The sequence below is a fragment of the Lolium perenne genome, chromosome 7, assembly GCF_019359855.2.
Source record: "Lolium perenne isolate Kyuss_39 chromosome 7, Kyuss_2.0, whole genome shotgun sequence".
In the NCBI taxonomy this organism is placed as follows: domain Eukaryota; kingdom Viridiplantae; phylum Streptophyta; class Magnoliopsida; order Poales; family Poaceae; genus Lolium; species Lolium perenne.
The window spans coordinates 230,154,572-230,226,660 of record NC_067250.2 but is presented as its reverse complement, the minus strand read 5'-3'; the positions used below and the strand labels follow the sequence as shown (position 1 = coordinate 230,226,660).

At 40.6% G+C, this 72,089-nt stretch overlaps 2 protein-coding genes across 2 annotated transcripts; both read right to left on the bottom strand.

The window, feature by feature from the left end:
* Positions 1-35,070: 35,070 nt before the first annotated feature.
* On the bottom strand, positions 35,071-35,424 carry LOC127315468 (cysteine proteinase inhibitor 6-like). The gene has a single exon (XM_051345954.1). The coding sequence runs from the start codon at positions 35,422-35,424 to the stop codon at positions 35,071-35,073; it is 354 nt and encodes a 117-aa protein (XP_051201914.1).
* A 4,222-nt stretch (positions 35,425-39,646) lies between these two features.
* LOC127315467 (cysteine proteinase inhibitor 6-like) lies at positions 39,647-40,000 on the bottom strand. The gene has a single exon (XM_051345953.1). It carries the CDS (start codon positions 39,998-40,000, stop codon positions 39,647-39,649), a length of 354 nt encoding a protein of 117 aa, XP_051201913.1.
* Between the last annotated feature and the right edge of the window lie 32,089 nt (positions 40,001-72,089).

Below are 72,089 nucleotides of genomic sequence, written 5' to 3'. Positions count from 1 at the left end.
TATCAACTTAATTGATTGCTTACTATATGACATAAGAAGACTACGTGCCTTGGTTTTCATTTTTTTTGTTTTTTTTGAATTTTATGCTCATATATTTGAATCTTGGTCAAATCTTAGGTTTGACCAAGATTTAAACAAGTTTAAAACATGAAAATGAAAAGGGAAGCATGTATCCTTCTTAGTCACTCTAAAATGAAGCTTTTGGGATGTTCTTGAAATTTCCATGTTTGAAACCCAAAACGACTTCTCTTCATGCTAGACTTCATAAGATCAACAGGGGGTAGATACATGATTTGTCTGGTTTGGATATACCTAGACCTCGTTTAACTTGAATGCATACGATATGACATAAGAAGACTACGTGCTTTTGTTTTTCATTATTCTGATTTTTTGAATTTTGTGCCCACCATTTGTATCTTGGTCAAATCCTAGGCTTGATAATGATTTAAACAAGATTAAAATATGAAAATGCAAAGGTAAGCATGGATCCTTCTTAGTCACTCTAAAATGAAGCTTTTGGGAGCAAAACCACTTCTCTTCATATGCTTGACTTCATAAGACGGAGTTTAGGGGTTAGGGTGTAGAGATACATGATTTGTCTAGTTTGAATATGTCTAGACCTTGTTTATCAACTTAATTGGCTTACTATATGACATAAGAAAACTATTTGCTTTGGTTTTTCTTTTTCCTGATTTTTTTCAATTTTGATGCCCATTTGAATCTTGTCAAATCCTAGGTTTGACCGAGATAATTTAAACAAGCTTAAAACATGAATATGAAAAGGGAAGCATGTATCCTTCTTTGTCACTCTAAAATGAAGTTTTTGGGAGGTTTTTCAAATTTCCATGTTTGAAACCCAAAACCACTTCTCTTCATATGCTTGACTTCATAAGACAGAGTTCAGGGGTTAGGGGGTATAGATACATGATTTGTCTAGTTTGAATATGTCTAGACCTTGTTTATCAACTTTAATGCATACTATATCACATAAGAAAACTATTTGCTTTGGTTTTCTTTTTTCTGACTTTTTTTTTCAATTTTGATGCCCATTTGAATCTTGTCAAATCCTAGGTTTGCCCAAGATAATTTAAACAAGCTTAAAACATGAATATGAAAAGGGGAGCATGTATCCTTCTTAGTCACTCTAAAATGTAGTTTTTGGGAGGTTTTTGAAATTTCCATGTTTGAAACCCAAAACCACTTCTCTTCACATGCTTGACTTCATAAGACAGAGTTTAGGGGTTAGGGGTATAGATACATGATTTGTCTGGTTTAATATGTCTAGACCTTGTTTATCAACTTTAATGCTTACTATATGACATAAGAAGACTATGTGATTTGATTTTTCATTTTTCTATTTTTTATTTTTCTGCCCATTTGAATCTTGGTCAAATCCTAGGTTTGACCAAGATTTAGACAAGTTTAACACGTAAATGAGTTAACTTGGATTTCCTACCCTTGAATCCATAGTAAACTTTGTTCTAATGCACTATTATAATCAATCGAGTTTTTACACCAACAGGTCTGTCACTTACGTGTGGTGCCCACGCTTGAGGTCCCACACTTCAGTGAGCACAAGTCACGTGCAATAGGTACGCAAACTCCCAGCCATCTTCTTTGTCAAGAGAAGACGCATCAGGATGTGTATTGGAAGTCTGTGGGTCCTTCTGGATCCTTCGGTTGTCCCTCTCACAAAAACAAACAAATCTCTCTCATTCTCGGCCTCGGTCGACTCGCTCGCTCGCTCGCTCGCACCTCCTGCTCACTGACAAACCCTGCACAAAAGTCAACATCATCACCCGAAAAAGGGGAGACACCATAATGCTCTCCCTTCTTCTCTCCTTCTGAGTGATCCCTCTTCCTCCGAGTTTCACTCGACGGGCAAACACCCATGTGCTGCATAGTGGAGTAATAAAAAGGTAGTACTCGTAGAAAAATCGATATACGAATCTGTAATTAAATAGGTTAAACTAGGGTTTTGCCCATTCTACAGATCAAGGGTTCAAAAAAATCCAACTACGGGGTTCGAACAACACGATTCTAATCCAAGAATTTTTTCGACCTAGGTCACCCAAATGGCCTCAAACTATAGGGTTAGCATCTAGTGTAGTATGTGTGAAAATGTATGCACTATGTGTGCTATAACTTGTATGTCTTTCATATTTGAACCAAATTTGAATAAGTTTGAAATATTTGAAAAGGGGCTTTTGGCTTAAACGTTTGAAACCAAAAACCACTTCTCTTCATGCATGCTTGACTTCATAAGACAGAGTTTAGCTAGGGTTAGGGGGTAGATGCATGATTTTCCTGGTTTGAATATGTCTAGACCTTGTTTATCAACTTAATTGAATGCTTACTATATGACATAAGAATACTATGTGACTTGTTTTTATTTTTTGATTTTTTTAAAATTTTATGCCCATTTGAATCTTGGCCAAATCCTAGGTTTGAACATGGTTTAAACAAGTTTAAATCATGAATATGAAAAATTAAGCATCTATATATCCTTCTTACTCACTCCAAAATGTAGCTCTTGGGAGGGTTTTTCGAAATTTCCATGTTTGAAACCAAAACCACTTCTCTTCATGCATGCTTGACTTAATAAGACAGAGTTTAGGGTTAGGGGTAGATATATACATGATTTTCTGGTTTGAATATGTCTAGGCCTTGTTTATCAACTTGAATGCTTACTATATATATATGACATAAGAATGTTATGTCCTTTGTTTTTTCATTCTTTTGATTTTTTATGAATTTCCATGCCCATTTGAATCTTTTGGTCAAATCCTAGAGGTTTGACCAAGATTGAAACAAGTTTAAAACATGAAAATGAAAAGGGAAGCTTGTATATCCTTCTTAGTCACTCTAAAATGAAGTTTTTGGGAGGTTTTTGAAATTTCCATGTTTGAAACCCAAAACCACTTCTCTTCATGCTAGACTTCATAAGACAATTTAATTAGGGGTTAGGGGGTAGATACATGATTTGTCTGGTTTGAATATGTCCAAACCTTGCTTGTTTATCAACTTTAATGCTTACTATATGACATAAGAATGCTTACCATATGTTTGAATTTTAAAAGCATATAGTCTTCTTATGTCATATAGTAAGCATTCAAAAGTTTTTCTTTGAGAGAGTAGCATGCATGCATTCAAAAGTTGATAAATAAGATTTGTACATATTCAAACCAGACAAATCATGTATCTACACCCCTAACCCTAAACTCTGTCTTATGAAGTCAAGCATGAAGAGAAGTGCTTTTGGGTTTCAAACATGGAAATTTCACAAACCTCCCAAAAGCTTCATTTTACAGTGACTAATTAAGAAGGATCCAGGCTTACCTTTTCATTTTCATTTTTTAAACTGCTTGTTTAAATCTTGATCAAACCTAGGATTTGACCAAGATTCAAATGGGCATAAAAAATCAGGAAAAAATGAAAAAATGAAAAAACAAAGCACATATATAGCCTTCTTATGTCATATATATAGTAAGCATTCAATTAAGTTGATAATTTTAAACAAGGTCTATACATATACAAACCAGAAAAAAGCATGTATCTACCCATGCATATATATATAACCCTATACTTTTGTCTTATGAAGACGTCAAGGATGAAGAGAAGTGGATTTGGGTTTAAACATGGAAATTTCAAAAACCTCCCAAAACATGTATATATCTACCCCTAAACCCTAATCTTTGTCTTATGAAGCCAAGCATATGAAGAGAAGTGATTTTGGGTTTCAAACATGGAAACTTCAAAAACCTCCCAAAAGCTTCATTTTAGAGAGACTAAGAATGATCCATGCTTACCTTTTCATTGCCATGTTTTAAACTTGTTTTAACCTTGGTCAAACCTAGGATTTGACCAAGATTCAAATGGGAGTAAAAATTCAGAAAAATTCAAAAAAAATGAAAAACCAAAGCACATATATAGCCTTCTTATGTCATATAGTAAGCATTCAAGTTGATAAACAAGGTCTAGACATATTCAAAGCAGAAATATCATGTATCATATCTACCCCTAACCCTAAACTCTGTCTTATGAAGTCAAACATATGAAGAGAACTGGGGTTTTGGGTTTCAAACATAAAATTTTCAAGTACCTTCATTTTAGAGTGAGTAAGGAAGGATTCATGCTTACCGTTTCATTTTCATGTTTTAAACTTGTTTAAACCTAGGATTTGACCAAGATTTAAATAGGCATAAAAAATTCGAAAGAAATCAAAAAATGAAAAACCAAAGCACATATATATAGCCTTCTTATATCATATAGTAAAAAATTCAAGTTGATAAACAAGGTCTAGACATATTCAAACAAGAAAAATCATGTATCTACACCTAACCATAAACTCTGTCTTAAGTGGTTTTGGGTTTCAAACATGGAAATTTCACAAACCTCCCAAAAGCTTCATTTTACAGTGACTAAGGAGGATCCATGCTTACCTTTTGGATTAAACGTTTGAAACCAAAAACCACTTCTCTTCATGCATGCTTGACTTCATAAGACAGAGTTTAGCTAGGGTTAGGGGGTAGATACATGATTTCCTGGTTTGAATATGTCTAGACCTTGTTTATCAACTTAATTGATTGCTTACTATATGACATAAGAAGACTACGTGCCTTGGTTTTCATTTTTTTGTTTTTTTTGAATTTTATGCTCATATATTTGAATCTTGGTCAAATCTTAGGTTTGACCAAGATTTAAACAAGTTTAAAACATGAAAATGAAAAGGGAAGCATGTATCCTTCTTAGTCACTCTAAAATGAAGCTTTTGGGATGTTCTTGAAATTTCCATGTTTGAAACCCAAAACGACTTCTCTTCATGCTAGACTTCATAAGATCAACAGGGGGTAGATACATGATTTGTCTGGTTTGGATATACCTAGACCTCGTTTAACTTGAATGCATACGATATGACATAAGAAGACTACGTGCTTTTGTTTTTCATTATTCTGATTTTTTTTGAATTTTGTGCCCACCCATTTGTATCTTGGTCAAATCCTAGGCTTGATAATGATTTAAACAAGATTAAAATATGAAAATGCAAAGGTAAGCATGGATCCTTCTTAATTAGTCACTCTAAAATGAAGCTTTTGGGAGCAAAACCACTTCTCTTCATATGCTTGACTTCATAAGACGGAGTTTAGGGGTTAGGGTGTATAGATACATGATTTGTCTAGTTTGAATATGTCTAGACCTTGTTTATCAACTTAATTGGCTTACTATATGACATAAGAAAACTATTTGCTTTGGTTTTTCTTTTTCCTGATTTTTTTCAATTTTGATGCCCATTTGAATCTTGTCAAATCCTAGGTTTGACCGAGATAATTTAAACAAGCTTAAAACATGAATATGAAAAGGGAAGCATGTATCCTTCTTTGTCACTCTAAAATGAAGTTTTTGGGAGGTTTTTCAAATTTTCATGTTTGAAACCCAAAACCACTTCTCTTCATATGCTTGACTTCATAAGACAGAGTTCAGGGGTTAGGGGGTAAAGATACATGATTTGTCTAGTTTGAATATGTCTAGACCTTGTTTATCAACTTTAATGCATACTATATCACATAAGAAAACTATTTGCTTTGGTTTTCTTTTTTCTGACTTTTTTTTTCAATTTTGATGCCCATTTGAATCTTGTCAAATCCTAGGTTTGACCAAGATAATTTAAACAAGCTTAAAACATGAATATGAAAAGGGGAGCATGTATCCTTCTTAGTCACTCTAAAATGTAGTTTTTGGGAGGTTTTTGAAATTTCCATGTTTGAAACCCAAAACCACTTCTCTTCACATGCTTGACTTCATAAGACAGAGTTTAGGGGTTAGGGGTATAGATACATGATTTGTCTGGTTTAATATGTCTAGACCTTGTTTATCAACTTTAATGCTTACTATATGACATAAGAAGACTATGTGATTTGATTTTTCATTTTTCTGTTTTTTATTTTTCTGCCCATTTGAATCTTGGTCAAATCCTAGGTTTGACCAAGATTTAGACAAGTTTAACACGTAAATGAGTTAACTTGGATTTCCTACCCTTGAATCCATAGGAAACTTTGTTCTAATGCACTATTATAATCAATCGAGTTTTTACACCAACAGGTCTGTCACTTACGTGTGGTGCCCACGCTTGAGGTCCCACACTTCAGTGAGCACAAGTCACGTGCAATAGGTACGCAAACTCCCAGCCATCTTCTTTGTCAAGAGAAGACGCATCAGGATGCGTATTGGAAGTCTGTGGGTCCTTCTGGATCCTTCGGTTGTCCCTCTCACAAAAAAAAACAAATCTCTCTCATTCTCAGCCTCGCTCGACTCGCTCGCTCGCTCGCTCGCACCTCCTGCTCACTGACAAACCCTGCACAAAAGTCAACATCATCACCCGAAAAAGGGGAGACACCATAATGCTCTCCCTTCTTCTCTCCTTCCGAGTGATCCCTCTTCCTCCGAGTTTCACTCGACGGGCAAACACCCATGTGCTGCATAGTGGAGTAATAAAAAGGTAGTACTCGTAGAAAAATCGATATACGAATCTGTAATTAAATAGGTTAAACTAGGGTTTTGCCCAGTTCTACGAGATCAAGGGTTCAAAAAATCCAACTACGGGGTTCGAACAACACGATTCTAATCCAAGAATTTTTTCGACCTAGGTCACCCAAATGGCCTCAAACTATAGGGTTAGCATCTAGTGCAGTATGTGTGAAAATGTATGCACTATGTGTGCTATAACTTGTATGTCTTTCATATTTGAACCAAATTTGAATAAGTTTGAAATATTTGAAAAGGGGCTTTTGGCTTAAACGTTTGAAACCAAAAACCACTTCTCTTCATGCATGATTGACTTCATAAGACAGAGTTTAGCTAGGGTTAGGGGGTAGATGCATGATTTTCCTGGTTTGAATATGTCTAGACCTTTTTTATCAACTTAATTGAATGCTTACTATATGACATAAGAATACTATGTGACTTGTTTTTTATTTTTTGATTTTTTTAAAATTTTATGCCCATTTGAATCTTGGTCAAATCCTAGGTTTGAACATGGTTTAAACAAGTTTAAATCATGAATATGAAAAATTAAGCATCTATATATCCTTCTTACTCACTCCAAAATGTAGCTCTTGGGAGGGTTTTTCGAAATTTCCATGTTTGAAACCAAAACCACTTCTCTTCATGCATGCTTGACTTCATAAGACAGAGTTTAGGGTTAGGGGTAGATATATACATGATTTTCTGGTTTGAATATGTCTAGGCCTTGTTTATCAACTTGAATGCTTACTATATATATATGACATAAGAATGTTATGTCCTTTGTTTTTTCATTCTTTTGATTTTTTATGAATTTCCATGCCCATTTGAATCTTTTGGTCAAATCCTAGAGGTTTGACCAAGATTGAAACAAGTTTAAAACATGAAAATGAAAAGGGAAGCTTGTATATCCTTCGTAGTCACTCTAAAATGAAGTTTTTGGGAGGTTTTTGAAATTTCTATGTTTGAAACCCAAAACCACTTCTCTTCATGCTAGACTTCATAAGACAATTTAATTAGGGGTTAGGGGGTAGATACATGATTTGTCTGGTTTGAATATGTCCAAACCTTGCTTGTTTATCAACTTTAATGCTTACTATATGACATAAGAATGCTTACCATATGTTTGAATTTTAAAAGCATATAGTCTTCTTATGTCATATAGTAAGCATTCAAAAGTTTTTCTTTGAGAGAGTAGCATGCATTCAAAAGTTGATAAATAAGATTTGTACATATTCAAACCAGACAAATCATGTATCTACACCCCCTAACCCTAAACTCTGTCTTATGAAGTCAAGCATGAAGAGAAGTGCTTTTGGGTTTCAAACATGGAAATTTCACAAACCTCCCAAAAGCTTCATTTTACAGTGACTAATTAAGAAGGATCCAGGCTTACCTTTTCATTTTCATTTTTTAAACTGCTTGTTTAAATCTTGATCAAACCTAGGATTTGACCAAGATTCAAATGGGCATAAAAAATCAGGAAAAAATGAAAAAATGAAAAAACAAAGCACATATATAGCCTTCTTATGTTATATATATAGTAAGCATTCAATTAAGTTGATAATTTTAAACAAGGTCTATACATATTCAAACCAGAAAAAAGCATGTATCTACCCATGCATATATATATAACCCTATACTTTTGTCTTATGAAGACGTCAAGGATGAAGAGAAGTGGATTTGGGTTTCAAACATGGAAATTTCAAAAACCTCCCAAAACATGTATATATCTACCCCTAAACCCTAATCTTTGTCTTATGAAGCCAAGCATATGAAGAGAAGTGATTTTGGGTTTCAAACATGGAAACTTCAAAAACCTCCCAAAAGCTTCATTTTAGAGAGACTAAGAATGATCCATGCTTACCTTTTCATTGCCATGTTTTAAACTTGTTTTAACCTTGGTCAAACCTAGGATTTGACCAAGATTCAAATGGGAGTAAAAATTCAGAAAAATTCAAAAAAAAATGAAAAACCAAAGCACATATATAGCCTTCTTATGTCATATAGTAAGCATTCAAGTTGATAAACAAGGTCTAGACATATTCAAAGCAGAAATATCATGTATCATATCTACCCCTAACCCTAAATTCTGTCTTATGAAGTCAAACATATGAAGAGAACTGGGGTTTTGGGTTTCAAACATAAAATTTTCAAGTACCTTCATTTTAGAGTGAGTAAGGAAGGATTCATGCTTACCGTTTCATTTTCATGTTTTAAACTTGTTCAAACCTAGGATTTGACCAAGATTTAAATAGGCATAAAAAATTCAAAAGAAATTAAAAAATGAAAAACCAAAGCACATATATATAGCCTTCTTATATCATATAGTAAAAAATTCAAGTTGATAAACAAGGTCTAGACATATTCAAACAAGAAAAATCATGTATCTACACCTAACCATAAACTCTGTCTTAAGTGGTTTTGGGTTTCAAACATGGAAATGTCACAAACCTCCCAAAAGCTTCATTTTACAGTGACTAAGGAGGATCCATGCTTACCTTTTGGCTTAAACGTTTGAAACCAAAAACCACTTCTCTTCATGCATGCTTGACTTCATAAGACAGAGTTTAGCTAGGGTACGTTAGGGGGTGTAGATACATGATTTTCCTGGTTTGAATATGTCTAGACCTTGTTTATCAACTTAATTGATTGCTTACTATATGACATAAGAAGACTACGTGCCTTGGTTTTCATTTTTTTGTTTTTTTTTGAATTTTATGCTCATATATTTGAATCTTGGTCAAATCCTAGGTTTGACCAAGATTTAAACAAGTTTAAAACATGAAAATGAAAAGGGAAGCATGTATCCTTCTTAGTCACTCTAAAATGAAGCTTTTGGGATGTTCTTGAAATTTCCCTGTTTGAAACCCAAAATGACTTCTCCTTCATGCTAGACTTCATAAGATCAACACGGGGTAGATAAATGATTTGTCTGGTTTGGATATACCTAGACCTCGTTTAACTTGAATGCATACGATATGACACAAGAAGACGTACTATACGTGCTTTTGTTTTTCATTATTCTGATTTTTTTGAATTTTGTGCCCACCCATTTGTATCTTGATCAAATCCTAGGCTTGATAATGATTTAAACAAGATTAAAATATGAAAATGCAAAGGTAAGCATGGATCCTTCTTAATTAGTCACTCTAAAATGAAGCTTTTGGGAGCAAAACCACTTCTATTCATATGCTTGACTTCATAAGACGGAGTTTAGGGGTTAGGGGGTATAGATACATGATTTGTCTAGTTTGAATATGTCTAGACCATGTTTATCAACTTAATTGGATTACTATATGACATAAGAAAACTATTTGCTTTGGTTTTTCTTTTTCCTGATTTTTTTCAATTTTGATGCCCATTTGAATCTTTGTCAAATCCTAGGTTTGACCGAGATAATTTAAACAAGCTTAAAACATGAATATGAAAAGGGAAGCATGTATCCTTCTTTGTCACTCTAAAATGAAGTTTTTGGGAGGTTTTTCAAATTTCCATGTTTGAAACCCAAAACCACTTCTCTTCATATGCTTGACTTCATAAGACAGAGTTCAGGGGTTAGGGGGTATAGATACATGATTTGTCTAGTTTGAATATGTCTAGACCTTGTTTATCAACTTAATTGGCTTACTATATGACATAAGAAAACTATTTGCTTTGGTTTTTCTTTTTCTGATTTTTTTTCAATTTTGATGCCCATTTGAATCTTTGTCAAATCCTAGGTTTGACCGAGATAATTTAAACAAGCTTAAAACATGAATATGAAAAGGGAAGCATGTATCCTTCTTAGTCACTCTAAAATGTAGTTTTTGGGAGGTTTTTGAAATTTCCATGTTTGAAACCCAAAACCACATCTCTTCATGCTTGACTTAATTTATAAGACATAATTTAGGGGTTAGGGGGTAGATACATGATTTGTATGGTTTGATATTTCTAGACCTTGTTTATCAACTTTAATGCTTACTATATGACATAAGATGACTATGTGATTTGGTTTTTCATTTTTCTGTTTTTTATTTTATTTTTCTGCCCATTTGAATCTTGGTCAAATCCTAGGTTTGACCAAGATTTAGACAAGTTTAACACGTGAAAACGAATAAGTAAGCCTGGATCCTTCTTAGTCACTCAAAAATGTACCAATCGATAGATGTGTTAACTTTGCTTCATGGAAATAATAATGTCATGTAAATGAGTTAACTTGGATTTCCTACCCTTGAATCCATAGGAAACTTTGTTCTAATGCACTATTATAATCAACCGAGTTTTTACACCAACAGGTCTGTCACTTACGTGTGGTGCCCACGCTTGAGGTCCCACACTTCAGTGAGCACAAGTCACGTGCAATAGGTACGCAAACTCCCAGCCATCTTCTTTGTCAAGAGAAGACGCATCAGGATGCGTATTGGAAGTCTGTGGGTCCTTCTGGATCCTTCGGTTGTCCCTCTCACAAAAAAAAAACAAATCTCTCTCATTCTCGGCCTTGCTCGACTCGCTCGCTCGCTCGCTCGCACCTCCTACTCACTGACAAACCCTGCACAAAAGTCAACATCATCACCCGAAAAAGGGGAGACACCATAATGCTCTCCCTTCTTCTCTCCTTCCGAGTGATCCCTCTTCCTCCGAGTTTCACTCGACGGGCAAACACCCATGTGCTGCATAGTGGAGTAATAAAAAGGTAGTACTCGTAGAAAAATCGATATACGAATCTGTAATTAAATAGGTTAAACTAGGGTTTTGCCCGAGTTCTACAGATCAAGGGTTCAAAAAAATCCAACTACGGGGTTCGAACAACACGATTCTAATCCAAGAATTTTTTCGACCTAGGTCACCCAAATGGCCTCAAACTATAGGGTTAGCATCTAGTGCAGTATGTGTGAAAATGTATGCACTATATGTGCTATAACTTGTATGTCTTTCATATTTGAACCAAATTTGAATAAGTTTGAAATATTTGAAAAGGGGCTTTTGGCTTAAACGTTTGAAACCAAAAACCACTTCTCTTCATGCATGCTTGACTTCATAAGACAGAGTTTAGCTAGGGTTAGGGGGTAGATGCATGATTTTCCTGGTTTGAATATGTCTAGACCTTGTTTATCAACTTAATTGAATGCTTACTATATGACATAAGAATACTATGTGCCTTGTTTTTTTATTTTTTGATTTTTTTAAAATTTTATGCCCATTTGAATCTTGGTCAAATCCTAGGTTTGAACATGGTTTAAACAAGTTTAAATCATGAATATGAAAAATTAAGCATCTATATATCCTTCTTAGTCACTCCAAAATGTAGCTCGATCTTGGGAGGGTTTTCGAAATTTCCATGTTTGAAACCAAAAACCACTTCTCTTCATGCATGCTTGACTTCATAAGACAGAATTTAGGGTTGGGGGTAGATATATACATTATTTTCTGGTTTGAATATGTCTAAACCTTGTTTATCAACTTGAATGCTTACTATATATATATGACATAATAATGTTATGTCCTTTGGTTTTTCATTCTTTTGATTTTTTATGAATTTCCATGCCCATTTGAATCTTTTGGTCAAATCCTAGAGGTTTGACCAAGATTTAAACAAGTTTAAAACATGAAAATGAAAAGGGAAGCTTGTATATCCTTCTTAGTCACTCTAAAATGAAGTTTTTGGGAGGTTTTTGAAATTTCCATGTTTGAAACCCAAAACCACTTCTCTTCATGCTAGACTTCATAAGAAAATTTAATTAGGGGTTAGGGGGTAGATACATGATTTGTCTGGTTTGAATATGTCCAAACCTTGCTTGTTTATCAACTTGAATGCTTACTATATGACATAAGAATGCTTACCATATGTTTGAATTTTAAAAGCATATAGTCTTCTTATGTCATATAGTAAGCATTCAAAAGTTTTTCTTTGAGAGAGTAGCATGCATTCAAAAGTTGATAAGTAAGATTTGGACATATTCAAACCAAACAAATCATGTATCTACACCCCCTAACCCTAAACTCTGTCTTATGAAGTCAAGCATGAAGAGAAGTGCTTTTGGGTTTCAAACATGGAAATTTCACAAACCTCCCAAAAGCTTCATTTTACAGTGACTAAGAAGGATCCAGGCTTACCTTTTCATTTTCATGTTTTAAACTTGTTTAAATCTTGGTCAAACCTAGGATTTGACCAAGATTTAAATGGGCATAAAAAATCAGAAAAAACAGAAAAAATGAAAAACCAAAGAACATAGCCTTCTTATGTCATATAGTAAGCATTCAAGTTGATAAACAAGGTCTAGACATATTCAAACCAGAAAAAGCATGTATCTACCCCTAACCCTAAACTCTGTCTTACGAAGTCAAGCATGAAGAGAAGTGGTTTTGGGTTTCAAACATGGAAATTTCAAAAACCTCGCGAAAGCTTCATTTTAGAGTGACTAAGAAGGATCCATGCTTACCTATTCATTTTCATGTTTTAAACTTGTTTAAACCTTGATAAAACCCAGGATTTTACCTATTTAATCATAGATTCATAGGTCAATTTTTTACTTTTTTATTATTACTATGCAGCACATGTGTGTTTGCCCGTCCAGTGAAACTCGGAGGAAGAGGGATCACACGGAAGGAGAAGAAGGGATAGCAGTCACGGGGCCCCTCTTATTATTTATGGTGTATATCTTTTTTCTGGTGATGTTGACTGTTGTGCAGCGTTTGTCAGTGCGCAGGAGGTGCGAGGCTGCGAGCGAGCGAGTCGAGCGAGGCCGAGAATGAGAGAGATGTTTTTTTCTTTTTCTTTTCCGTGAGAGGGACAACAGAAGGATCCAGAGACGACTTCCACTACGCATCCTGGTGTGCGTCTTCTCTTGACAAAGAAGATGGCTGGGAGTTTGCGTACCTACTATAGTACTACTACACAAGAAACATATACATGTCAAACTTTTCAATCATGACCCACATGCATTTTATGTATATATTCACAACTTTTAATGCATGCATGAAAACTCAGCAAAATATGTGCATTTTGGGTTGTCGCACATAAATGTGCTTTTACTTGTCTAGCACCAATCCAATTTTCATGTGAGGGGGAAACATGACACACGATGGACATTTCCAATGTTTCACGAATTATTATCTCAATTTGCATCCATATATATATGCGCCTGGTTACTGAAAGATCGAACCAAAGGTGAACTTGAAACATTTTCATTTTCATGTTTTAAACTTGTTTAAATCTTGGTCAACCCTTGGATTTGACCAAGATTCATAAAAAATTCAAAAACATAGTCTTCTGATGTCATACAGTCAACATTCAAGTTGATAAAACAAGATCTAAACATATTAAAAGAAGAATCATGTATCTACCCCCTAACCCTAAACTCTGTCTTTTGAAGTCAAACATGAAGATACGTGGTTTTGGGTTTACAAGATGGAAATTTCAAAAACCTCCAAAAAGCTTAATTTTGGAGTGACTAAGAAGGATACATGCTTACTTTTTCATTTTCATGTTTTAAACTTGTTTAAAGCTTGGTCAAACCTAGCTAGCTAGGATTTGACCAAGATTCAAGTGCGCATAAAAAATTCGAAAAAACCCCCAAAAATGAAAAACCATAACACATAGTCTTCTTGCGTCACATATATTGTAAGCATTCAAGTGTTGATAAACAATATCTAGACATATCAAACAAGAAAAATCATGTATCTATACCCCTAACCCTAAATTTGTCTTATGAAGTCAAGCATGAAGAGAAGTGGTTTGGGTTTTCAAACATGGAAATTTCGAAAACCGCCCAAAAGCTTCATTTCGGACTGACTAAGAAGGATCCATGCTTACCTTTTCATTTTCATGTTTTAAACTTGTTTAAATTCTTGTTCAAACCTAGGATTTGACCAAGATTCAAATGGGCATAAAAACAATCGAAAAAATCAAAAATGAAAAACCAAAGCACATAGTCTTCTTATGTCACATAGTAAGCCATTCAACTTGATAACAAGGTCTAGACCTATTCAAACCAGAAAAATCATGTATCTACCCCTAACCCTAAACTCATCTGTCTTATGAAGTCAAGCATGAAGAGAAGTGGTTTTGGGTTTCAAACATAGACATTTCAAAAGCCTCCCAAAAGCTTCATTTTGGAGTGACTAAGAAGGATCCATGCTTAATTTTTCATTTTAATGTTTTAAACTTGTTTAAATCTTGGTTAAACCTATGATTTGACCAAAATTTGATTCAGCATAAAAATTCAAAACAAATCAAATAAATGAAAAACCAATGCACATAGTACATCTTCTTATGTCATATACTAAGCATTCAAGTTGATAAGCCAGGTCTAGACATATTCAAACTAGAAAAATCATGTATCTACCGCTAACCCTAAACTCGATTTGTCTTATGAAGTCAATCATGAAGAGGTGTTTTGGGTTTCAGACATGGAAATTTCAAAAACCTTCCAAAAGCTTCATTTTGAAGTTACTAATTAAGAAGGATCACTACAAGAAAAGTTTGGCAACTTTTCTTGTAGTGGATCCAGGCTTAATTTTTCATTTTCATGTTTTAAATTTTGGCCAAACCTAGGATTTGACCAAGATACAAATGGGCATAAAAATTCAGGGTAGCATCATACCCCCCTCCTTCCCGCGTAGAAAAAGTGTTAGGCGAGTAGTAGAATGGCATGACCAACAAGTTTCAAGTAAAAATTTTAATATGACCAAAATATACCAATTGATAGATGTGTTAACTTGGCTTCATGGGTGTGTGACCTAAGATTGAGCCATGGTACATTTTGCCAACAAAGTAGCAATTGAGTTGGCTTTCTACCTTAGTAGGCGTGCATTGGAAGGATGCATTATGCCAGCAAAGTTTTCAAACGTTCAAACTTTTCCGGTTTCTCATACAGTATTTGGCTCCTTGAGAAGCATTGTTGTGATCATATAAGGTTATGCAAAACTTCGCCTTTCCCGTACTTACCCGAGCACTCGACACCCCTCGTCCCATGGCGACTCCTCCAGCCATAGCCCCGTGCACCCAGGCTCCACGACTCAGCCTCGGAGGGGTGTGCGCTAAAAGCTCGCAAATGTCTGTGTGCCATTGGTGTGCGATGAAGCAGGCGGCTCTGTGTCTTGCTGTGGCTAGACTCCTGGCGCCCTTTGATCTAGGAGAGGGAGAGGAGGGAGGGGGGTCCCATGAAGCGGCGGTGGCCCAGGTATCGGCGGCAGCCCAGGCAGCAGCGGCAAAGTGGGCTGGTCGGAGCATAGGCATGCGCCGGGGGCGAACCTCGCCGAGTGAGGATGCTTCCATTGTGAAGAAGCACTTGCCATCCAGGGCTTCGGGTTCGCCAACAAACTCAGTGCCTCGGTCCATGGCATTGCCGTCGTGGGGACGTCGGGGGCGGCGGCGACGTGCTGCAGCCCCAGCCTTTAGTGGGGACCAAAGTGCGACCGACCACATCACGGCGTCGGCAGCATTGGGGATGCCGATGGGCATCCAATGCCACACACAGATTTGGGAGGTTCTGGCCGGGCCGAGTTCCAAACTTCCATCATCGGAGCCGAGGGCTTGGTACTTCAAATTCCGAATCAGGCAATCCTTTGACCCCAATCAGCTTCTGCCTTTGGTCCAAATCCGAGATATCTTGGCGGCAGCTATGCTGGTTAAGCTTAGCCAGACAGCGGCAATCGACGATCTGCAAAACCTAGATGTCTTCCGTGGATTTGTAGCAGCCGTCAATGCACTCGTGGAGCCATCGCATGCTGGTAGCAGCGGCGAATGCGGGTATGTTGTTTTACTCCCTTTGTATGCTTTTGTCATAAAAATCAATTTGCTAATTCTCATTCGATTGAAAATTAGACCCATTCACCATCAACTCTCAAACAGTGGACACTAGTAATATGTAGAACTAGAAATTACACAAGATTTCTGTACTCCTAGTACTATTACTTCGACGCTACATGTTGTTTACACGAGGAAATTGCACAAACTACCCCTTATTGCTGCCTTCGTTGCGTAAAACACTTTTTTAAACTGTAATTTTTTTCCGCACAAACCACCAACTATCGTGTTCTGTTGCAGGGAGGTTCAAATTTAGGATTGAGCTGTTTAAGAGCAAATCAGATGATCGGGGACCACCAACTACTATAGTTTTAATTGCAAATAGAATCGATTTTGCAAAATTATGAAACGCACATAACGTTTGAATTACTACAATTTTTTTGAAGGTTTGATATTTTCATCATTTTTGTGTGAATCTTACACCAAGTAACACAACTTTCAGACGGAATACAAAATATTTTCAAACTTCCTAGATTTGATAGCTCAAATATTTTTAATTACTAGTTTTTCAGTATTTTAAAAAGTCGAAACACTATATTTTGGCTAAATGTTAGAAAATATATTTCATGATTATCCCATATTAGTTAAGAAGTACATAAACTAGTAGTAGTAATAAAGAACAGAGGGAGTTTATGGAGATACATCCATTAAGGGCATGTTAGTGTGTGTTGGTGTATTACTTATGCCTTCTTTGGTTAATACACTTCTCAAGTGATCCCCGCAAACCCTCTATTCTTGCCTAGAATACAAAAACTCCCCATCAAAGTATTAGTGCATTTTTTTGGATGAGTATTCGAGAGGATTGGGTGAACACCAAGGATTTGCATAGGAAATTGGTACAATTGAATCCTTGGCTGTTTGATTTGTAGGATTGTTTCCGATAGGAATTTTTCCTAAGGATTTCTTTGCCTGATTCCATAGAAAATTAAACATCTACTCATGCCTCTTTTTAAGAATGCTTTAATTTTCCTATGGTGGAATCAAACAAAGTTTGGATTCTATGAATTCCTATAGGATTGGAGTGGACATGACATTGCAATCCTACATTTCCCTATTCCTACATCTTTCGGTAGGCATTTGCCTAGAATAAATAACCATGTGTATTACGGAGTAGCAATAAAATATAGGTTTATTTCTCTAAAGCATCTTGCACTGTACTAGTACATGGCTTAAGAGACAATATTTTTACCATTTTTTTTGCGAGAAGACAATATTATTACCATAGTTACTAAGTACATTTTATTGGATGATGAAGTGATAGCCCTCATCAATGCATTGTGAATTATTAGGGCATGGGTCGCACGTGATTTACGAGTACACCGCACGATCGAGAGCCGCCGTCCCTCTTTGCTTTCTACCGATGCGGCGGAGCTCCTCCCCACACCCACGAATAACTGAAAGCCACAACTGCTGGGGAAAAGTCTTGCGCCGAGAAAATCTACAACCGTGGTTGAGTACATGTGTTTCTTAAGATACGAGTGCTCCAATGCATTTTTTTCTTTCCTTTTACTAATTTACCTTGAAAATCCCGCACGTCCACTTATTTGTGGACGGAGGGAGTATCACGCCAAGAGGAAGTAGGACAATAGTGGGCGCTTATAGCCCGCCTACGTGGTACTTTTGCCAGCTGTTGGCTCTTCTATTGTTCTTGCTCTAAAGAAACCCCGATTGTGAAAGGCCAAGGCGTACTTCTTTTGGTCACGCAAAATTCAAAATACTGCCATGGACATTGAATTGACATGACAACACATAGCTTGGGATGTCCAAATTTGCACGTTAGACCAGTGACTTGTTCTTCACCTTTTCAGAGGGAACAGTGACTTTTTATTATGGGTCTATACACTTTCCAAGAAACAGGAGGAGATGCTGTAGAGTGTAGAGGAGCGAAGTCAAGCGCCCCGCCCCCACCTGCCCTATTTCGGTTCACCTCCATCGTCTACCTCCGCCCCCGCCCGCACCAATCGACCACCTTCCATAGCACGCGCCAGTGCCGCCGCCATGCAGCTTTAGAATCAATTCCACCGCCCAGTTTGAGAGCCTCCGTTCTTCATCTTCCCCGCCACCTGCCGCCATCGAACCCAAATTAAACTCCAATCAGTTGAACCCAAACCTCATAGACCCACCCCCTGCCCTGCGATGGCGGCATCGAACAAGGAAATGATGACTATGAACTGTTTCAGAAGGTCTTTTCCGAAGGTCCCCTTGAAGAACTCGTAACAAGATGCGACGTCATCACCGCCGCGAGCCTCGTCGGTTCGTCCAAACTATTTTTTGACTCTGCAAATGATAGTGCAACTCTCACTTTTTCTCTCCCGTATGGCCTGCCATGTGTTCTTCATTCTCACCCGACGAAGGTAGCACGGGATTGCAAGCCGACGCCACCGGACAGGTTCTCCTCCGACGCCGTGATGCCGTGCGGCACGGTAAGCAGTGGGGTAGGTGCCAATGGAGATTGGGTTGCCATGGTTGACACTGGCTTTCCTGCTTGCAAATGGAAACTTGTCAACGTCTACACTCGCCGTGAAATTCCTCTCCCTGTGCCGTTTGAAACCACCCACATTCCAAATATATACCACCACAACCTTCGTGCTATTATATTTCACAAGATATATATTTGCCAAGTTCCCACAGCTTCTGGGTGGTAAAAAATATTCACTCTTGTTTCTGTTTTTGACATCAGAGTTGCCCTCCTTTGCGGCGAAGATTCTGGATGGACAGCTTCTTACAGAGAGCCCAAGTCCCACATCATTTACAATAACAGCGATGCAATTCTCCACCCGGGGCTTGTGTTTGCCACAACTCATACTGGCACTGTTCACGCATGGAATCCTCAGCAAGCTGGTAATTTTCCTCCGGACGTAGTGTATGATGAGCTTCATTATTGATGGCTGTAAAGATAATTTTAATGCACAAACTTATTAATTTTCAAACCTGACTGATCTGACTTGGAGGCTTGGGGCATATTTGCTTCGGATGAAATTTCATTGGTATTTAGACTTTTTATTCGAGATGATTACCATAGAAAAATTTGAGGATTGTATAATTAGGAGTTTTATTCTCAGATTGAATTATGTTGGATTTTGACCTCTACTTGAACTTCTTGAAATGAATCCTTTGGTTTCCCATGTGATGTACTCAAATACACCAATATGCTGTATTATTGAATGGAAATGCCATTATATCATCCCATCTGAATCCTAATGCGTTTTCCCAATTCTTACGTTTTCAGATTTGTGCAAACCAAACATACCCTTCTTAACAAGAATTTCGTTTTCAAGCAGTGTCCTCCGCTGATCGTAGAGCCACCGCCCATTGTGTTTGAATGGCGGTGTGCACTTGATGATGCTCTTGGCCATGATCACGAGGTCGATTATGGCATGTGGTGGTTAGCAAGATCTATAGATGGTTCTAGACTTCTTCTGATCCATACACTGGGCATTGCTGATGAAAGGGAATATTCCTGTAAAGTTTGCCATACTGCTTCTGATCGTCGTGTTCATCATGGTCGCATTGTTGGCAACTATGCTTCTGGGTTTGGTTGCCTGGTGTTCATGAAGGACACTAGTAAGTTAAATGAAGGTATTCCATGGGAAAAGATTGATGACCTTGGAGAATATTCTCTTTTCCTTGGAGTGAACTATCCGATTATGCTGCCATTAGGCGGTGCAGATGTTGTCCCAGGATGTCTGACGAGAAGAAATTGTGTGTACACCTTGCCGAATGAAGCATGGCTTCGCAATTCGCAGCTGCCTGAAATATGCCGATTCAGTCTGAATCGTGAAGATTGCGCCGTTGGTTTCCAAACCAACGCCTTGGAGAAAACATGCAAAACAAAAAAGATAGGTACCTGGTAAAGACACCGCTTTGGTTCATCCCAAACTTCGCCAACGCCCCGGATTGGAACAAGTGTGATGTTTAATTCTGAAACAGGGCCTGCAGCCATTGTAGCTACTGATAGTATGTAATTTCATAGCTAATGAACGAGGCAATTGTGGTCTACTAATTACAACTGTTTTGTAAAGAGGTGGTCTATAAGTATACCCCTCTCTTCATTGATGCATTTGTGGTCTACATGATGGTACTCTTAAATATATTGGTGTGGCTCCTCAACACATAATGTGGGGGTATTATTGTGTTAAAGTTGAAGGCTTGATCAACTATAGGTTCACTTCTCTAGTTACATTACTAGGTACTCCGGTTGGCTATGTTGTGATGAACACATTGTGTTCTGTTGTTCGGTGAAGACAAAAGTAGAACTATGGTATGCTTATGTTTAAGAGCAAGCGAGGGTTTAGCTTGAGATGTTAAAATTCAGATTTGAACTATTTTTTGATATGGAAATTTGAAATATATATGGTACTGTATATGATTATGTATAACAACAAGCGACGAAAGGGCTGATGCTCCTATTCCTTGTCGGCGGGAGGACTATGTGCGCGGTGACTTGAGCCAAATTAGAAGGCCATAGCTATGTTGATTGGTCCTTGAAGTTGGAGGGGCTAGGATTTCGGATGAGCGGAGTAGGGGAAGTTGTTGCTCATGGAACAAAAGTCCTTAAAATAGTAATGTTAGTATATAGGAGTACAAGGTATATACTTGTACTATTTTAGTACTATAATAAGTATATCGGGTTCATCAAAAAGAATTATCTCGGGTTCACAACCACGTGGGGTCAAGGTGAGGGAAAGTTGGTCAATACCTCTTACCGCTATATCCCCGCCCCAAGTTCTAATGCGCAAGTGCTGTTATTTTTTTAAAGGGAAATAGTGGTTCCTCTCCCCCGGAAACATGCCCCGCATCTCCACCTCCTAGTATCGTAGTACTACTACTGCATCTTCTCCAAAAAAAAACCCTCTTCTGTCTCTTTCTCCCGTTCACCCCTCTCTCCCTTGCATTAGATTACTAACTCCAATGAAGCAGAAGCGTAAGGTTGAGGAGATTCCTGATTGCTACCACCAGTCCATGGGGTGGGGCAACCTCCACTACCCACTGGTGGAGAACATAGCCGAGCGGGCGGATATCCTCAGCACTGGTCGCCTCGCTCGAGGCATGATCGGCATGCGGCATGCCATCCACGGAGCGCATAAGGTTCCGTTCGGTTTACCGAGCCTGCTCCACTGCGACCCCGAGACATGGCCAGACGACCGCGCGATACTGTAAGAGTATTTATTTATTTACTCATCTCGTTTCAGCTTGTGTTTTTTCAATCAAATTTTCTTATTGCCAAACATCATGCATGAATTTAGACTCAACATCATCACCTGATTTGGGAGTACTGTAAGGTTTGCTGCCTTCACTATGCACATGTACTCTTCGGAATTGCTTTATTTATCCATTACATCTGTGCTTCAGTTCTGCACAATCCGCTCTTCATTCTGTCGAATACCTTGCATGCATAGACAATTTTGAAACAAATCCTATTTGCAGGGCATTCACGCGTTGTTGATGCCATTAGACAAGCCGACAGTTCCAGCATTTATCCATACCAAGGAGGAACTGGATGGACATGGACCCATGCACTGGGTGGGTTGTAACGGCGACTGGGTGGCATTTGTCCAGCAGGACGGGCACTTGACGATCCGCAACATATACATATCAGATACTATTATACCTCTTCCATCTCTGCAAGATGCAGGAATTTCTTTGGGCCCTACTAGTGAATGGTGGCATGGCAGCCCACCATTCCTGTTCAAATACAAAATAGATAAAAGTTTGGAACTGCTCAAAGTACGGATCGTCAAGAGGCCGTACAAAGATGATCTAGCAGGGCCATGGCATTACGAGGTAATCGTTGTATTTGACGAATTGATCGCTATCCTACAAGCGCCCCTAGAAAAGGAGTGGAATATCCTGAGAAACCCTGAATTCTTTGATAGAAACAGCTATGTCGATGCCATGGGCATTCCTGGATATGGTACAAGTTCACACCTACATCGTGTATACGCAGTTACATATCCGTATGGAGATGTTCTGGTTTGGGAACCATATACCTGTGGTGAGTCTTTGTTTTATGTCTTAACTAGTAAATGGCATGCTGCACATGTTGGACCAATTACGATTCGCAATACTGATGTATAAAAGTTGCGTTCTAAATGTTGTTCAAACTTTCAATACAACTAATAATTTGGTTATACCATCAAAATAAGTGTGAGCATACAGTTTATAAATAGGAACAAAAATTTGGAACCTTTCTTAATCACTATCAAGTGGGACGTGTGATCTCGGTGTGAGACTGCTCTGATTTTTCTTCACAATGGAAACATGACGGTTCTAGAAACAGTGGACACTGGTGTGGTATTTTTTTCACGCAAATACCTCTAATCCCAACCGTTAGATTTTGGACACCAACAGTTGGAATTGCTGCTACATGTCTTGTTAAAAACTGGTGCCTTATAGTAGTAGAAAATAGAAGATAGAAGAGAAGAGATAATTTTCAGTGTAGTTCCTACTTGCTGCATTGTGGTTGATCTTTGTGCATTGCACGGACACATGCAGCCCCGCGTCTCATTGACGCCCTGTCATTGAAGATGAAGAAGCGAAGTGGCTTAAATTTTCGCTCAAATCGAGGGAGATGCTGTCATGGAAGATGATGAAGCAAATGTGGCTCAAGGCGATGGAGGTGCCGATGAAGATAATGATGCTGATGAATAAGAATTAGAAGAAGAAGAATTAGAAGAAGACGAATTCGATGATGAAGAATTAGATGATGAAGAATTAGATGATGATGGTGATAATCATAATTATGAAGATGAAGATGTATTTCTTGGATTTTCTGACCAGCGCACTTGGTTCCTGGCACCAATGAGAGCAGAGTCCATTACTGGTGAATCTGATCTCGCGTGGATTCAGGTTAAAGGTTATCGGCCCATCCTCGGTCCTTCAATATTACATATGGGTAACAAGCTGAGGTCTTATCCTTTGGTACGGTGCTACGTTTTCTTGAGATCTGCCCATACCTTGGACCCTGTAGAAGAGGCAAGGTGGGAAAGATTGAACAATTTGAAGGGGCGTTCTTTATTTCTTGGACTCAATCACCCAATTTTCATGCTACCCCCGCCAATCGACGCAGAGGTTGCAGAACCAGATTTCCAATTGTTCAAACCTGACTGTGTCTTTGCTACCCACAATCGCGCCCGTGATACATGGATACATCCAAGGCCAAATTGGTGCAGAATGCACGTCAATGGAGGTCCTGCCATAGGCTCAAGATTGCAGTACAAAAAAGAGAAGATTGAACATAGAGCCGAAGCACCCATGTGGTTCGTCCCAACACTTCCACCTGTTTTTCCTTGAGAAATAAGAGACAGATGGTGACCTTATTTTATAGAGAAAACATAGTGTTCGTGAACTTAACCTCATGAACATTCGCTGTTCGGTTTTTGCTGAAATCAAAATTTTGCAGAGATGAAGATCTTTGTTTGAATCCCGTGCTGAACATATTTTTCACAAATTAGCTACCCGTATTGTGATGAATACATGCTGGTTTGTTGTTTGGTGCAATAGACATGAAGATCTTTGTCCTGAATACCACAATGGACATCTTTTTTTTCTTCAAAAATTAGCTAAGCTCACGCTATTAGGCGCAAATGCCTATTAAGAGATTTGGTGCTCTTGGGCACCAGTGCTCCTGCTATTTTAGAAAAAATAAAAAATATATTTATTTGTTCAAAAAATTAGAAAAAAAATCATGGAGTAGCTAATGAATTGTCCCATAAACGTGCAAAATTTCAGTTTCAAATACAAAAAATTCTGGGCTACACAAAAGTAACAAACGTGTGGATCTGGGTATGCATATTTCAAATCTCCAAATTTCAACAGATTTTTTCTTTTTTGTGTAGTCTACAATATAAAGAATGTCATATTAAAATTTTACACGCTTGTAGGTTACTTTATTTATTATGTCTACATTCATTTTCAGATTTTTTTGAAACAAATATGTATGATATTTGATTTTTTTTAAAACAGCAGGAGCACTGGTGCCCATTAGCCAAAGACACTTTTCGCAAATGCCTTCAATAAAGGAACGGATGGTGACCTTATTTTATAGAGAAACCATAGTGTTTGTGAACTTAAAGTCATGAACACACGCTGTTCGGTTTTTGGTGAAATCAAAATTTAGCAGAGATGAAGATCTTTGTTTGAATCCCGTGATGAACACATTTTTCCTAAATTAGCTACCAGTATTGTGATGAATACATGCCGGTCTGTTTTTCGGTGGAGTAGCAGACATGCAGGGATCGAAAGAAACGGCAAAGTAGCCGTAAATCAGGGGTCAAATATAAATTCGAGAAAGGAAACGTTTATTCAACGATCGGTGACATGTGGGACGTATCTTGCAGCCGCGGCCTCAACATTTATCATTCAGAGAGGATGACATGTGGGACCCACGAACCAGCATCGTTCTCGACGTTTCTCAAAGGGGGCAGGAGATCGAAAGAAAAAGGCAAGTAGCTCGAAATCAGGTGTCCAAAAAATCCAAGAAAGGAAAGGTTTATCGCACAAAGAGGCTGACATATTGTACCCAGTTTGCAGCAGCGTCATCAACGTTTCAAAGGCGGTGGAGTTCGAAAGAAAAAGGCAAATAGCCAGAAATTAGGGGTCAAAAATAAATCCAGCAAAGGAAACTTTTATCGTACAAAGAGGCTGACATGTGGGACCCAGCCAGCAGCGTCCTCAACGTTTCTAAGGTGGCAGGCAATGGAAAAAAGGCAAATAGCCAGAAATTAGGGGTCAAAAATAAATGCAACAATAGAAACTCTTATTGTTCATAGAGGTCGACATGTTGGACCCATGAGCAAATAGGCCCTCAACGTTTCAAAGGCGTCACGGGATCAAAAGAAAAGAACCAAGTAGTCATTAATTAGGTGTCAAAAATAAATCCAAGAAAGTAAATGTTTTACTTTTCATAGAGGCTGTCATATGGGACCCATGAGCCAGCAGCGTCCTCAACGTTTCTAAGGCGGCTGGGGATCGAAAAAAAAGCGAAGTAGCCATTAATTAGGGGTCAACAATAAATCCAAGAAAAGAAATGTTTATTGTTCTTAGAGGCTGACATGTGGGAGCTATGCGCCAGCAGCGTCCTCATCGTTTCAAAGGCGGTCGGGGATCCAAAGAAAAAGGCAAATAGCCAGAAATCAGGGGTAAAAAAAAATCCAAGAAAAGAAATATTATTGTTCATAGAGGCTGGCATGTGGGACCCATGAGCCAGCAGCGTCCACAATTTCAAAGGCGGCACAGGATCGAAAGAAAAAGGCAAGTGACCAAAAATCAGGGGGTGAAAAATCCAAGAAAAAAACTTTATTGTACATAGATGATGACATGCGGGTCCCATGAGCCAACAACTTACTCGTCGTTTCAGAGGGCCGAGGCGGCATGAGATCGAAAGAAAAAGGAAAGTGACCAAATATCAGGAGCAAAAAATAATCCATGAAAAGAAACTTTCATTGTACATAGAGGATGACATAGGGTCCCATGTTGTAGCAGCGGTCTGAACGTTTCAAAGACGGCATGAGATCGAAAGAAAAAGGCAAGTGACCAAATATCAGGAGCCAAAAATAATCCAAGAAAAGAAACTTTTATTGTACCTTTGAGAGTCGGCATGAGATTGAAAGAAAAAGGCAAGTGACCAAATATCAGGAGCCAAAAACCTAGAAAAGAAACTTTTATTGTACATAGAGTATGACATGCGGGTCCCATGACGCTGCAGCATCCTCAACGTTTCCAAGGCGGCAGGGGATCAAATGAAAAGGAAATAGCCAAAAAGCAGAGGGTGAAAAAAATCGAAGAAAAGAAACTTTTATTGTTCATAGTGGATGACATGTGGGACCCATGAGGCAGCAGCATCCTCAACGTTTCCAAGCAGCAGGGGATCGAAAGAAAAAGGAAATAGCCAAAAATCAGAGCGTGAAAAATAATCCAAGAAAAGAAACTTTTATTTTACATAGAGGATGACATGTGGGTCCCATTTTGCAGCAGCGGTCTCAACGTTTCAAATGCGGCTTGAGATCAAAAGAAAACGAAAGTAGCCCAAAATTAGGGGGCATAAAACTCCAAGAAAAGAAAGTTTTTTGTACATAGAGGATAACATACGGGTCCCAAGGCGGCAGGGGAACAAAAGAAAAAGGAAATAGCCAAAAATCAGAGGGGTGAAAAAAAATCCAAGAAAAAAGAAACTTTTAGAGTTCATAGTTCATAGAGGATGACATGCGGGTCCCATGAGGCAGCAGCGTCCTCAACGTTTCCAAGGCGGCACACAGGACCAAAAGAAAAAGGATGTACCCCTGCTGGGCCTTTTGATCAAAAAATAATCCAAGATAAGGAAGATATAAATTGGGGCTCCCTGGCCATCTGGGCCTTCTAACCTGCTGGACGTCTTTTGACTCGTACAATTTCAGCCCACTCCAAAACAAGAAAGTCCTATGCTTCGCAAAAACAAAACAAAAACAAGGAGATTCATATTAGTTCATTTATGTAAAAATAAAGATTTAATTTATCCGTTTGCAATAGCTCAGAGCGAAATACACTTTTTATTGTCTGCAAAATAATCAAGATATCACATGTTTCTTGTACGGGGAGGCTGACATCGGGACCCATGAGCCAGCAGCGTCGTCAAAGTTTTAAAGGCGGCAGGGGATCGAAAGAAAAAATAAATCAAAAATCAGTTGGTAAAAAAATCGAAGAAAAGAAACATTTATCGTTCTGAGAGGATGACATGCGGGACCCATGTGGCAGCAGCATCCTCAACGTTTCCAAGGCAGCACGGGATCCAAAAAAAAGGCAAAATAGCCAGAAATTAGGGGTCAAAATAACTCCAAGAAAAGAAAGGTTTATCGTCCATAGAGGCTGACATGTGGGACCCATTAGCGAGCAGATTCTTCAACGTTCAAAGGCGGCAGGGGATCAAAAGAAAAAGGAAGTAGCCAGAAATTAGGGGTAAAAAATAACTCCAACAATGGAAACTTTTATTGTTCATAGAGGATGACATGCGGGACCCATGAGCCAGCAGCTTCCTCAACGTTTCAAAGGCGGCATGGGATCGAAAGAAAAAGGCAAGTGACCAAATATCAGGAGCCAAAAAAAATCCAAGAAAAGAAAGTTTTATAGTACATAGAGGATGACATGCGGGTCCCATTTTGCAGCAGCTGTATCACCGTTTGAGAGGCGGCAGGGGATCGAAAGAAAAAGGCAAGTGACCAAATATGAGGTGCCAAAAATAATCAAAGAAAAGAAAGTTTTCAACGTTTCAAAGGCGGCAGGGGATCAAAAGAAAAAGGAAGTAGCCAGAAATTAGGGGTCAAAAATAACTCCAAGAAAGGAAACTTTTATTGTTCATAGAGGATGACATGCGGGACCCAAGCGCCAGCAGCTTCCTCAACGTTTCAAAGGCGGCATGAGATCGAAAGAAAAAGGCAGGTGACAAAATATCAGGACCCAAAAATAATCCAAGAAAAGAAATTTACTGTACATAGAGGATGACATGTGGGACCCATTTTGCACAGGACCAAAAGAAAAATGAAGTAGCCAGAAATCAGGGGGTGAAAAAAATCCAAGAAAAGAAAGATTTCAATTGGGCTGCATCTGGACATCTGGGCCTTCGAACTATCCTACTGGGCCTTTTGACTCGTACAATTTCAGCCCACTCCAAAACAGGAAAGTTCAGTTTTTTCTCAAAAAAAAAACAGGAAAGTCCTATGCTTCGCAAAAACAAAAAACAAGGACACTCAACATATAAGTTTGTTTATGTAAAAATGAAGATTTAATTTATCCGTTTGCAATAGCTCAGAGCGAAATACACTGTTTATTGTCTGGAAAATAATCAAGATATCACATGTTTCTTGTACGGGGAGGCTGACATCGGGGACCCATGAGCCAGCAGCGTCGTCAACGTTTCAAAGGCGGCAGGCGATCGAAAATAAAATAAAAAACTAAAAATCAGTTGGTAAAAAAATCCAAGAAAATAAAACATTTATCGTTCTGAGAGGATGACATGCGGGACCCGTGAAGCAGCAGCATCCTAACGTTTCCAAGGCGGCAGGGGATCAAAAGAAAAAAAAGGAAATAGCCAGAAATTAATTAGGGGTAAAAAATAAATCCACCAAAGGAAACTTTTATTGTTCATAGAGGATGACATGTGGGACCGACCTGCCAACAGCGTCCTCATCGTTTCAAAGGGGGCAGGGGATCAAAAGAAAAAGGCAAATAGCCATAAATTATGGGTCAAAAATAACTCCAAGAAAGGAAACTTTTATTGTTCGTAGAGGATGACATGGGGGACCCATGAGCCAGCAGCTTACTCAACGTTTCAAAGGCGGCATGAGATCGAAAGAAAAAACGCAAGTGACCAAATATGAGGTGCCAAAAATAATCCAAGATTTATTGTACATAGAGGATGACATGCGGGTCCCATTTTGCAGCAGCGGTCTCAATGTTTGAAATGCGGCTTGAGATCAAAAGAAAAAGAAAGTAGCTAGAAATTAGGGGGTCAAAAAAAAATCCAAGAAAAGAAAGTTGATGGACATAGAGGTTGACATGCGGGTCCCATGTGCCAGCAGCTTACTCAACGTTTCAAAGGGGCCAGGGGATCAAAAGTAAAAGGCAAATAGCCAAAAATCAGAGGGTGAAAAAAATCCAAGAAAACAAACTTTTATAGCACATAGAGGATGACATGCGGGTCCCATGAGCCAAAGGTTCCTCAACGTTTCAAACGTGGCATGATATCGAAAGAAAAAGGCAAGTGACGAAATATCAGGAGCCAAAAATAATTCAAGAAAAGAAACTTGATTGTACATAGAGGATGACATGCGGGTCCCATGTGTAAGCAGCTTACTCAACGTTTCCAAGGCGGCAGGGCATCAAAAGAAAAAAGGAAATAGACAAAAATCAGAGAGTGAAAAAAACCATAGAAAATAAACTTTTATAGCACATAGAGGATGACATGCGGGTCCCATGAGCCAGCAGGTTCCTCAAAGTTTCAAACGTGGCATGAGATCGAAAGAAAAAAACGCAAGTGACCAAATATCAGGAGCCAAAAATAATCCAAGAAAAGAAAGTTTTATAGTACATAGAGGATGACATGCGGGTCCCATTTAGCACCAGGTTCCTCAACGTTTCAAACGTGGCATCGGATCGAAAGAAAAAGGCAAGTGACCAAATATCGAGCCAAAAATAATTCAAGAAAAGAAACTTGATTGTACATAGAGGATGACATGCGGGACCAAATTAGCAAGAGCGGTATCACCGTTTGAGAGGCTGCACGGGATCGAAAGAAAAAGGCAAGTGACCAAATATCAGAGCCAAAAATAATCCAAGAAAAGAAATTTTATTGTACGTAGAGGATGACATGCGGGTCCCATTTTGCAGCAGTGGTCTCAACGTTTCCAAGGCGGCACAGAACCAAAAGAAAATGAAGTAGCCAGAAATCAGGGGGTGAAAAAAATCCAAGAAGAAAGATTTCAATTGGGCTGCATCTGGACATCTGGGCTTTCGAACTATCCTGCTTGGCCTTTTGACTCGTACAATTTCAGCCCACTCCAAAACAGGAAAGTTCAGAATTTTCTAAAAAAACAGGAAAGTCCTATGCTTCGCAAAGACAAAAAAACAAGGAGATTCAACATATAAGTTTGTTTATGTAAAAATAAATATTTAATTATCCGTTTGAAATAGTTCAGAGCGCAATACATTGTTTATTGTCTGCAAAATAATCAAGATATCATATGTTTCTTGTACGGGGAGGCTGACATCGGGGACCCATGAGCCAACAGCGTCGTCAACGTTTTAAAGGCGGCAGGGGATGGAAAGAAAAAATAAACCAAAAATCTGTTGGTAAAAAATCCAAGAAAAGAAACATTTTCGTTCTGAGAGGATGACATGCGGGACCCATGAGGCAGCAGCATCCTCAGCGTTTATTGTTCATAGAGGTTGACATGTGGGACCCGTGAGCCAGCGGCGTCCTCAACGTTTTAAAGGCTGCAGGTGATTGAAAGAAAAAATAAGCCAAAAATCGTTTGGTCAACAAAATCCAAGAAAATAAACATTTACCGTTCTGAGAGGATGACATGCGGGACCCATGAGGCAGCAGCATCCTCAACGATTCCAAGGCGACAGGGGAAATATCCAGAAATTAATTAGGGGTTCAAAATAAATCCATCAAAGGAAACATTTATTGTTCATAGAGGATGACATGTGGGACCGACCTGTCAACAGCGTCCTCATCGTTTCAGAGGGGGCAGGAGATCAAAAGAAAAAGGCAAATAGCCAGAAATTAGGGGTAAAAAATAACTCCAAGAAAGGAAACTTTTATTGTTCGTAGAGGATGACATGCGGGACCCATGAGCCAGCAGCTTACTCAACGTTTCAAAGGCGGCATGAGATCGAAAGAAAAAGGCAAGTGACAAAATATCAGGAGCCAAAGATAATCCAAGAAAAGAAACTTTATTGTACGTAGAGGATGACATGCGGGTCCCATTTAGCAGCAGCGGTCTCAACGTTTCAAATGCGGCTTGAGATCAAAAGAAAAAGAAAGTTGATTGTACATAGAGGATGACATGCGGGTCCCATGAGTCAGCAGCTTACCCAACGTTTCCAAGGCGGCAGGGGATCAAAAGAAAAAGGAAATAGCCAAAAATCAGAGGGTGAAAAAAAATCCAACAAAGGAAACTTTTATAGCACATAGAGGATGACATGCGGGTCCCATGAGCCAGCAGGTTCCTCAACGTTTCAAACGTGGCATGAGATCGAAAGAAAAAGGCAAGTGAAAAAATATGAGGAGCCAAAAATAATTCAAGAAAAGAAACTTTTATAGCACATAGAGGATGACATGCGGGTCCCATGAGCCAGCAGGTTCCTCAACGTTTCAAACGTGGCATGAGATCGAAAGAAAAAGGCAAGTGCCCAAATATGAGGTGCCAAAAAAAACTACAAGAAAAGAAGTTGATTGCTCATAGAGGATGACATGCGGGTCCCATTTAGCTGCAGCGGTCTCACTGTTTGAGAGGCGGCAGGGGATCGAAAGAAAAAGGCAAGTGAACGAATATGAGGAGCCAAAAATAATCCAGGAAAAGAAAGTTTTATAGTACATAGAGGATGACATGCGGGTCCCATTTAGCAGCAGCGGTATCACCGTTTGAGAGGCGGCAGGGGATCAAAAGAAAAAAGAAATTGCCAAAAATCAGAGGGTGAAAAAAAACCAAGAAAATAAACTTTTATAGTACATAGAGGATGACATGCGGGTCCCATGAGCCTGCAGGTTCCTCAACGTTTCAAACGTGGCATGAGATCGAAAGAAAAAGGCAAGTGAAAAAATATCAGGAGCCAAAAATAATTCAAGAAAAGAAAGTTTTATAGTACATAGAGGATGACATGCGGGTCCCATTTAGCAGCAGCGGTATCACCGTTTGAGAGGCGGCAGGGGATCGAAAGAAAAAGGCAAGTGACCAAATATGAGGTGCCAAAAATAATTCAAGAAAAGAAAGTTTTATAGTACATAGAGGATGACATGCGGGTCCCAGTTAGCAGCAGCGGTATCACCGTTTGAGAGGCGGCAGGGGATCGAAAGAAAAAGGCAAGTGACCAAATATGAGGTGCCAAAAAAAAATCCAAGAAAAGAAAGTTTTATAGTACATAGAGGATGACATGCGGGTCCCATTTAGCAGCAGCGGTATCACCGTTTGAGAGGCGGCAGGGGATCGAAAGAAAAAGGCAAGTGACCAAATATGAGGTGCCAAAAAAATCCAAGAAAAGAAAGTTTTATAGTACATAGAGGATGACATGCGGGTCCCATTTAGCAGCAGCGGTATCACCGTTTGAGAGGCGGCAGGGGATCGAAAAAAAAGGCAAGTGACCAAATATGAGGTGCCAAAAAAAACTCCAAGAAAAGAAAGTTGATTGCACATAGAGGATGACATGCGGGTCCCATTTAGCAGCAGCGGTCTCAACGTTTCCAAGGCGGCAAGGGATCAAATGAAAAAGGAAGTATCCAGAAATCAGGGGGTCAAAAAAAATCCAAGAATAGAAAGAATTTTGGTTCATAGAGGATGACATGCGGGACCCATGATCCTGCATCGTAAACGGCTCGATCGGAGAACGTTGAACGAGATGGCGCGATCGAGAAAAAAAACAATGCCAGAGAGGCTGCCATCTGGGCCCTACATCCCTCGGCGGTGCGGATTTGCGTTGTCTCGGCCGGCGAACCCGAGATTTCGAGATGCACCACGTCCCGGGCCACCATACGCGATGTTTTGGCCGCTTTCGTCGGGCTAGGTGGCCTCAAAAACGAGAAAAAAAAAGTTTTGACATGCACCACGGAGGGACCCAAAATCGTCGGCCATGGTACACCAGCAACCACAGCGCGACTTCAACTTCGTCGGCCATGGCAACTTTTCTTGTAGTGATTGACCTTTTGTGAAAGTTGGCCCATAATTAATTTATAATCAACCTATTTCAATTGTTATTAATGAATTTCATTTATATGAGGAGGCTATTAGAAGTAAATTTATCATCACGTCAAGTCAATCCTCATTATGAAGGGTTTCCAGAAATAAATTTGACATATAGAAAAAAAATCGATCTTAGGTGACAAAGGATTATCAAAATAATAAAAATTTATAATAGTACACTAGTACTACTGATACTTTTTTCTTACAGAAACCCGCGTTTTCCAGTTGTCATCAAACCCTTCAAATGAGAGGTAACATTTTGGGTTTTACCAAACTGTCTCGTACAACTAGCAAATTCATGGAAGATGATACATTAACTCAATCGACTACTATCCTAACATTGTCCGTTATAAGGATTTTGGAAGACTAATTTTTGATGAAGGAATCAAACTGGTATAAATACTACATACTATCACTAAAAAAAGACGTCGACCAAGCACCTGGGATCTTGCATCCATCGTATGGACCAACACAAAAACTTAACTTGATAGAAAGAACAAGAGCATCAAAGTGTAGAACACGTGTCTTAAAATAAAATACCACCTATTGTCTCTTAGCTTGATGATAAAATTGTATTATGTGATAACAAACACAGAGAAGACATGTCGACCGCCACCATATTGTGAAGTGAACTCTTAATCACATGGCTATCATTGATTCCTAACAATTAGAAGAAATAGGATTTGCATGCGAGGATTCATTTTCTTAATATCTCCATAGTCCAAGAGAAGCATGCATGCAAAATTAAAGAGAAACACCATATAATTTCTTGTAAATTTATTACAACACTAAGGGTAACCCGACTAGTCTAAAGGGCTGAAATTTATGAGCTTCCATGTGTTCTGGTTACTCGGGACTTCCTCTAGTAACCATCCTTTGTATGTGCCATGTGAGCCACCTGGTCTCATGGCAACGATGACAAGCCGATAACTTACACCATTCCTAATTTGATATTCGCCGCTTAGCACCTTCTGAAACTTGAGCCCATCATTGCCCCCCATTTTGGTGTGCTCCGTCACCAGCCACTTGCCGAGCCCCTGTATGTATGGGTCGGTGATGTTCTAAATCTTGGACCAATCATCGGGGTTTGCCGTGGAGGGCACTACAGCAGCATAAATGAGAGTGGTAATGGCGACGAGGAGGAGTGCGGTTCTCATGGTATTTAGGGTTATTATTATTCGACGTTGGAATAATCGATGGCTTTGAAGTTTGAGATCTATGGAGGCAACTATGGTTTGATGAAGGGCGAAGACAATGTGGGGAATATTGAAATATATAAACTACTCGAGAAGGAAAATATAGCATCAAAAAATTATTGCATATATCCTGGAAATACAATTTTTTCTTTTGTTTGGAAAATACTAATTCAAGGCTTCTAATATGATACTATATTTGTCTACCATTTAATGTAGATGTAATACTACTCCCATTAGACACCGAAGATAAGCTCAAATTTTTCTTCAAGCAAAATTACTTCTAATTGACCTTTTGTGAAAGTTGGCCCATAATTAATTTATAATTAACCTATTTCAACTGTTATTATTGAATTTCATTTATATGAGGAGGCTATTAGAAGTAAATTTATCATCACGTCAAGTCAATCCTCATTATGAAGGGTTTCCAGAAATAAATTTGACATATATAAAAAAAATCGATCTTAGGTGACAAAGGATTAGCAAAATAATAAAAATTTATAATAGCACACTAGTACTACTGATACTTTTTTCTTACAGAAACGCGCGTTTTCCAGCTGTCATCAAACCCTTCAAATGAGAGGTAACATTTTGGGTTTTACCAAAATGTCTCGTACCACTAGCAAATTCATAGAAGATGATACATTAACTCAATCGACTACTATCCTAACATTGTCCGTTATAAGGATTTTGGAAAACTAATTTTTGATGAAGGAATCAAACAAGTATAAATACTACGTACTATCACTAAAAAAAGACGTCGACCAAGCACCTGGGATCTTGCATCCATCGTATGGACCAACACAAAAACTTAACTTGATAGAAAGAACAAGAGCATCAAAGTGTAGAACACGTGTCTTAAAATAAAATACCACCTATTGTCTCTTAGCTTGATGATAAAACTGTATTATGTGACAACAAACACAGAGAAGACATGTCGACCGCCGCCATATTGTGAAGTGAACTCTTAATCACATGGCTATCATTGATTCCTAAAAATTATAAGAAATAGGATTTTCATGCTAGGATTCATTTTCTTAATATCTCCATAGTCCAACAGTAGCATGCATGCAAAATTAAAGAAAAACACCATATAATTTCTTGTAAATTTATTACAACACTAAAGGTAACCCGACTAGTCTAAAGGGCTGAAATTTATGAGCTTCCATGTGTTCTGGTTACTCGGAACTTCCTCTAGTAACCATCCTTTGTATGTGCCATGTGAGCCACCTGGTCTCATGGCAACGATGACAAGCCGATAACTTACACCATTCCTAATTTGATATTCGCCACTTAGCACCTTCTGAAACTTGAGCCCATCATTGCCCCCCATTTTGGTGTGCTCCGTCACCAGCCACTTGCCGAGCCCCTGGATGTATGGGTCGGTAATGTTCTTAATCTTGGACCAATCATCGGGGTTTGCCGTGGCGGGCACTGCAGCGGCATAGATGAGAGTGGTAATGGCGACGAGGAGGAGTGCGGTTCTCATGGTATTTAGGGTTATTATTATTCGACGTTCGAATAATCGATGGCTTTGAAGTTTGAGATCTATGGAGGCAACTATGGTTTGATGAAGGGCGAAGACAATGTGGGGAATATTGAAATATATAAACTACTCGAGAAGGAAAATATAGCAGCAAAAAATTATTGCATATATCCTGGAAATACAATTTTTTCTTTTGTTTGGAAAATATTAATTCAAGGCTTCTAATATGATACTATATTTGTCTACCATTTAATGTAGATGTAATACTGCTCCCATTAGACACCGAAGATAAGCTCAATTTTTTCTTCAAGCAAAATTACTTCTAATTGACCTTTTGTGAAAGTTGGCCCATAATTAATTTATAATTAACCTATTTCAATTGTTATTAATGAATTTCATTTATATGAGGAGGCTATTAGAAGTAAATTTATCATCACGTCAAGTCAATCCTCATTATGAAGGGTTTCCAGAAATAAATTTGACATATAGTAAAAAAATCGATCTTAGGTGACAAAGGATTATCAAAATAATAAAAATTTATAATAGTACACTAGTACTACTGATACTTTTTTCTTACAGAAACCCGCGTTTTCCAGTTGTCATCAAACCCTTCAAATGAGAGGTAACATTTTGGGTTTTACCAAACTGTCTCGTACAACTAGAAAATTCATGGAAGATGATACATTAACTCAATCGAATACTATCCTAACATTGTCCGTTATAAGGATTTTGGAAGATTAATTTTTGATGAAGGAATCAAACTGGTATAAATACTACATACTATCACTAAAAAAAGACGTCGACCAAGCACCTGGGATCTTGCATCCATCGTATGGACCAACACAAAAACTTAACTTGATAGAAAGAACAAGAGCATCAAAGTGTAGAACACGTGTCTTAAAATAAAATACCACCTATTGTCTCTTAGCTTGATGATAAAACTGTATTATGTGACAACAAACACAGAGAAGACATGTCGACCGCCGCCATATTGTGAAGTGAACTCTTAATCACATGGCTATCATTGATTCCTAAAAATTATAAGAAATAGGATTTTCATGCTAGGATTCATTTTCTTAATATCTCCATAGTCCAACAGTAGCATGCATGCAAAATTAAAGAAAAACACCGTATAATTTCTTGTAAATTTATTACAACACTAAAGGTAACCCGACTAGTCTAAAGGGCTGAAATTTATGAGCTTCCATGTGTTCTGGTTACTCGGAACTTCCTCTAGTAACCATCCTTTGTATGTGCCATGTGAGCCACCTGGTCTCATGGCAACGATGACAAGCCGATAACTTACACCATTCCTAATTTGATATTCGCCGCTTAGCACCTTCTGAAACTTGAGCCCATCATTGCCCCCCATTTTGGTGTGCTCCATCACCAGCCACTTGCCGAGCCCCTGGATGTATGGGTCGGTGATGTTCTTTATCTTGGACCAATCATCGGGGTTTGCCGTGGCGGGCACTGCAGCGGCATAGATGAGAGTGGTAATGGCGACGAGGAGGAGTGCGGTTCTCATGGTATTTAGGGTTATTATTATTCGACGTTGGAATAATCGATGGCTTTGAAGTTTGAGATCTATGGAGGCAACTATGGTTTGATGAAGGACGAAGACAATGTGGGGAATATTGAAATATATAAACTACTCGAGAAGGAAAATATAGCAGCAAAAAATTATTGCATATATCCTGGAAATACAATTTTTTTCTTTTGTTTGGAAAATATTAATTCAAGGCTTCTAATATGATACTATATTTGTCTACCATTTAATGTAGATGTAATACTGCTCCCATTAGACACCGAAGATAAGCTCAATTTTTTCTTCAAGCAAAATTACTTCTAATTGACCTTTTGTGAAAGTTGGCCCATAATTAATTTATAATTAACCTATTTCAATTGTTATTAATGAATTTCATTTATATGAGGAGGCTATTAGAAGTAAATTTATCATCACGTCAAGTCAATCCTCATTATGAAGGGTTTCCAGAAATAAATTTGACATATAGTAAAAAAATCGATCTTAGGTGACAAAGGATTATCAAAATAATAAAAATTTATAATAGTACACTAGTACTACTGATACTTTTTTCTTACAGAAACCCGCGTTTTCCAGTTGTCATCAAACCCTTCAAATGAGAGGTAACATTTTGGGTTTTACCAAACTGTCTCGTACAACTAGAAAATTCATGGAAGATGATACATTAACTCAATCGATTACTATCCTAACATTGTCCGTTATAAGGATTTTGGAAGACTAATTTTTGATGAAGGAATCAAACTGGTATAAATACTACATACTATCACTAAAAAAAGACGTCGACCAAGCACCTGGGATCTTGCATCCATCGTATGGACCAACACAAAAACTTAACTTGATAGAAAGAACAAGAGCATCAAAGTGTAGAACACGTGTCTTAAAATAAAATACCACCTATTGTCTCTTAGCTTGATGATAAAACTGTATTATGTGACAACAAACACAGAGAAGACATGTCGACCGCCGCCATATTGTGAAGTGAACTCTTAATCACATGGCTATCATTGATTCCTAAAAATTATAAGAAATAGGATTTGCATGCGAGGATTCATTTTCTTAATATCTCCATAGTCCAACAGTAGCATGCATGCAAAATTAAAGAAAAACACCGTATAATTTCTTGTAAATTTATTACAACACTAAAGGTAACCCGACTAGTCTAAAGGGCTGAAATTTATGAGCTTCCATGTGTTCTGGTTACTCGGAACTTCCTCTAGTAACCATCCTTTGTATGTGCCATGTGAGCCACCTGGTCTCATGGCAACGATGACAAGCCGATAACTTACACCATTCCTAATTTGATATTCGCCGCTTAGCACCTTCTGAAACTTGAGCCCATCATTGCCCCCCATTTTGGTGTGCTCCGTCACCAGCCACTTGCTGAGCCCCTGGATGTATGGGTCGGTGATGTTCTTAATCTTGGACCAATCATCGGGGTTTGCCGTGGTGGGCACTGCAGCGGCATAGATGAGAGTGGTAATGGCGACGAGGAGGAGTGCGGTTCTCATGGTATTTAGGGTTATTATTATTCGACGTTGGAATAATCGATGGCTTTGAAGTTTGAGATCTATGGAGGCAACTATGGTTTGATGAAGGACGAAGACAATGTGGGGAATATTGAAATATATAAACTACTCGAGAAGGAAAATATAGCAGCAAAAAATTATTGCATATATCCTGGAAATACAATTTTTTCTTTTGTTTGGAAAATATTAATTCAAGGCTTCTAATATGATACTATATTTGTCTACCATTTAATGTAGATGTAATACTGCTCCCATTAGACACCGAAGATAAGCTCAATTTTTTCTTCAAGCAAAATTACTTCTAATTGACCTTTTGTGAAAGTTGGCCCATAATTAATTTATAATTAACCTATTTCAATTGTTATTAATGAATTTCATTTATATGAGGAGGCTATTAGAAGTAAATTTATCATCACGTCAAGTCAATCCTCATTATGAAGGGTTTCCAGAAATAAATTTGACATATAGTAAAAAAATCGATCTTAGGTGACAAAGGATTATCAAAATAATAAAAATTTATAATAGTACACTAGTACTACTGATACTTTTTTCTTACAGAAACCCGCGTTTTCCAGTTGTCATCAAACCCTTCAAATGAGAGGTAACATTTTGGGTTTTACCAAACTGTCTCGTACAACTAGAAAATTCATGGAAGATGATACATTAACTCAATCGACTACTATCCTAACATTGTCCGTTATAAGGATTTTGGAAGACTAATTTTTCATGAAGGAATCAAACTGGTATAAATACTACATACTATCACTAAAAAAAGACGTCGACCAAGCACCTGGGATCTTGCATCCATCGTATGGACCAACACAAAAACTTAACTTGATAGAAAGAACAAGAGCATCAAAGTGTAGAACACGTGTCTTAAAATAAAATACCACCTATTGTCTCTTAGCTTGATGATAAAACTGTATTATGTGACAACAAACACAGAGAAGACATGTCGACCGCCGCCATATTGTGAAGTGAACTCTTAATCACATGGCTATCATTGATTCCTAAAAATTATAAGAAATAGGATTTGCATGCGAGGATTCATTTTCTTAATATCTCCATAGTCCAACAGTAGCATGCATGCAAAATTAAAGAAAAACACCGTATAATTTCTTGTAAATTTATTACAACACTAAAGGTAACCCGACTAGTCTAAAGGGCTGAAATTTATGAGCTTCCATGTGTTCTGGTTACTCGGAACTTCCTCTAGTAACCATCCTTTGTATGTGCCATGTGAGCCACCTGGTCTCATGGCAACGATGACAAGCCGATAACTTACACCATTCCTAAATTGATATTCGCCGCTTAGCACCTTCTGAAACTTGAGCCCATCATTGCCCCCCATTTTGGTGTGCTCCGTCACCAGCCACTTGCCGAGCCCCTGGATGTATGGGTCGGTGATGTTCTTAATCTTGGACCAATCATCGGGGTTTGCCGTGGCGGGCACTGCAGCGGCATAGATGAGAGTGGTAATGGCGACGAGGAGGAGTGCGGTTCTCATGGTATTTAGGGTTATTATTATTCGACGTTGGAATAATTGATGGCTTTGAAGTTTGAGATCTATGGAGGCAACTATGGTTTGATGAAGGACGAAGACAATGTGGGGAATATTGAAATATATAAACTACTCGAGAAGGAAAATATAGCAGCAAAAAATTATTGCATATATCCTGGAAATACAATTTTTTCTTTTGTTTGGAAAATTTTAATTCAAGGCTTCTAATATGATACTATATTTATCTACCATTTAATGTAGATGTAATACTGCTCCCATTAGACACCGAAGATAAGCTCAATTTTTTCTTCAAGCAAAATTACATCTAATTGACCTTTTGTGAAAGTTGGCCCATAATTAATTTATAATTAACCTATTTCAATTGTTATTAATGAATTTCATTTATATGAGGAGGCTATTAGAAGTAAATTTATCATCACGTCAAGTCAATCCTCATTATGAAGGGTTTCCAGAAATAAATTTGACATATAGTAAAAAATCGATCTTAGGTGACAAAGGATTATCAAAATAATAAAAATTTATAATAGTACACTAGTACTACTGTTACTTTTTTCTTACAGAAACCCGCGTTTTCCAGTTGTCATCAAACCCTTCAAATGAGAGGTAACATTTTGGGTTTTACCAAACTGTCTCGTACAACTAGAAAATTCATGGAAGATGATACATTAACTCAATCGACTACTATCCTAACATTGTCCGTTATAAGGATTTTGGAAGACTAATTTTTGATGAAGGAATCAAACTGGTATAAATACTACATACTATCACTAAAAAAAGACGTCGACCAAGCACCTGGGATCTTGCATCCATCGTATGGACCAACACAAAAACTTAACTTGATAGAAAGAACAAGAGCATCAAAGTGTAGAACACGTGTCTTAAAATAAAATACCACCTATTGTCTCTTAGCTTGATGATAAAATTGTATTATGTGACAACAAACACAGAGAAGACATGTCGACCGCCACCATATTGTGAAGTGAACTCTTAATCACATGGCTATCATTGATTCCTAACAATTAGAAGAAATAGGATTTGCATGCGAGGATTCATTTTCTTAATATCTCCATAGTCGAAGAGAAGCATGCATGCAAAATTAAAGAGAAACACCGTATAATTTCTTGTAAATTTATTACAAAACTAAAGGTAACCCGACTAGTCTAAAGGGATGAAATTTATGAGCTTCCATGTGTTCTGGTTACTCGGGACTTCCTCTAGTAACCATCCTTTGTATGTGCCATGTGAGCCACCTGGTCTCATGGCAACGATGACAAGCCGATAACTTACACCATTCCTAATTTGATATTCGCCGCTTAGCACCTTCTGAAACTTGAGCCCATCATTGCCCCCCATTTTGGTGTGCTCCGTCACCAGCCACTTGCCGAGCCCCTGGATGTATGGGTCGGTGATGTTCTTAATCTTGGACCAATCATCGGGGTTTGCCGTGGCGGGCACTGCAGCGGCATGAATGAGAGTGGTAATGGCGACGAGGAGGAGTGCGGTTCTCATGGTATTTAGGGTTATTATTATTCGACGTTGGAATAATCGATGGCTTTGAAGTTTGAGATCTATGGAGGCAACTATGGTTTGATGAAGGGCGAAGACAATGTGGGGAATATTGAAATATATAAACTACTCGAGAAGGAAAATATAGCATCAAAAAATTATTGCATATATCCTGGAAAAAAAAATCTTTTGTTTGGAAAATATTAATTCAAGGCTTCTAATATGATACTATATTTGTCTACCATTTAATGTAGATGTAATACTGCTCCCATTAGACACCGAAGTTAAGCTCAAATTTTTCGTCAAGCAAAATTACTTCTAATTGACCTTTTGTGAAAGTTGGCCCATAGTTAATTTATAATTAACCTATTTCAACTGTTATTATTGAATTTCATTTATATGAGGAGGCTATTAGAAGTAAATTTATCATCACGTCAAGTCAATCCTCATTATGAAGGGTTTCCAGAAATAAATTTGACATATAGAAAAAAAAATCGATCTTAGGTGACAAAGGATTATCAAAATAATAAAAATTTTAATAGCACACTAGTACTACTGATAATTTTTTCTTACAGAAACCCGCATTTTCCAGCTGTCATCAAACCCTTCAAATGAGAGGTAACATTTTGGGTTTTACCAAAATGTCTCGTACCACTAGCAAATTCATGGAAGATGATACATTAACTCAATCGACTACTATCCTAACATTGTCCGTTATAAGGATTTTGGAAAACTAATTTTTGATGAAGGAATCAAACTGGTATAAATACTATACATACTATCACTAAAAAAAGACGTCGACCAAGCGGATCTTGCATCCATCATATGGACCAACACAAAAACTTAACTTGATAGAAAGAACAAGAGCATCAAAGTGTAGAACATGTGTCCTAAAATAAAATACCACCTATTGTCTCTTAGTTTGATGATAAAACTGTATTATGTGACAACAAACACAGAGAAGACATGTCGTCCGCCACCATATTGTGAAGTGAACTCTTAATCACATGGCTATCATTGATTCCTAAAAATTATAAGAAATAGGATTTTCATGCTAGGATTGATTTTCTTAATATCTCTATAGTCCAACAGTAGCATGCATGCAAAATTGAAGAAAAACACCATATAATTTCTTGTAAATTTATTACAACACTAAAGGTAACCCGACTAGTCTAAAGGGCTGAAATTTATGAGCTTCCATGTGTTCTGGTTACTCGGAACTTCCTCTAGTAACCATCCTTTGTATGTGCCATGTGAGCCACCTGGTCTCATGGCAACGATGACAAGCCGATAACTTACACCATTCCTAATTTGATATTCGCCGCTTAGCACCTTCTGAAACTTGAGCCCATCATTTCCCCCCATTTTGGTGTGCTCCGTCACCAGCCACTTGCCGAGCCCCTGGATGTATGGGTCGGTGATGTTCTTAATCTTGGACCAATCATCGGGGTTTGCCGTGGCGGGCACTGCAGCGGCATAGATGAGAGTCGTAATGGCGACGAGGAGGAGTGCGGTTCTCATGGTATTTAGGGTTATTATTATTCGACGTTGGAATAATCGATGGCTTTGAAGTTTGAGATCTATGGAGGCAACTATGGTTTGATGAAGGGCGAAGACAATGTGGGGAATATTGAAATATATAAACTACTCGAGAAGGAAAATATAGCAGCAAAAAATTATTGCATATATCCTGGAAATACAATTTTTTCTTTTGTTTGGAAAATATTAATTCAAGGCTTCTAATATGATACTATGTTTGTCTACCATTTAATGTAGATGTAATACTGCTCCCATTAGACACCGAAGATAAGCTCAATTTTTTCTTCAAGCAAAATTACTTCTAATTGACCTTTTGTGAAAGTTGGCCCATAATTAATTTATAATTAACCTATTTCAATTGTTATTAATGAATTTCATTTATATGAGGAGGCTATTAGAAGTAAATTTATCATCACGTCAATTCAATCCCTCATTATGAAGGGTTTCCAGAAATAAATTTGACATATAGAAAAAAAAATCTATCTTAGGTGACAAAGGATTATCAAAATAATAAAAATTTATAATAGTACACTAGTACTACTGATACTTTTTTCTTACAGAAACCCGCGTTTTCCAGTTGCCATCAAACCCTTCAAATGAGAGGTAACATTTTGGGTTTTACCATACTGTCTCTTACAACTAGAAAATTCATGGAAGATGATACATTAACTCAATCGACTACTATCCTAACATTGTCCGTTATAAGGATTTTGGAAGACTAATTTTTGATGAAGGAATCAAACTGGTATAAATACTACATACTATCACTAAAAAAAGACATCAACCAAGCACCTGGGATCTTGCATCCATCGTATGGACCAACACAAAAACTTAACTTGATAGAAAGAACAAGAGCATCAAAGTGTAGAACACGTGTCTTAAAATAAAATACCACCTATTGTCTCTTAGCTTGATGATAAAATTGTATTATGTGACAACAAACACAGAGAAGACATGTCGACCGCCACCATATTGTGAAGTGAACTATTAATCACATGGCTATCATTGATTCCTAACGATTAGAAGAAATAGGATTTGCATGCGAGGATTCATTTTCTTAATATCTCCATAGTCCAAGAGAAGCATGCATGCAAAATTAAAGAGAAACACCATATAATTTCTTGTAAATTTATTACAAAACTAAAGGTAACCTGACTAGTCTAAAGGGCTGAAATTTATGAGCTTCCATGTGTTCTGGTTACTCGGGACTTCCTCTAGTAACCATCCTTTGTATGTGCCATGTGAGCCACCTGGTCTCATGGCAACGATGACAAGCCGATAACTTACACCATTCCTAATTTGATATTCGCCGCTTAGCACCTTCTGAAACTTGAGCCCATCATTGCCCCCCATTTTGGTGTGCTCCATCACCAGCCACTTGCCGAGCCCTTGGATGTATGGGTCAGTGAAGTTCTTAATCTTGGACCAATCATCGGGGTTTGCCGTGGCGGGCACTGCAGCGGCATGAATGAGAGTGGTAATGGCGACGAGGAGGAGTGCGGTTCTCATGGTATTTAGGGTTATTATTATTCGACGTTGGAATAATCGATGGCTTTGAAGTTTGAGATCTATGGAGGCAACTATGGTTTGATGAAGGGCGAAGACAATGTGGGGAATATTGAAATATATAAACTACTCGAGAAGGAAAATATAGCATCAAAAAATTATTGCATATATCCTGGAAAAAAAAAATTCTTTTGTTTGGAAAATATTAATTCAAGGCTTCTAATATGATACTATATTTGTCTACCATTTAATGTAGATGTAATACTGCTCCCATTAGACACCGAAGATAAGCTCAAATGTTTCGTCAAGCAAAATTACTTCTAATTGACCTTTTGTGAAAGTTGGCCCATAATTAATTTATAATTAACCTATTTCAACTGTTATTATTGAATTTCATTTATATGAGGAGGCTATTAGAAGTAAATTTATCATCACGTCAAGTCAATCCTCATTATGAAGGGTTTCCAGAAATAAATTTGACATATAGAAAAAAAAAATCGATCTTAGGTGACAAAGGATTATCAAAATAATAAAATTTTTAATAGCACACTAGTACTACTGATAATTTTTTCTTACAGAAACCCGCATTTTCCAGCTGTCATCAAACCCTTCAAAAGAGAGGTAACATTTTGGGTTTTACCAAAATGTCTCGTACCACTAGCAAATTCATAGAAGATGATACATTAACTCAATCGACTACTATCCTAACATTGTCCGTTATAAGGATTTTGGAAAACTAATTTTTGATGAAGGAATCAAACTGGTATAAATACTATACATACTATCACTAAAAAAAGACGTCGACCAAGCACCTGGGATCTTGCATCCATCATATGGACCAACACAAAAACTAAACTTGATAGAAAGAACAAGAGCATCAAAGTGTAGAACACGTGTCCTAAAATAAAATACCACCTATTGTCTCTTAGCTTGATGATAAAACTGTATTATGTGACAACAAACACAGAGAAGACATGTCGTCTGCCGCCATATTGTGAAGTGAACTCTTAATCACATGGCTATCATTGATTCCTAAAAATTATAAGAAATAGGATTTTCATGCTAGGATTCATTTTCTTAATATCTCTATAGTCCAACAGTAGCATGAATGCAAAATTGAAGAAAAACACCATATAATTTCTTGTAAATTTATTACAACACTGAAGGTAACCCGACTAGTCTAAAGGGCTGAAATTTATGAGCTTCCATGTGTTCTGGTTACTCGGAACTTCCTCTAGTAACCATCCTTTGTATGTGCCATGTGAGCCACCTGGTCTCATGGCAACGATGACAAGCCGATAACTTACACCATTCCTAATTTGATATTCGCCGCTTAGCACCTTCTGAAACTTGAGCCCATCATTGCCCCCCATTTTGGTGTGCTCCGTCACCAGCCACTTGCCGAGCCCCTGGATGTATGGGTCGGTGATGTTCTTAATCTTGGACGAATCATTGGGGTTTGCCGTGGCGGGCACTACAGCGGCATAGATGAGAGTGGTAATGGCGACGAGGAGGAGTGCGGTTCTAATGGTATTTAGGGTTATTATTATTCGACGTTGGAATAATCGATGGCTTTGAAGTTTGAGATCTATGGAGGCAACTATGGTTTGATGAAGGGCGAAGACAATGTGGGGAATATTGAAATATATAAACTACTCGAGAAGGAAAATATAGCAGCAAAAAATTATTGCATATATCCTGGAAATACAATTTTTTCTTTTGTTTGGAAAATATTAATTCAAGGCTTCTAATATGATACTATATTTGTCTACCATTTAATGTAGATGTAATACTGCTCCCATTAGACACCGAAGATAAGCTCAATTTTTTCTTCAAGCAAAATTACTTCTAATTGACCTTTTGTGAAAGTTGGCCCATAATTAATTTATAATTAACCTATTTCAATTGTTATTAATGAATTTCATTTATATGAGGAGGCTATTAGAAGTAAATTTATCATCACGTCAATTCAATCCCTCATTATGAAGGGTTTCTAGAAATAAATTTGACATATAGAAAAAATATCTATCTTAGGTGACAAAGGATTATCAAAATAATAAAAAATTATAATAGTACACTAGTACTACTGATACTTTTTTCTTACAGAAACCCACGTTTTCCAGTTGTCATCAAACCCTTCAAATGAGAGGTAACATTTTGGGTTTTACCATACTGTCTCGTACAACTAGAAAATTCATGGAAGATGATACATTAACTCAATCGACTACTATCCTAACATTGTCCGTTATAAGGATTTTGGAAGACTAATTTTTGATGAAGGAATCAAACTGGTATAAATACTACATACTATCACTAAAAAAAGACGTCAACCAAGCACCTGGGATCTTGCATCCATCGTATGGACCAACACAAAAACTTAACTTGATAGAAAGAACAAGAGCATCAAAGTGTAGAACACGTGTCTTAAAATAAAATACCACCTATTGTCTCTTAGCTTGATGATAAAATTGTATTATGTGACAACAAACACAGAGAAGACATGTCGACCGCCACCATATTGTGAAGTGAACTCTTAATCACATGGCTATCATTGATTCCTAACGATTAGAAGAAATAGGATTTGCATGCGATGATTCATTTTCTTAATATCTCCATAGTCCAAGAGAAGCATGCATGCAAAATTAAAGAGAAACACCATATAATTTCTTGTAAATTTATTACAAAACTAAAGGTAACCTGACTAGTCTAAAGGGCTGAAATTTATGAGCTTCCATGTGTTCTGGTTACTCGGGACTTCCTCTAGTAACCATCCTTTGTATGTGCCATGTGAGTGTTGCTGTCAAAACCCACCGGCGGGCAGCGACGGGCAACACAATAGAGCCGGGAACAACCTAGGGCTGCGGCTGGCCGAGGTCCCTCCGAGCGACGGCCCGCAAAGCCTCTGGTACACACGTCCGATGCTGATGCAAGGGCGTGCCACCTGACCTATACCTGGTCAGGAAGGTGATGGAGATGCCTCGCTTAGTTTCCTGCATGGCATACACGTAAACATTAAATACGAGCCTCGATCGGCTCTCAGGTTATCCTGTGAATCGGCTCAAGGAGCCGATCCACCCATGATTCGTACGAGGTGCACGAATATATGGTGGTCCTGCTTGATCAAGATAAAGCTAATTCGATCTACGACGATATAGGGTTTTCACCGCATAATCGGATCATCCTACTCACGATTGGGCCTCGCGGCCACGCACGGTGATCGTAAGCTGATCCTAGATAGGGCCTAAAAACCAACACGAGGTTGATCCCCGGAACATCCTGCCTAGGACTAGCAAACGACACCCTACGTGCCGCTGGATCCTCCAACCCTTTGTAAGGCCTAACTATTGCAGATATTAAACTAATCCTTGATGAACAAGGAGCAACCGTAATGTGGTGACCCTGCATACCACTGCATGTTGTAGTATGCCAGTCGTTGATATAACATTCGCAAAGTACCATTCCGCAAATATTACATCCCTCAGAGTAGTACAACAGAACATAGCAAGGTCCATAACTCATTCACATATTATTACAATCATCATACACAAGTCGTCTTGGAGTTCCTCTTGGGTCCTAAGAGGATAACTCCTGGGTTCGAGGCGAACCCAACTTAACTTACAATACCATTGTCTCATTAAACTAAACATGGATTTATTCGAGCAGCTATATAGTAAGAGTTCGCGCTGCTCGGCGACTACTACTCCTCCTGATATCTTTAGGCTTGTTCTCCTCCGGAAGCCTCCCCGAATCCGTAGACTATGATGTAGTCTACGCCTTCAACACCTCTTGAGAGGTCTGGTTCCTCGTAGCCGATGATCTCGGCTCCATCATGGTTGTCGTTGTCCTCCTCCAGATGGTTCAGACAATCTAAGCATGGGATTTAAGAGTGGTATGAGTACGAGCGTACTCAACAAGTTCATTATAGATAAGAGGTGTTTTATGCACTAGCTACGATATTAAACCAGAAAGTCTAATACCAATGCAAATTTTGATAAACATTTCTTCAAGAGATTGCTTTTATTTCAAAGAGCTATGTCCGTCAGCCTTCACCGGTTTACTAGAACTTCATGGAGCTCCTTTCCGGCCGCGTTCGCAGTTTCTCAATCCCGGAACAGGGAGTGACAGGTCACAGTTCTTACGCTCTGCAGAGGTGTGTTGCTTTACCCATAAGAGATCTTAACCTTGGTGCCAACCGGGTAGCTTTCCCGTCCACACTTCCTTAGGTGTGAGGCCCGGTATAAGGTCTAGCCAATCATGTTCCTCCGCTACCTCGAACACCCACCCTTTGTTGCATACCCCGACCCTGGGTCCTCGTCGGTCCTCTTATACCACTTAAGGATGGACCCCGACCACGACAACAGTTTGGGACTCGTTAACCAAACTCCTTCGCCGGTAGCTGCAACCCATCATAGACCGCAATACCGTGGGGACTTTAGGCTTCCCCAGCCCACCGCTTGCACTTCGAGCGACAAGTGTCTACGGACTATGCCGTGGGGACTTAAGGCTTCCCCAGCCTACCGCTTGCCCTGACAGATACAAGTGTCTACGGTAAAGCGCATCCGTTGATGAACGAGAGGTGGAAACACTTTTGACTACTCCGTCCCACTCCGGATCTTATGGTTAACACGGATATTACGGCACAAGAATCACAGGCGACATTTGTTGTTTAATCCTAGATGGATATAAGCCCGTGCAATGGAACCTCCACCATATCAACACAATCCATGGTTCCATTGCCCACCACATAGTCATATTCATAGTTATGAAAGTAGTGGTTTTGATTTTTGTGCAATAGTGATAACCATATTACTTTGCAAGTAATTTGATAAAAATACTCAAATGACATGAGCAAGTGATGAACTTGCCTGAACACTGCAAAGTTCTGCAGTTGGAAGGTATGGACTGACCCTTGTCCTCTTGTTCTAAAAAATAGCATCATTGTCCGATAAGGGCAATGGTTAAAGAAGCAATTATGCATGATTCCATTTTTAGGGTTTGTTCCCCCCTTCCGATGTCGTTATTATTTCATGTGAGAGGTTAATACTAAGAATAAATTTGGAGATATTATATTTAGAGTAAATACAACCTTGAAATGTTTTCAAGATGTTTTTCTAGTCCAAAATACTTTATGTACTTATTTTCATTATTGAAAATAAAAGGTGTGATTTAAATGATTATTTAAATCATCAAATTTGAACTTATTTTTATTTAACTTCAAAAATTCTATTTCATATTTTATTATGATAGAGATTTTTATACTGAGTGGTTTTCATATTTTTAATTATTTTTTTGGAGCTTTTAAACATTTGGTATGAATTTTCAAAGTTTCAGTATTTATAGAATTTGTGAAATACCAAATTTGCCCCTGGGCCCACCTGTCAGTGGAGCCCAGTGGGTTGGGTTAGACCAGCTCGGGTCCAACCGACCCGAGCGGTCGCTCACTCCCCTTCCCCACCACGCCGCCTCGACGAACCCTAATCCCCTTCTCTCTGGCGACCTGTGTCGCCCTCGCCGTCGCCGGCTGATTCCGGCGAACTCCGACCGCCATGGCCCTCGCCATGGGGCGCAATCGAACCGCCTCGTGACGCCGGTCCTTCTCATCCGCGTCGATCTGGAACTGGCGTTGCTCCAGCTCATCCCCGACCCCCTCGCCGTGGCTAGGGTTACGGGATCCGTGGCGATCTCGCTGCTTCCAGAGGTTCCAGGCGTGATGGAGCCGCCGTGGGCCTCACCGCAGTGGTGCGGGATGCTGCGGCGCTTGTCTGAGCGTGGCCTGGCCTGGCCAGGTGCTACCGTGCACTCGGCACGCGCCGCCGTGGCCGCCATGGCCGCGACTATTGTCTGCTCGCCTCGGGTACGTGCGCCACTCTCTCTCTCTCTCTATCTTTCTCTCCCTACTGTCCTTCTTCTCCCATCCTCTAGCTCTGGCCACGGCTACTCCATCTCGTGGAGATGCCTGCCGTGCTGCTGCGCTGCTGCTGCGCCTAGCTAGCTGTGCTTGCGCTGCGATGCTTGCTGTTGCTGTGCGCATGCTGCTAAGTGCTACTGCTATCTCTGTGTAAGAATTTCTAGCCTAAGCACTTGCTGTGCTAGTACTGCTTGCTTAATTCCATTCTTGTGCCTCTGTTCTTGTTGATAATCTTGCCAGATCCTCAAGTGTGTTCATTTCAATTGCTATGGCTTGATTATAGTGTATAGTTCTTGCATAATTTCAAGTGCCTGAGCTACTGTGGCTAATTCTTGTGCTCATATTCATGAGCATGCTCATCTGAGCATTGCTGTTGGCTTACTGGTATGATTAAAGGATGAGCACTAAGTGGTTTATTTGTTTATTATGATCCAGTGGTTCATCAAACCTTTGATGTGCTTCTGGATACAATTATAAAGTTATTGATTGATTATCTGTGATGCAATTCCTTAAGCAATGTGTCTGTTTATTTTATATGGTCAATATAATGCTAGAATTGGGTTCTAGCATGCTTTAGCAAGCTCTGGTGATCCAGTGATCAACAGCTGCTTGATCAATGCTTGCTTTATTTACTGCCTATGCCTGTTTGGCCTTAGTCTGGTGACTGTGCATCACCAGGCCTTGTGCTGGTGTGTGCTGTGGTTGGCTCAAGCAATTGTTGTTGCTTCCAGTGATCTATTGGATCATGAGTAAGTGTTCCAGTTTCTGGTGATCTATCTCTTTCATTTATCTGTAAAGCTTATCCTTGTTTATTGGATAAATGAGATGAACTGCTTGCAGTGATGACTCTTATAATTTGTTTAATTGAGCTAGAGGGATGCCAACATTAGTTGGGGACCCTAGCTCCACTTTGAACCCATTCTGGGTGATGATATTTGTGCTAGACTTGATGGTTTGGCTGTTTTAGGGTTTGAGGTGACCCTGGCAGTAGTCATGTGCTACCCCAGGGTAGCTCCCCTCTTGTTGGCTTGCTGTGGCTCACCAAATGCTTTCTGGGTGATCCATTTAGTGGATTATTACCAGTAGCTCTTGATGTTGAAATCAAAATTAGACAATGATTTGTCTAAGTCTGATGGCCTGAATAGCTGTAGGTGCTAAGTGTGTATCTAGGCTAACTTGTGCTCTCATCTCTTGCTGGATTCCTTCAGTTATGCAATAAGTGTCATAGCTGTTGTTCCCTTTAGATGATTAACCAGTGGCCTCTCTACTCTAGCTTGCACCATATGGCTTAGTAGCCAGATGATGACACAAACAGGGTACTCACACCCTTTTGCTTCTGTGGGTTTGATGCACATGCTTATTTATGAACAAAACCATCTGGTTTGTTCATGTTGAGTTGTATACCTCACTCCAGCTCCTAGATTTTGATGTTGGTGTAGAGGTTTTTCTTCAGTGTTGATCTGCTGGTTGAGTTGCTTGCCCTGCTCCTCCTGGCTAGCTGATGCTTGATCTATTCCATGATTTGTTGCTTAGCAGTAAGCAGTTCTTGGTGGAACTGTCTCTGGTGGGTTTTGGCTAGCTATGTGTTCTTCCTGTTCTTGAGTTCTTACCCTGGGAGATTCTGCCGATGATCAGCTAGGGTTTGCTGGTGGAAAAGCTTTTATACCAACCAGTACCCTGCTTCATTGGTCGACAGCACAACCATGTCACTTAGGTGACTCTCCCCTGGTCTGTGTGTGTTGTGAGACATGCAGCTATCCCTGTGAGCTGCCTGTGTGCTTCATAGGTTGGGACTTGGTCCTTTGGCTTGACACCCTGGCAGTGTTTGAGTTATCCTCTCAATTTGATCATATTTGCTAACCTGCCAAGTGGTTTTACCACTTGGCATAATCCCTATTTTCTTGTCTTTGTTGTCTTCCTATGCAGGTTTAAGGAAATGATCAAGAAGTTCAATCAAGTGATGTCCAAGAAAATCATGAAGATTTTCTTATCTAGTTTAGCCATTTACAATATCTTTGTAATTTTCATTTTCTATTTTCTATTTATTCAATTCTTGTAATGTGTTGTAATATTTTATATTTCAATTCTGGGTATTGTAAAGACAATGTATCTTGTGTGATTATTAATAAAGCTCAAAGTTTCCTTAATGAGCTTTACTAAATAAATGTAATGTTTATATTCTTGATTATTAATATTTGTTTAATGAATTACCTCAATTTTGAATTATGAGATATTCATATGATGTTTAAATTTGAAATTCAAATTCAACCTTGGTTTGAATTCAACCATGTCATATCATTTGGAATTCAATCAAGCAACTCTCCTCTCTCTTCTCAAAACCCTAAACTAGTGAAGTGAGAAACAAGTTTGTCGCACTCTCAAAACCCTAACCCTGTAAGGTGTCGAGAGAGAAACTTGTCCCCCTTCGATGCAGTTTTTGTTTAAAAGCGCGAAATTTCCCCAGAATTTACTATGCAATGCACATCCCTTTCTAAAATCTACCCCTCGATCGTCTCTAAACCTGGGACATTACAGCCTTTCCCCCTTAAAGAAAACTTCGTCCCGAAGTTGTGGTTGGAATACCTGAACAGCTCGGGGTATGTTTTCCTTAGGTCTTCCTCTTTTTCCCAGGTGGCTTCCCTCTCGGGGTGGTGCTTCCATTGTATCTTGCAATACTTGATCGCCTTATTTCTGAGTTGTTTCCAGCTTTCCTCGAGAATCTTGGCTGGCTTCTCGATGTATGTCAAGTCTGGTTGTAACTCGAGCTCCTCATGTGATATTGGTTCATCTGGGGTCTTCAAACATTTCCGAAGTTGTGACACATGGAATACATTATGAACTTGAGCTAACCTTCCCGGTAGATCCAACTCAAAGGCTAAACCTCGATTCTGACTCAGTATCTTGAAAGGTCCTATATATCTAGGACTGAGTTTCCCTTTTACTCCAAATCTCTGGAGTCCTTTCATCGAGCTTACCTTAAGATAAACCATGTCTCCAACTTGTGGCTCCCACGTCCTTCTCTTCTGATCGGCGTAACTCTTTTGCCGACTCTGGGCTATCTTGAGCCTGTCTCTGATAATGTCAATGATTTGTTGTTTTTCCTTGACATAATCAGGGTTGAACTCTTTGCTTGCTCCGGCTTCATACCAACATATTGGTGATCTACACCTCCTCCCATACAGAGCTTCAAATGGTGCCATCTTGATGCTGCTTTGGTAACTATTGTTGTATGAAAACTCTGCTAAAGGTAGATGCTCCTCCCATGATCCTCCGAAGTCTAGGGCACAAGCCCTAAGCATATCTTCTAAGATCTGATTGGTTCTCTCAGTTTGTCCGCCTGTTTGTGGGTGATACGCGGTACTATAATCTAACTTGGATCCTAAAGCTTCGTGAAGCTGCTTCCAGAATGCTGATGTGAACACGGATCCTCGATCCGACACTATCTTCTTAGGTACTCCATGCTTACTTACGATCTCTTTGATGTAAAGATCGATAAGTTTCTCTCCTTTATCCTGCTGGTTTACCGCTAAGAAGTGTGCACTTTTCGTCAACCGGTCCACGATTACCCATATCATGTCCTTCTTTTTATTGGTCATGGGTAGTCCGGTGATGAAATCCATCCCTATCTCCTCCCATTTCCACTCTGGAATAGGTAGAGGTTGTAACTTCCCTGCCGGACTCTGATGTTCAGCCTTCACTCGCTGGCAGGTATGGCATTCTGCCACATATTGCGCTATCTCCCTCTTCATGTTATTCCACCAGAATAGTTCCTTTAAATCCATGTACATCTTTGTACTTCCCGGATGTATGGAATATGGTGTTTGATGAGCTTCCCGGAGTATTACTTCCTTAATTTCAGCAATATCCGGAACGCAAATTCTTTTCTGGAACCACAAAGATCCAGATTCTCCTCGGTGAAATTCTGATGGTCTTCCCTCATCTATTCTTCTCATCTCTTCTACGATGAATGGATCGTCCAACTGACCCATCATTATCTCATTCTTCAAGTTGACATTCAACTCATCGGCTACTTGCAACGCCGATAATCCTTCATGGGCTTCCTTCTCCCAAAGTTGTATTTGGGCTTGGCTTATTTCCTTCCTCAACTCCGGTGATATTTCTTGTTCCACTCCTCCGGTACTCTTCCTACTCAGGGCATCTGCGACAACATTAGCCTTCCCTGGTGTGTAATTGATTGTCAGATCATAATCCTTAATCAATTCTAGCCATCTTTTCTGCCTCATGTTGAGTTCCTTCTGAGTGAAGAAATATTTGAGGCTTTTATGGTCTGTATAGAGCTCACACTTAGCTCCATAGAGAAAATGTCTCCATGTTTTTAATGCAAACACGACCGCTGCTAATTCCAAGTCATGTGTTGGATAGTTCACTTCATGAGTTCTGAGTTGCCTCGATCCATAAGATATCACTTTCCGATCTTGCATGAGTACGCAACCCAATCCATGTTTGGATGCATCACAGTACACGGTGTAATCCTTGCCAACTTCCGGAACTGCTAACACCGGTGCCGTGGTGAGTTTCTCCTTCAGAGTTTGAAAACTCTTCTCACACTCCTCTGACCACACGAATGGTGTGTTCTTTCTTAACAGCTTTGTCATTGGTCCTGCTATCTTGGAGAATCCTTCAATGAATCTCCGATAATATCCTGCCACTCCAAGGAATCCTCGGATTTCCTTGACAGTCTTGGGTGCTTCCCATTCTAAAACTGCTGCTACCTTGCTCGGGTTGACAGCGATTCCATCTTTACTAATGACATGACCAAGAAATTCCACTTGATCTAGCCAAAATTCACACTTACTGAGTTTGGCATAAAGTTGGTGTTCCCTTAGTGTTTGCAATACTAACCTCAAATGATCGGCATGTTCTGCCTTGTTCTTGGAATATATCAAGATATCATCGATGAATACGATGACAAACTTGTCTAGATATGGCATGAAAATCTTATTCATGAGGTTCATGAATATTGCTGGGGCATTGGTCAATCCAAAAGGTACTACAAGGTATTCATGGTGTCCATACCTTGAGACAAAGGCAGTTTTCGGAACGTCCTCCTTCTTGATCTTTATCTGGTGATAACCCGATCTTAGATCAATCTTGGAAAAGACTCCCGCTCCTCTAACCTGATCAAATAGATCTTGTATCCTTGGAAGTGGATACTTGTTCTTGATTGTGACGTTGTTTAGATTCCTGTAGTCTCCGCACATCCTTCTTCCTCCATCCCTTTTATCTACGAAGATCACAGGTGATCCCCATGGTGAAACACTCTCCTGAATGAATCCCTTTTGTTCTAAGTCATCCAATTGCTCCTTAAGTTCCTTCAGTTCCTTAGGCCCCATTTTATATGGTGCTTTAGCAATTGGAGCTGTTCCTGGGATTAAGTCGATAGTGAATTCTATCTCCCTATCTGGTGGCATACTGTAATTCCTTGAGAAACACATCCTGGAACTCATTTACTACAGGTATATCTTCTAACTTTACCTCCTTCATGCTATTCAGCTGTAGCTCCACTTCAATCTGTGTATGTTTGTCGCCTTGGTAGATCATTCTACTTCCATCGGGGCTTTTCAATGACACCGTCTTGTTTACACAGTCGATCAATGCTCCATTAGCTTCTAACCAGTTCATACCAAGAATGACATCAATGTCCTTCATCGGTAAAATGAACAGGTCCGCGTCAAACGCGCACTTATTGATCATAATGACTTGTTTTTGTTTGGCATGGGTTACTAATATCGTTCCCCCCGCAGAAAGTATGGTTATGGGTGTATCTAACTTAGTGCAACTAATCCCATGTTTGATGATGAATTGTTGAGAAATGAATGATGTAGTTGCACCAGTATCGAAAAGTACTTTGCCAGGATGAGTGAGTATCTGAAGCGTACCTATCACCGCCTGGTCAGAGTTGACCACCTCCTCCAGACTGGTACAGTTCAGCTTGCCGAAGGGCTTCTTATTCTTCCAATTCCCTCCGGTGTTTCCTCGATTTCCTCCTCCTCCACTATTCTTCTTGGGACAGTCCTTCAGCATGTGCCCCTCCTGACGACACCCAAAGCATATGATCTTGGGTTTCTTACAATCCTTCATGACATGTCCTTTTAAACCACAGGAATGGCATATAATCTGATTTGCAGACTGATATCCTTGGTTCCTCCTCTGATTGCTGTTGTTGTTGTTGTTGTTGTTATACCGTGGCTTGAAACTCAAGCTGGTATTGGGCTTGTTACTAACAAACCTCTTAGGCTCATACTTGGCCTTCTTCCTCTTCTCTTCTTGCAGTTGTTTAAAGTCATCTTCAAGAGTGATGGCTGCATCCACCAACTCTTGGAATTCCGTTGCTCTCATCATCCGTAGCTGCACCTTAAACTGGGGACTTAACCCCCTCAGAAATCTCTTCTTCTTCTTGTCCTCGGTATTGACTTCCTCAACAGCATACCGGGACAGCTTTGAAAACTCCCTGACATAAGTCAAGATTGCCTTATCCTTCTGCTCGAGACTCTCAAACTCTCGACGCTTCAGTTCCACAATACTTTCAGGGACATTGGATTCCCTGAACTTCCTTGCAAACTCCTCCCAGGTGAATACCTTTCCTGCCGGATACACGGCTACAATGTTGTCCCACCATGATGCGGCAGGTCCACATAGCAGATGGGTAGCATATCGGACCTTCTCTTGGTCATTGCATCCAACAGTGTTGAGCTTGCGCTCAGTATCCATCAGCCAATCTTCCGCGTCCATTGGCTCTGGCGCGTATGCGAAGGATATCGGCTTGGTGTTTTGGAAGTCTGCTAATGTGACTCCCTGGTTCTCAGGTCTCTCCACCCTATTCTGCTGCATCAGATCCTGAAGGAATTTGTTCTGCAGCTCCAATGTTACACGCTGCCTCTCTTCCGCCAGTTGCATGTACTGGATGAAGTTTTGCTGCGTCATGGGTGGTGGTGGTGGTGGAAACTGATCTCTGGCTGCACCCTCAGCCTCTTCTTTTTTCCTTTGCTTCGCGCTCCATGCGCTGCGCTTCAGTCTCGTTTCCTAACGTTCCCGACATATTCCCCTAGTTCTGCAACACAAGATGATACTCATAATTACTCCATGCGCAAGTTTTCTGAGCTCAACTTTGTGCACAGAACTAGTCACACAATGGAAATCAAGAAGCAAATCCAAATCATACAAAACATATACCCTGTATATACATACATAAGTGGTCTTATTACAATACTCAAGTCGATGTGAGTATGCAAACTCACTTATTAAAGTATATGTACAAATTTATACAAATATTACAAACTATAATACACGTGGTACTTGTGTATTATAGCCACGCCTCCCTTGGTGGACTTCTATTCGGTCTTCACTCCCGATACATTCCAGGCTTCCATCCGGTCGAACGTGTCGTCCTCCTGATAGACCCTGGAACGTAAGGTCTCCCCGTTGGCTTGTAGTCCGAATCCGATGATGACCCTAAGGAGAAATCAGTGTTCACAAACTGATCGTTGAGTGCATCATAGTCCACCCATCGGGTGTACTCTCCTGTAGGCCCACCATAAGGGTTACCAAAACCCATACCCGACTCAACCTGTGTCGGATATCCTCCATCCACTCCTTCATTACTAGGATAACTCTGGTTCTGGGTGGTTGCATCATCATTCATCTCTCCATCATAATACTCAGTAGTACTATGGGTTCCAGTATCACTACCCCAACGCCAACCCCTAGAATTCTCGATCGGAGTCTCGGAACGCTGGTTGTTTCCGGATTCCGCTCCGCCTTCGTATCCCCCATAGGAACTATTCAGGTAGTTCCCAGGTGTAGTAGGTGTAGGTTCACGTGCAAGTGGATCAAAGCTGATGTAGTCACCAGCTGAATAAACTGGTGTGTGCACTACATTCTCCATAGGTTCTTTCCCCCTGCTCTCCTCCTTGGGTTCGGTAAATTCCTCTAGCATCGTATCAATAGCTCCTATCAGATGATGATTCAGCTGAAAGAGTAATGATATGAAGTTACGGCTATTATCCATATATTTTGCCGCTGCTATGGGTTTGCGTTTGGCGTATTTGTAGTGGTTGAGCATGGGATCTTCTTCCTCCTGATTATGGGGAATATGGGAAAACTCGGAATCCATAAGCTCTTTTGTCTTATGTTCCCGTATGTCGGTTATGGCTCTCATAACAGCTATATGATAGGCTGTGTTGGTTGTCCTAGCTTCTCCAGCTGGCATGACTACGCTCATTCCCAAAGATTCGGGAAGTCGCAGTCCTACTCTGCACTTGGCCAACACCGGTCCATCATAGAACATGTACTTCTTTACTGGAATCTGGGGATCACACCCAAATTCCAGCAACATGGCTCGTAGGATATCAGCAAGTCCTCCTTGGTATTCGTTCAGTGTGGAATCCATAACTTTCACGTTTCTTCCCGGTCGTGCACTTGCCATGTTGGCTGTAGAAATAGAAAGATTATAAGATTAGTAATAATGCATCATAATAGAGATAATAAAGAATTATCGCACTAAAAGATATGATTGTTGTATTCTCAATTGAATATACACCATATTTTTAGAGAATTCTTTACTAATCCTATTTGACTCCTAACGTTTAGTCCCATTTACTAGGTTCCAACCTAAGGTCAAAGCTTTTGCTCTGATACCAACTGTGGTGACCCTGCATACCACTGCATGTTGTAGTATGCCAGTCGTTGATATAACATTCGCGAAGTACCATTCCGCAAATATTACATCCCTCAGAGTAGTACAACAGAACATAGCAAGGTCCATAACTCATTCACATATTATTACAATCATCATACACAAGTCATCTTGGAGTTCCTCTTGGGTCCTAAGAGGATAACTCCTGGGTTCGAGGCGAACCCAACTTAACTTACAATACCATTGTCTCATTAAACTAAACATGGATTTATTCGAGCAGCTATATAGTAAGAGTTCGCGCTGCTCGGCGACTACTACTCCTCCTGATATCTTTAGGCTTGTTCTCCTCTGGAAGCCTCCCCGGATCCGTAGACTATGATGTAGTCTACGCCTTCAACACCTCAAGAGAGGTCTGGTTCCTCGTAGCCGATGATCTCGGCTCCATCATGGTTGTCGTTGTCCTCCTCCAGATGGTTCAGACAATCTAAGCATGGGATTTAAGAGTGGTATGAGTACGAGCGTACTCAACAAGTTCATTATAGATAAGAGGTGTTTTATGCACTAGCTACGATATTAAACCAGAAAGTCTAATACCAATGCAAATTTTGATAAACATTTCTTCAAGAGATTGCTTTTATTTCAAAGAGCTATGTCCGTCAGCCTTCACCGGTTTACTAGAACTTCATGGAGCTCCTTTCCGGCCGCGTTCGCAGTTCCTCAATCCCGGAACAGGGAGTGATAGGTCACAGTTCTTATGCTCTGCAGAGGTGTGTTGCTTTACCCATAAGAGATCTTAACCTTGGTGCCAACCGGGCAGCTTTCCCGTCCACACTTCCTTAGGTGTGAGGCCCGGTATAAGGTCTAGTCAATCATGTTCCTCCGCTACCTCGAACACCCACCCTTTGTTGCATACCCCGACCCTGGGTCCTCGTCGGTCCTCTTATACCACTTAAGGATGGACCCCGACCACGACAACAGTTTGGGACTCGTTAACCAAACTCCTTCGCCGGTAGCTGCAACCCATCATAGACCGCAATACCGTGGGGACTTTAGGCTTCCCCAGCCCACCGCTTGCACTTCGAGCGACAAGTGTCTACGGACTATGCCGTGGGGACTTAAGGCTTCCCCAGCCTACCGCTTGCCCTGACAGATACAAGTGTCTACGGTAAAGTGCATCCGTTGATGAACGAGAGGTGGAAACACTTTTGACTACTCCGTCCCACTCCGGATCTTATGGTTAACACGGATATTACGGCACAAGAATCATCTTACATTTGTTGTTTAATCCTAGATGGATATAAGCCCGTGCAATGGAACCTCCACCATATCAACACAATCCATGGTTCCATTGCCCACCACATAGTCATATTCATAGTTATGAAAGTAGTGGTTTTGATTTTTGTGCAGTAGTGATAACCATATTACTTTGCAAGTAATTTGATAAAAATACTCAAATGACATGAGCAAGTGATGAACTTGCCTGAACACTGCAAAGTTCTGCAGTTGGAAGGTATGGACTGACCCTTGTCCTCTTGTTCTGAAAAATAGCATCATTGTCCGATAAGGGCAATGGTTAAAGAAGCAATTATGCATGATTCCATTTTTAGGGTTTGTTCCCCCCTTCCGATGTCGTTATTATTTCATGTGAGAGGTTAATACTAAGAATAAATTTGGAGATATTATATTTAGAGTAAATACAACCTTGAAATGTTGTCAAGATGTTTTTCTAGTCCAAAATACTTTATGTACTTATTTTCATTATTGAAAATAAAAGGTGTGATTTAAATGATTATTTAAATCATCAAATTTGAACTTATTTTTGTTTAACTTCAAAAATTCTATTTCATATTTTATTATGATAGATATTTTTATACTGAGTGGTTTTCATATTTTTAATTATTTTTTTGGAGCTTTTAAACATTTGGTATGAATTTTCAAAGTTTCAGTATTTATAGAATTTGTGAAATACCAAATTTGCCCCTGGGCCCACCTGTCAGTGGAGCCCAGTGGGTTGGGTTAGACCAGCTCGGGTCCAACCGACCCGAGCGGTCGCTCACTCCCCTTCCCCACCACGCCGCCTCGACCCTTCTCTCTGGCGACCTGTGTCGCCCTCGCCGTCGCCGGCTGATTCCGGCGAACTCCGACCGCCATGGCCCTCGCCATGGGGCGCAATCGAACCGCCTCGTGACGCCGGTCCTTCTCATCCGCGTCGATCTGGAACTGGCGTTGCTCCAGCTCATCCCCGACCCCCTCGCCGTGGCTAGGGTTACGGGATCCGTGGCGATCTCGCTGCTTCCAGAGGTTCCAGGCGTGATGGCGCCGCCGTGGGCCTCGCCGCAGTGGTGCGGGATGCTGCGGCGCTTGTCTGAGCGTGGCCTGGCCTGGCCAGGTGCTACCGTGCACTCGGCATGCGCCGCCGTGGCTGCCATGGCCGCGACTATTGTCTGCTCGCCTCGGGTACGTGCGCCACTCTCTCTCTCTCTCTCTATCTTTCTCTCCCTACTGTCCTTCTTCTCCCATCCTCTAGCTCTGGCCACGGCTACTCCATCTCGTGGAGATGCCTGCCGTGCTGCTGCGCTGCTGCTGCGCCTAGCTAGCTGTGCTTGCTGCTGCGATGCTTGCTGTTGCTGTGCGCATGCTGCTAAGTGCTACTGTTATCTCTGTGTAAGAATTTCTAGCCTAAGCACTTGCTGTGCTAGTACTGCTTGCTTAATTCCATTCTTGTGCCTCTGTTCTTGTTGATAATCTTGCCAGATCCTCAAGTGTGTTCATTTCAATTGCTATGGCTTGATTATAGTGTATAGTTCTTGCATAATTTCAAGTGCCTGAGCTACTGTGGCTAATTCTTGTGCTCATATTCATGAGCATGCTCATCTGAGCATTGCTGTTGGCTTACTGGTATGATTAAAGGATGAGCACTAAGTGGTTTATTTGTTTATTATGATCCAGTGGTTCATCAAACCTTTGATGTGCTTCTGGATACAATTATAAAGTTATTGATTGATTATCTGTGATGCAATTCCTTAAGCAATGTGTCTGTTTATTTTATATGGTCAATATAATGCTAGAATTGGGTTCTAGCATGCTTTAGCAAGCTCTGGTGATCCAGTGATCAACAGCTGCTTGATCAATGCTTGCTTTATTTACTGCCTATGCCTGTCTGGCCTTAGTCTGGTGACTGTGCATCACCAGGCCTTGTGCTGGTGTGTGCTGTGGTTGGCTCAAGCAATTGTTGTTGCTTCCAGTGATCTATTGGATCATGAGTAAGTGTTCCAGTTTCTGGTGATCTATCTCTTTCATTTATCTGTAAAGCTTATCCTTGTTTATTGGATAAATGAGATGAACTGCTTGCAGTGATGACTCTTATAATTTGTTTAATTGAGCTAGAGGGATGCCAACATTAGTTGGGGACCCTAGCTCCACTTTGAACCCATTCTGGGTGATGATATTTGTGCTAGACTTGATGGTTTGGCTGTTTTAGGGTTTGAGGTGACCCTGGCAGTAGTCATGTGCTGCCCCAGGGTAGCTCCCCTCTTGTTGGCTTGCTGTGGCTCACCAAATGCTTTCTGGGTGATCTATTTAGTGGATTATTACCAGTAGCTCTTGATGTTGAAATCAAAATTAGACAATGATTTGTCTAAGTCTGATGGCCTGCATAGCTGTAGGTGCTAAGTGTGTATCTAGGCTAACTTGTGCTCTCATCTCTTGCTGGATTCCTCCAGTTATGCAATAAGTGTCATAGCTGTTGTTCCCTTTAGATGATTAACCAGTGGCCTCTCTACTCTAGCTTGCACCATATGGCTTAGTAGCCAGATGATGACACAAACAGGGTACTCACACCCTTTTGCTTCTGTGGGTTTGATGCACATGCTTATTTATGAACAAAACCATCTGGTTTGTTCATGTTGAGTTGTATACCTCACTCCAGCTCCTAGATTTTGATGTTGGTGTAGAGGTTTTTCTTCAGTGTTGATCTGCTGGTTGAGTTGCTTGCCCTGCTCCTCCTGGCTAGCTGATGCTTGATCTATTCCATGATTTGTTGCTCAGCAGCAAGCAGTTCTTGGTGGAACTGTCTCTGGTGGGTTTTGACTAGCTATGTGTTCTTCCTGTTCTTGAGTTCTTACCCTGGGAGATTCTGCCGATGATCAGCTAGGGTTTGCTGGTGGAAAAGCTTTTATACCAACCAGTACCCTGCTTCATTGGTCGACAGCACAACCATGTCACTTAGGTGACTCTCCCCTGGTCTGTGTGTGTTGTGAGACATGCAGCTATCCCTGTGAGCTGCCTGTGTGCTTCATAGGTTGGGACTTGGTCCTTTGGCTTGACACCCCGGCAGTGTTTGAGTTATCCTCTCAATTTGATCATATTTGCTAACCTGCCAAGTGGTTTTACCACTTGGCATAATCCCTATTTTATTGTCTTTGTTGTCTTCCTATGCAGGTTTAAGGAAATGATCAAGAAGTTCAATCAAGTGATGTCCAAGAAAATCATGAAGATTTTCTTATCTAGTTTAGCCATTTACAATATCTTTGTAATTTTCATTTTCTATTTTCTATTTATTCAATTCTTGTAATGTGTTGTAATATTTTATATTTCAATTCTGGGTATTGTAAAGACAATGTATCTTGTGTGATTATTAATAAAGCTCAAAGTTTCCTTAATGAGCTTTACTAAATAAATGTAATGTTTATATTCTTGATTATTAATATTTGTTTAATGAATTACCTCAATTTTGAATTATGAGATATTCATATGATGTTTAAATTTGAAATTCAAATTCAACCTTGGTTTGAATTCAACCATGTCATATCATTTGGAATTCAATCAAGCAACTCTCCTCTCTCTTCTCAAAACCCTAAACTAGTGAAGTGAGAAACAAGTTTGTCGCACTCTCAAAACCCTAACCCTGTAAGGTGTCGAGAGAGAAACTTGTCCCCCTTCGATGCAGTTTTTGTTTAAAAGCGCGAAATTTCCCCAGAATTTACTATGCAATGCACATCCCTTTCTAAAATCTACCCCTCGATCGTCTCTAAACCTGGGACATTACACGTAACGGATCGGATCTACTAAATAATGATCAAGCGGGGTGCCGCCCCTACAGCTAAGATAGGTGTAAGGGCGGCTAGATATGCAAGGGTTGCACTACGATAGCATGTTATACGAAGAACTATGCTAACCCTAACACATCTATGATAACTACGTTGCTCGCCATCAAAAAGGCTTCAGTACGAGCAACGCATGAACAACATAAAGCTTGTGCTGCCTAGATCGCAAGATGCGATCTAGGCAGCATGTTGCTTACCGGTAGAAACCCTCGAGATGAAGAGTTGGCGATGCGCCGAGATTGATTGGTTGGTTGAACGTTGGTTGTTGTTTATTCCATAAACCCTAGATACATATTTATAGTCCAGGGGACTTTCTAATTTAGGCGTGCACCTAACCGTGCACGGGGAAAACTCTATCTAAGATACGATCTACTATATTACAGATATATGGGCAATCTAGCCCAACTTTGCATATAAGGCCGATCCACGTATTTCTTCCGTATATAATCTTCAAGCCCATCTTGATCGTGGCCCACCTCTGACTTGGTCAAATTCTGGTGATAACACATGCCCCCCTGGTTTTGGAATTATCAATTCCAAAATCACTCCGTTTTTTCTTCGTCGGGTCATGTCATGGCAGAGCAGAACCGTCGCAGCATTCTTCATCATGATGCCCTGTCTTCTCAACTATTCCGCGTGATTTGACCGTTGTCTTTGGGCACCGCCTCCTCGGAAACTGCTGTGGCATTGAATTTCTACTATAGCCCCTTTATTTAACCGCTCTGAGCAGTTTGCCACTTCATCATCTTGCTCTGTTCTGGCCATCGGCACCCAAAAAACCCCCAATCTCCCATAGCCATGTCTTCCTCTCCCTCCTCTTCCTCGTCAGTCTTCTCTGACTCCTCCTCCTCCCGCGAGCCGACGCCGGAGTGGGGCTCATTGGCGGCGCACGACATTCTCGCCCCGATGACGTGGGACAAGGAGGAACACGATTCCTCCATCTGGTCTGAGGATGACAAATCCCTGACCGACGGAGAGGGCGACCTTCAATTCCTCGTCGAAGGGGAAGAGGAGGCGGAGAGCGAGGACGACCGCTTCTCCTGGGACGATTTCACCTCTTCCGAGGAAGAGGCGGAGGAGGACGATGACGACGACGACTCCCTTGAAGGTTACCCACCAGCGAAGCGCCTCCGCACCTGGTGGGACGATGACAACGAGGACGACGATGAGGAAGATGAGGCTCCCGTAGAAGGCTACGGAAGCTCCGATGAGGAGCCTCTCAGCAGCTGCGCCGGAGGCAGCGACGACGAGGGCAGCAACGGCCCCTAGATTAGGGATCAGTAGTAGTAGTTGGCTTTTGCCCTCTTCTCCCTTGAGCAATCGGCTCTTTCTTTGTAAGGAATCCCCCTATTAATGAAGAAAAATCCCTTGTCAACCTTGCCGATTGTCGAATGGGGCTGCCGTACAGAGAGCCGATAGCAGAACATCGGCTCGTATTGCGATCCGAGGCCAAGCTGTTGCCTAAACACGCAGTCCAACAGGCCTCAATAGGCCTAATTCTCGTCCAAACCATCAGAATGAACTCCTCAGCAACCCCTAAGAAATTCGTCTCACACATCATGATTTCTGGTCTGAACCGATCCTGTTAATTTGCTAGTTTGGGCTTATTCCTCTAGAGTCGATATCAGCGTATCGGCTTGGTTATTCTGAAGTCGATGCCCGTGTATCGGCTGTATTTGCATACTGTTATCTCCATACGTCTTCTCAAGTCGATGCCTGCGCATCGGCTGTGATGATTTTTTTTTACTGGCTGATTTTAAATCGGCCCTCACATCTTACTGCCCGTCATCCCACATGCTTGGGAAATATTTCTTGAGGTGTTGACCATTGACAGCTACTGGGAACTTTTCGCCGTCCAACTCTTCCAACATGTATGCATTACCCTTCAAGGCCTGGACAACTTTGTACGGACCATGCCAATTAGGAGACCATTTGCCATATGCCTTGTCCCTGGTTCCTAACGGCAACACAGCTTCCCATACTAGATCACCAACTTGGAACTCCTTTGGTCTAACCTTTTTATTGTAGGCACGAGCCACCCTGGCTTTGTTCTCCTTAATCTTCTCCAACGACCAAAGCCTAAGCTCTGTTGCGTCCTCAATAGTGTCGCTCATCAAGGCTGCATATTCTTCAGCTGTCAGATCATTCTGAAACGTGACACGTCTTGATCCAGCCGTAATTTCCCAAGGCAATACGGCTTCCTGTCCATAGACAAGCTGGTACGGCGAAGTCTTTATAGCTCCATGGCACGACATGCGGTAGGCCCATAATGCTTCTGACAACTTCTCATGCCAATCCCTAGGGTTCTCGTCAATTTTCCTCTTGATCAGCTTGATTAGACTCTGATTGGACGCTTCAGCCTGCCCGTTAGCTTGAGCATAGTACGGGGATGATCGGATCAGTTTAATCCCCATGTCATCGCAGAACTTCCTGAATTCTTTAGAAACAAAGACCGAACCTCCATCGGTCGTGATAGTTTGGGGAATCCTGAACCTATGAATGACGTGTTCTTTCACAAATTTGATCACATCTTCTGATTTCACCTTTTTCATAGGGACGGCTTCCACCCACTTGGTGAAGTAATCTGTGATAACCAAAATCCATTCATGTTTTTTGCTCGACGCCGGATGGATTTTGCCGATCATATCCATGCCCCACCCCCGAAACGGCCAAGGTTTGATGATAGGGTTCATCGCTGATGCTGGTACCATCTGAATCTTCCCGAACATCTGGCACGCTTGGCACCCCTTGTAATAATTGAAGCAATCTTCAAGCATGGTGGGCCAAAAACCCTGATCGCCTGATTAACCACTTCATCTTGTGAGCCGACTGATGAGTTCCACAGGCGCCTTCATGCACCTCATGTAAGAGCCGATTAGACTCAGTTGGCCCCAGGCACTTGAGTAGTAACCCTTCCAACGTCCTGTAGAAAATATCGTCTCCTATGAGGACATACTTCATGGCTTTGTACCTTATCCGTTTAGGTGCCCGCCGAGCCAAATCTTTTAAATAATTGAAGATTTCGGCTCTCCAATCATCCTGTTCCAGGAATTGTACCTGAACCTCTGACCCGTCAGATATATCTATATAGCCTGACGCCATTTGTGCGAGATTGTTGGCCTCGGCATTTTGGGATCTTGGGACCCAATTAAAGTTGATGTACCGAAACTGTGTCATCAACTCACGGCATTCCACCCAATATGGGAAAAGCGATTCACTTTCGCACTTATATTCATCCGTGAGCTGGTTAATCACCAACTTTGAGTCTCCAAAAAGCTCTACTGCTTCAGCTCCGGCTTCCAGTAGCAACTCCATTCCCTTACGTATTGCCTCATATTCTGCTACGTTGTTGGTGCAAGGGGTAGATAATCTGATGGAGAAGGAGTATTCTGCCCCCCGAGGCGACACGAGCAGAATGCCGATGCCACAACCATCGTCACAAACCGATCCATCGAAGAACATAGCCCATGCATGTATAGATAGTGCTGCTATATTGGTACTGATCCGTTCAGCGATAAGATCGGCCAATGCTTGTCCCTTGACTGCTTTCGCAGGCTGATACCGGAGATCGAATTCTGACAACGCAAACATCCACTTACCAAGTCGGCCTTTCAAAACAGGGGCCGACAGCATGTGCTTGACAACATCTGACTTGCATATGACGATGATCTCTGCCGTCAAAAGGATGTGATGAAGCTTGGTGCAGGTAAAGAACAGGCAGAGGCAAAGTTTCTCGACCTCAGGATATCTTGTCTCCGCGTCCAGCATCCTTCTGCTGAGGTAGAAAACGACCTTTTCAACGCCCTCGTAGAGTTGCACCACTACCGAAGCGATGGACGTGTCAGCTACTGACAAGTAGATGTAGAACGGCCTGTCTTGCTGGGGCGGAACTAGCACAGGCGGCGTCGTCAGATACCGCTTAATCTCATCAAACGCCTGTTGCTGTTCTGCCCCCCAGTGGAACTCGTCATCAGATTTAGTCTTCACCAGCGCCATGAACGGCTCGATTCGCCCTGACAGATTAGAGATGAATCGTCGGACAAAATTGATCTTGCCGATGAGACGTTGGAGCTCCTTCTTCGTGGTTGGCGGCTGCATGGTACGCACCGCCTCCTGACTTTTCAGGCCGATCTCAATTCCCCGTTCATGAACCAGAAAACCTAGGAATTGACCAGCCGTCACGCCAAAAGCACACTTCTTCGGATTCATTCTCAGTCCGAATTTCCGAGTTTGGTCTAGGACGCGCCGTAAATCATCCAAGTGTCCCCCCATGGAGACAGATTTGACTACCACGTCGTCGATATAGATCTCCACCAACTTACCGATCAGATCATGAAATATATAATTCATGGCTCGTTGGTACGTCGCACCAGCATTCTTCAACCCAAAGGTCATGACCACATATTCAAACAAACCTACTGCTCCTGGTACTCTGAATGCGGTCTTGTGTATATCTTCCGGAGCCATGAAGATCTGGTTATAGCCGGCGTTGCCATCCATGAAGCTCAACACCTTGTGGCCAGCAGCGGCATTTATCAATGTTTCTGCCACCGGCATCGGATATTCGTCCTTTGGAGTGGCTCTATTGAGATCTCAGAAATCGATGGCCACACGCCATCGGCCGTCCTTCTTCTCTACAGGCACGATATTGGAGATCCACTCAACATACCTGCATGGCCTGATGAACCCGGCGGCCAACATCTTCTCGATCTCTTTCTTGACTTCTTCTAGAATTTCGGCCCTCATCTGACGTGCTCGTTGTTGGAACAGCCAAAATCCTTTCTTAAGGGGGAGCCGGTGTTCAATGATGCTCCTGTCCAACCCAGGCATCTCTGTGTAATCCCATGCAAAGCAATCTGGGTATTCCTTCAACAGAGCTATCATCTGTCCCCTGAGCTGTGGATCTAACTTCTTGCTGATAAAAGTCGGTCGCGGCTTATCCCCAGGACCAATGTCGACTTCCTCTAGCTAGCTCATCAGCCAATGTAAACCCATACCCTAGCTTTCCGTCACCTGTGAGGTCGACGCCACATACTGGGAGAGCAGGTGGTATGGATAATACGGGCCGATCGCTAGAATCGGCTTCCATCTTGATCATCACCAGGACCTTTTGGCAGTGTCGGGGCCGATCGCGTGGAGCAGCTTCTTCCTTATCTTCGCTATGAGAGCAGCTGCCCTCGTCTCCACCCTCATCAGGGCGGTGCCCCAGTTCTACCATGTCGATGCTGAACAAGTATCTTGGCTGGCACCTCCTGGGGTAAGTGTCTTCAGCGGCGCATGACGGTGGATTAGGCACTTCTGGTGTCGCCAACGCGAATGCCGACGGTGGACGGGGCTGAAGTGGCACTTCTGGTGTCGCCAACGCGAATGCCGACGGTGGACGGGGCTGAAGTGGCACTTCCCCTTGGTAGGTCCCGAGAGCTGGTCCTAATAGAAAGTGCTGATGCTTCATGACCTCCTGGATCATCCGAAAAGCAACATGCTCCAAAGTATTCACCAGGCTCTCAGAATGGCGATGCAGCGAGTGAGTCACCATGCAGCTAATCTCCTGGCGCAGGGACCTGGTACGTTCTTCCGACGGGACGGATAGGTCCACTCCATCGAGCGCGCCTTCCGGTGAGAACCCCTTCCACCGGATGCCATGTGCACGGGTTCTGTGGAAAGAGCCGATGAGGTCGGCTTCGAGGATGACTTTGATCTCGTCATACTTCTTCTTGAGCTCGTCGGTCAGATCCTCGTACGTGACTGGAGTGCCGTCCGCCATCTCAGATGTAGATGGCGATGTGGTTGATGTCGAAGCTTGTCCCACCGGGCGTGCCAGAATGTGTTGCTGTCAAAACCCACCGGCGGGCAGCGACGGGCAACACAGTAGAGCCGGGAACAACCTAGGGCTGCGGCTGGCCGAGGTCCCTCCGAGCGACGGCCCGCAAAGCCTCTGGTACACACGTCCGATGCTGATGCAAGGGCGTGCCACCTGACCTATACCTGGTCAGGAAGGTGATGGAGATGCCTCGCTTAGTTTCCTGCATGGCATACACGTAAACATTAAATACGAGCCTCGATCGGCTCTCAGGTTATCCTGTGAATCGGCTCAAGGAGCCGATCCACCCATGATTCGTACGAGGTGCACGAATATATGGTGGTCCTGCTTGATCAAGATAAAGCTAATTCGATCTACGACGATGTAGGGTTTTCACCGCATAATCGGATCATCCTACTCACGATTGGGCCTCGTGGCCACGCACGGTGATCGTAAGCCGATCCTAGATAGGGCCTAAAAACCAACACGAGGTTGATCCCCGGAACATCCTGCCTAGGACTAGCAAACGACACCCTACGTGCCGCTGGATCCTCCAACCCTTTGTAAGGCCTAACTATTGCAGATATTAAACTAATCCTTGATGAACAAGGAGCAACCGTAATGGATCGGATCTACTAAATAATGATCAAGCGGGGTGCCGCCCCTACACCTAAGATAGGTGTAAGGGCGGCTAGATATGCAAGGGTTGCACTACGATAGCATGTTATACGAAGAACTATGCTAACCCTAACACATCTATGATAACTATGTTGCTCGCCATCAAAAAGGCTTCAGTACGAGCAACGCATGAACAACATAAAGCTTGTGCTGCCTAGATCGCAAGATGCGATCTAGGCAGCATGTTGCTTACCGGTAGAAACCCTAGAGACGAAGGAGTTGGCGATGCGCCGAGATTGATTGGTTGGTTGAACGTTGGTTGTTGTTTATTCCATAAACCCTAGATACATATTTATAGTCCAGGGGACTTTCTAATTTAGGCGTGCACCTAACCGTGCACGGGGAAAACTCTATCTAAGATACGATCTACTATATTACAGATATATGGGCAATCTAGCCCAACTTTGCATATAAGGCCGATCCACGTATTTCTTCCGTATATAATCTTCAAGCCCATCTTGATCGTGGCCCACCTCTGACTTGGTCAAATTCTGGTGATAACAGTGAGCCACCTGGTCTCATGGCAACGATGATAAGCCGATAACTTACACCATTCCTAATTTGATATTCGCCGCTTAGCACCTTCTGAAACTTGAGCCCATCATTGCCCCCCATTTTGGTGTGCTCCGTCACCAGCCACTTGCCGAGCCCCTGGATGTATGGGTCGGTGATGTTCTTAATCTTGGACCAATCATCGGGGTTTGCCGTGGCGGGCACTGCAGCGGCTTGAATGAGAGTGGTAATGGCGACGAGGAGGAGTGTGGTTCTCATGGTATTTAGGGTTATTATTATTCGACGTTGGAATAATCGATGGCTTTGAAGTTTGAGATCTATGGAGGCAACTATGGTTTGATGAAGGGCAAAGACAATGTGGGGAATATTGAAATATATAAACTACTCGAGAAGGAAAATATAGCAGCAAAAAATTATTGCATATATCCTGGAAATACAATTTTTTCTTTTGTTTGGAAAATATTAATTCAAGGCTTCTAATATGATACTATATTTTTCTACCATTTAATGTAGATGTAATACTGCTCCCATTAGACACCGAAGATAAGCTCAATTTTTTCTTCAAGCAAAATTACTTCTAATTGACCTTTTGTGAAAGTTGGCCCATAATTAATTTATAATTAACCTATTTCAATTGTTATTAATGAATTTCATTTATATGAGGAGGCTATTAGAAGTAAATTTATCATCACGTCAAGTCAATCCTCATTATGAAGGGTTTCAAGAAATAAATTTGACATATAGAAAAAAAAAATCTATATTAGGTGACAAAGGATTATCAAAATAATAAAAATTTATAATAGTACACTAGTACTACTGACACTTTTTTCTTACAGAAACCCGCGTTTTCCAGTTGTCATCAA

Coding starts and splice junctions, on each gene's coding strand:
- LOC127315468 (XM_051345954.1), bottom strand. CDS start 35,424: ATGAGAACCGCACTCCTCCTCGTCGCCATTACCACTCTCATCTATGCC.
- LOC127315467 (XM_051345953.1), bottom strand. CDS start 40,000: ATGAGAACCGCACTCCTCCTCGTCGCCATTACCACTCTCATCTATGCC.